At 38.4% G+C, this 70,638-nt stretch overlaps 1 protein-coding gene and 1 long non-coding RNA gene across 2 annotated transcripts in view; both read right to left on the bottom strand.

Moving 5' to 3' along the window:
• The window catches only part of LOC115209143 (feline leukemia virus subgroup C receptor-related protein 2), a 203,685-nt gene extending 199,733 nt beyond the window's left edge, over positions 1-3,952 (bottom strand). The window contains exon 1 of the mRNA XM_029777307.2: positions 3,593-3,952. Within this exon, the coding sequence (XP_029633167.1) occupies positions 3,593-3,596 (4 nt within the window). The 5' untranslated portion in view covers positions 3,597-3,952. The remainder of the gene's footprint in view (positions 1-3,592) is intronic.
• A 9,231-nt stretch (positions 3,953-13,183) lies between these two features.
• LOC118762533 lies at positions 13,184-36,818 on the bottom strand. Its single transcript, XR_004998289.1, has 4 exons — positions 36,806-36,818; positions 32,946-32,950; positions 30,928-30,936; positions 13,184-13,295 (listed from the first exon to the last, which is right to left on the bottom strand). It is a non-coding gene; the product is annotated as an uncharacterized LOC118762533 (long non-coding RNA).
• Between the last annotated feature and the right edge of the window lie 33,820 nt (positions 36,819-70,638).

Raw genomic sequence — 70,638 nt, 5'->3', positions numbered from 1 at the left:
AAGTAAAACTGAGCCGTTTGGAGTTTCTACGTAGTCGCACAGTCTGCTAGAAATAAGTCAACTCTGCCTCAAATCATACCTACCATCTTTTAAAAAATCGATAATGTTGTCCTAAATACTCTAAAACAAGGAGTGGTCATGTCTTTGATCAAAGTTCTGCTTGTTTAGGGCTGATGTAAATCTGGGCAAACCACAACATACAGTAACACACCGTGTCACTGTTTCTTAATATGAAAACACATAATTAATACGATATAATTCTTCAGGTATTCTTCTTTTGCTGTCCCTCCCTGAACGAACAGATGTATGATCAAGGATATTCCAGCCATGACCATCCCGTCCTTTCGGAAGCACGCAGGACAACATCATCCAACATATTCTTTCTTTGCTAAGTCAGCAGTGTAGTTTGAGAAGGAAACATCTGGCTGTTATTTCTAGCAAGTTTAACAACCATGTGGGGTCTCCCCGTTGGCGTAGACTAAAACCATTGTCGTTCCGGAGCATATTGAAGTAACTACATTTTATTCTGCTGTACATCTGTATTGTTTTAACTCAATATTGTACCAGTCTGTGAATGTGTGTGAGAGAGAGAAAGAAAGAGCAAAGGAGAGAGAGTATGGGTGTATGCGTGTTCAGATATACATGCTTCACATATGCATATATTCAAATACACCGACGAATTTACATATTTATCGACAACTACGTGTGTGTGTGTGTGTGTGTGTGTGTGTGTGTGTGTGTGTGTGTGGATAGGCACGCGCACAGTTTATAAGCTATATATTCATTTTTCACCCGCAACCAGCCTGTCACGAGAATATTTTTGTCTTCTGTTATGGCTCTATTCGCATCTTGGATGCTCTATAATACATTTGTTATCCTTTAGTGTGGGCCGTAAGCTGGACTGCTTGGTTGCCAGGATCTTGATTGAAGAGGTCGTATACCATGGGTCAGCGGTTAGTCTAGTGACATACTGACTTTATTTAGCGATTGGTTGTGTGTTGCTGTGCTGTTTAGGTTTCCTTTCAAAGCATGCGATTAAAGAATGCCTTATTTATTTACTTATATTAATTCTTTTTATCTATCAGTGTTAATACTGTGTTCCCTTCCTAACATCGGTTTCATTTAGTTACTATTTTTTTAATCTTTTTCACAAGAAATTTAACCAAATTTTTGGTGCTGTAATAATTATAATCGACGATAGACGAATTGACAATAATATATTATTAAAATCTTATCAACTCTGGAGAAATGCAAAGTGTATTATTCTATCCTCGCGAGATTTGAGCCCAAACAAGAAGGGCAACTGACACTCTTCTAATTATTACATTAAATATTTTATGGTTTAGTATGATCAAGTAGATCTAACATACACAAAATTCTTGATTTTTCTTTTTCTTTTGTTATTCCAGGAATTTAGTGTCTTGGACTATAAAATCTAAAGCGTCCTTTCTTTAATAAAAAGAAAAAAGTAGGGTATGATTTGATGAAGATTTGGCAGCTATTTCTAGCATATTGTATAACCCTGTTGAGACTCCCCCGTTCGGAGCGTTAACAAATTATTTTAACTTAAGTACAAGGTCACATCGACTATGATATTTGATTGGTGCCTATAATATTGCCCCTGAAAAAAGGGTGAAATTGAATGCGGCAGGATTGGAACTTAGAATGTAAAATAGGGTTAGCACTTAGAATGCAAAATAAGGTAACTAAATATTGCAATATATTCTGTCCCACGCCCTACCAATTCTGTCAGTCCACGATGCACATTTTTCTTTTAAATAATAGAAGTTGAGGTTATTCAGAATAAGATGCGAGGTGGAAGAGAAAGATTAAAAGCAAGCCTGATATCCCGACAAGAAATCATGAGTATCCTCTCGTGGGTAAGCAATTAATTCATGGTAACAAGTCTAGCGTTAAAGTGACAAGGTGCCCATGAGAACGATATGTGCACATGCATACAGACATACATACATACAGACATACATACATACATACAGACATACATATATACATGCATGCATGCATACATACATACATATATACATGCATGCATAGATACATATATACATGCATGCATGCATACATACATACATATATACATGCATGCATAGATACATATATACATGCATGCATGCATACATACATACATACATATATACATGCATGCATAGATACATATATACATGCATGCATGCATACGTACAAACATGCACAAGCACATGAGTATGCATAGACCTTCACATTTTTTTAAGTCAAAGAAGTGCAGTGTTTACGACCTTCGAGGGCCTTCTTGGAATCAAGATATGATTATGCAATCAAAATAATTACGCCCAATTACACATGATACAGGATAACACCTCAATTTAATGGAAATAAAACATGGATAGGGTAGAACATCTGTTAATTGTTGTACTCGGTCCTGGTGTACTTGCGCCAAAACGTGTCACCACCAAGCGACAAGAACGGCAAGAGAATCACAAAACGGAAAAGAGAGAAAATAAAACAAGGTAACAGAACAGTTTAAAAGTATTAAACTATGAAGTAATTCATAGAGTGAGAATCAAGTTATTACATTATCAAGGTAAACAAACGCAAATAAACTCTTGGAAAGTGGGAAGAAAAGCGAGAAAGAATTAGTTGGAGGCGATTGACTCATCGTACGCTGCTAAACTTAAGATCTTTTGTCATGTTTTTAAAATAGAATCCTCTCTCTCCCCCTCCCTCCATACCTATCTATCTATCTCTTCTTCATCCCAACCATAATTAACTTGGTTCGATGGAAGCAGAGTACCCGTAAATAACTCTGTCAGGCCATATCGTCAACCCATTACACCTCTCTGTACAGCTTTGTCCACTTACAGACTTTTTAGTCTATATAGTACATCTTCGTCCGCTGGTTTGTCTACACACCGCATTCCCAAACAGTTCTCTTACGAACGAGTCAACGAAGGGGACTTAAAGGATATGTTAAGGTAATCCTAATATAATTTGCAAAACACGGAATGATCATCACTGGATTAACATAGATTATTGGTTTGTTTGATCGGGGTTTACTAGGGGGTAAACAGCAATAACAGCTTCAATTTTATCTGCCTACTACACCTTCCAAAACCGTTCTACTCGTCACATCTTCCCAAACAGTTTTGTCTGCCCGGCTCATCTTTCCAGATAGTTTTGGCTACCTACAAATATTTTCCCCCATCTTTCACGAACGACCGAATAACACCATTTCTATAAAATATGAACAGAAATTATTTCATTTGACGAAATGTAGAGCAATTTCCTTCAGATGATCGAATCGACATGAACATACCACTGGTACTTCTTGTTTTATCGAACTGTGGACGGATGTTATGGTCAAGTCGATACCGAACGGGATCTGAGCACAGAAACACGAGGTCCACAAAATCGTCAATAACAAAACTCGATGACTAAATAATAACATCGTTCATCAACAGCAGTGCTAGCAGTTACTACTAAGGAACATCAATAACCTCAAAGATAAACCCCGCGATTATGCAATATAAAGATGTCGATGATGTTGATATTGCAAATAAAAATAATAATTATTAATAATATTTATTTAACTTACCCATTGTGACGAATTTTGGTGAGACTAAGCCATCAACATACAACCATCCAAGCTTGGCTCTCTTTTTCTCAACTTGCCGTTCGAGATGTGATTTTCTTTTGGCTTGCTTCTACCGCATACTCTCACTCATTCACTTACCTTAACAACCTCTCTCTCTCTCCTCTCTCTCTCTCACACTCACTTTCGATCTCTATCTCTCTTTCTCTCTCCCCCCTCTCTCTCTCTCTCTTACTTCAACTTCACCCCTCTCGTTTTATTTCTCACTCCGAGCTTCCTATGCCTTACATTCTCTCTCTCTCTCTCACATATGAAACCGACCGCTGCTTGTGTATTCAACTCCTCTTTATTTCTTCCGCCGTCTTACTCTCACTCACACATACACCCTTTCTCTTTCCTTCTCACATACGTGCACGCAATATTTTATTTACCTTTTCCTCGTTTTCTCATAAGTATCAATGATCTCCTCTTTTTCACGGTCTCACTCTCTTTCTCAACACACACACACATATATATACTTTTAATTTCTAAGTTTTTTTGTTCTGATTTTTTTCTGGCACCATGCTTAATATTCCCGCTCTAATTCCTCTCCCTTACACACAAACACGCACTTAAGCAGTTCTCAAGGGCCCTTCTCCACAACGTCTAACTCTTTTCCCCTCATTTCTTGCCTCGTTCTCATTGAGCGACAGACAACTAAGAGGTGTTTTCTCGCTTCCTCGCTAGCATTTATCTTTCTCTCATCCCCATCACGCTTTCCTTCTTTTTTTTTTTTTTTCTCTTTCAGTTTACTCTCTCTTTCTCTCTCACTCATTCAGCTTCGTATTCTCTACCTTTCCCAAACATTTCTATTCGCACTAATGTATGTATCCATCTACCATCTCTTCCATCCTCGCTTCCTTTCTTTCTCTCTCGTTCTCTGTCTATATCTGCCTCTCTCCTCTCTCTCTTTCTCTATCTCTAGCTTTTCTACTTCTTTGTCTTCTATATTGCGCTTATTCTATCACTTCTTACACACATTACTTTTTGCTTAACAGTTGGAGAAAGCAAGAAAAAGAATATTTTGACTTTATAAAATATCCATTTCTTATTTCTTCTTTAGGATCCCTTCTTTAAATTACCTCTCGCTCTCTGTCTCATTTCTCTACCCTCAATTCTACTATTTCACTTAATTTCTTTCTTTTGTATTTGTGCTACCCTCATTCTCTGCCTTATACCTTGCATCATCTCTTTAATTCTTGTTTCTGTATCCCGATTTCCATATCTTTCACTAGCTCTTGTTTCGTCCCTCTTTTCAATATATTTCTCTCCCTCTGTATAATGTCCCTCTACCATTTTCTTACTTCTATCCGTTTCTCTCTATATATCTATCTATCTATCTATCTATTTATCTGTATATATATGTATGTCTATCTATTTATCAATCTGTCTGAATATCTTTCTATTCATCTGTGTGTCTCTCCATCTATCTACCTATATTTTGGTTCTCACGCTCTCTTATGTTTCTTTTCATTTGTTTTCTAGTATTGTCACCTCACACATTTCTCTTCAGATATTCCTCGTTCGTGTTTCTATATCAATCTTTCTTCTAAAGCTTGTTTATGTTTAATACACTATCCTGCTTAAAAATGTAAACAGGCTTTGTTTCCGACTACTATAGATGTGCTTGGCTTCGTCCGTAGCATTTCTGAAGATACAGGTATAGTCAATATATCAGACACAAATAAAAACATTTACACATAAGCGCGCACCCACATACACAGACACAGGGGTACAGTACAAGTATTAGAACAAAAGAATTCACACAAATATTGACATAACGCATCACTGACATTGCCTTTTGTATTAAAACACTTAACCATATCATTATATCACATCGTGGCACTTCATCGGTTACGACGACGAGGGTTCCAGTTGAATCAATCGACGGAACGTGCCCGTAGCTAAGCACTCCAGAGACACGTGTACCCTTAACGTAGTTCTTGGGGTGATTCAGCGTGACACAGAGTGTGACATAGCTGGCCCTTCGAAACACAGGTACAACAGAAAGAAAGAGTGAGAGAAAGTTGTGGTGAGAGAGTACAGCGGAGTTCGCCACCACCCCCTGCTTTAGGTGTATAGCTTTAGGTGTTTTCGTTCAATAAACACTCACAACGCCCGGTCTGGGAATCGAAACTGCGATCCTACGACCACGAGTCCGCTGCTCTAACCGCTGGGCCATTGCGCATCCACATAAACAAATAACATATACATTGATACTTTCTTCGATATAGGCTAAGCATGCATCCAGAGCTGTATTATGTGCGTGATTTATAGATATATGCATGTTTCCGTGTGTGAAGGAGACAGACAGACAGACAGATAGATAAATAGATAGGAAAGGAGGGAGGTAAGCAGATAGGTGGGTAAGTAGACGAGTAAAAAGAGTGCGCACATAGGCATATGTGTATGAGCGTGCATATCCGCATAACCGTATGTATGTATGTATATCTATGTAGGTGTGTGTGTATGCATATATGTACGCACACGCACACACACCCACACACACACATAAATTTATGCACTGATAAATACTATATGCCCAAAGGTTGAGGAAGTTAGCTTTGCAATCACGAGTTCCCGTGGAATTTTGGGCAAGTGTCTTGCACCATAGCCCTGGGTCTATCCAAGCCTTCCGAATGAAATCGGGAAGACGGAAACTTTATGGAATCCTGTCGATTCCACCAATACACAAAAAAGAAATTTATGTCTAACAGCTAACATGATCTATCGCTATGAAACATTCAACTTTCAAATTTCTAACGTATTATAGCTATGAGATATATCGACCATTTGAACTTTCATAATTTCTTATAACTGTCAAACTTATTAAACATTTGGCTTTAAGTGAATGTTTTTCTCTTGTGCTTTCACTTTCTTTATATTTTTTATGTTATTTTTATTTACTATTGAAAAACAAGTATAAATCAAAGAAACCGGTATGGTATTTTGATATATATTTTTAAAATTAATTATAATTCGTTTTAAGACACAAGTGCATTTTCAATTTCAAAACCAATTTTCTTGTTTTCTGCTTGTGTGGAATTAATCCACTTTTTCTTCCCTCCCTCTCCCCTCTCCCCCTCTCTCTCTCTCTCTTCTTCTTTTCTATGCATATATATACATATATATATATATATATATATATATATATATATATATATAATATATATATATATATATATATATATATATATATATATACATATATATATATAAATACCTGTGGATCTTATAGCCATAGAGGAACTTAATGAAATGTCCATTTTCACTATCTTGGCAGAGAAATAATAGGCATGAAATACGCGTCTGACTTATACTTCTCTTGTAGGGTCTTCAACGATCAGCTACATCATGTTCATCACCTCGCTAATGTATTGTATATGTTCAAAGACCAACAGAAAACCATTTCGAAGAATGGTTTTCTGTTGGCCGAGCTGGCAGAAACGTTAGCACGCCGGACGAAATGCGTAGCCGTATTTCGTCCGCCGCTGCGTTCTGAATTCAAATTCTGCCGAGGTCGACTTTGCCTTTTATCCTTTCGGGGCCGATAAATTAAGTACCAGTTACGTACCGGGGTCGATGTAATCGACTTAATCCCTTTGTCTGTCCTTGTTTGTCGCCTCTATGTTTAGCCCCTTGTGGGCAGTAAAGAAATTTTTTAAAAACCATTTGGAAGAAGAGTAACGCCAATTCTTCAAAAGTATAAGAGTTCATGTTATTTTATCATTTGGTTTTTCCTGCTGTGTGGGAACCAGCATGACAAAAGAATAGCCCTAGCGTTTCCTCTATGTATCGTAAAAGGCGACTAAAAGAGGTTGGGGTAGGATTTTGCTCTCCGATCTCGTAAAACCCTCAGCAGCCATAACTACCTAAACAGACCTATGAGTTGGAGGGTTGTCGCCTGAGTGGTGCAAAGATGTCATCTATCCCAGGAGTAGGGAATCACCAACAAATATTGGACGCAGTGACACACTGTCATAGCGCATCCCCCCCATACTACTACCACTACCATCATCATAACCACTCCTACCGCCATCAACACCACCACCACTACTACTACTACCACCAACACGACTACTACTATTATCATCACCACCAACACCACCACCGCCGCCGCCATCACCACCATCACTACCACTACCAACAACATCACCATCACCACTACTACTACTACTATTGTTGGAGAGAGATGGAAGAAACTGAGAAACAAAAAGGACTCAGTACAATCAGAAGTGTGGAAAGCCACATACACTCAAATAAGCAATACCTAACCCTTTCTAATCAAATACTCACGTATCCCGTCAGCAATCAAAGCTTCACACCAGAAATTATGTTGTTCAATCATCAGAGAATGCAAAGGATAACCTAAGACCAAACACGTGCGTGAGTGTCTGTGTGTGATGACCCGTGTGCGTATGTGCGTGCGTGTGTGTATGTGCGCGTGTGTTTGTGTGTGTGTGTATGTGTGTGTGTGTGTGGTGTGTGTGTGTGTGTGTGTGTGTGTGTGTGTGTGTGTGCGCGCGCGTGTGTTTGAATTACTGACGTGCTAGCAGAGTTTAGTTTTCGTACCAAATGTTTACTATTTAGCATACCAGTCGCTAACCGGGTGCACTGAACGGCACTACCCACTCACTTTTCAGTGGTGCACCCTCGGATTTACAGTGATACACTTATTTCGAAACTCCACTTTAGCATTATTACAAACTAGCAGAACTACCCGGCGTTGCTCGGGTTTGTTTCGACCCTTTAGAATTGGAATTTTTGAAAAGTAAAAATTTTGCATTATGTAGCTTGTTATTCTCTTTAAGTGAACATTTTTCTGGTTGAAATAAACCGAAAAATGGTGACACAGCAGTCAAAAGATCGTAAAAAATAGGACTTTCATAGAAAAAAAAAAAAGCACCTTTTTGATGTAAATAATTTTTTATGTTAACGTGGTCCGATTTGAATTTTTTCTTCTGGAAGAGCAAGCCTTCTTCTATCATACTCTCAATTTTGGTCAACTTGTGCCGCAGGGTCTCGGAGGAGATAGTGTTAGTTGAAGGCTACCAAACCTTCCAAACACAGACAACTTCAGCTTTATATATAGAGAGATTAGTGTCTACCCAGAATATTCTGAAGGACCCCAGGTACCAAAGTCTGGCGACAGGCCTACAATTTGTTATGGAAAAGAATCACTACTGGCACGTCCTAACTTGCGAAGCAGAACAGCCGAGAATGTAGAATCTAGAAATTACTCTCACTGATTTAGTTGTAAACGTAACAACAATAGTCATAAGTACGATTTTGCTGAAGAAGTAAAATGTAGAATGATCGATTAAATTCATGAAACCTTAGCAATAGCTAAAACAGCGTCAACCAGGCGGTCCTTTTCTTACTGTCGACTGTGAGCTTGTATAAACGTGACAGGTGTCCATATCACAATGTAAACATTAATGTAATATATGTACACACACGCGCGCGCACACACACATACATACACACACACACATATATATATATATGTATATATATATATATATATATATATATATATATATATATATATATATAGATCAATAAATGGTGGGGTTGTGTTGACCGCACGTGGAGAAATGATAAGTAAGGAAAATTTTTTTTTTAAATGCAGAATGCTCAAATGAAAGAAAATTTTAATAAAATGAGAAATTGATAAAATATATAAATATATATTTATTCAACCGGTTTTCGTCATTGTATGACTTGTCAAGAATATTTATGTTTTAAAAAAAGTTTTTTTAAAAATTAGAAAGGGGAAAAAAAGAAAATTGCATTGTTTTTTGTAAAAGAATAATGATAAAAACATGCTGAATTAAACAACACAACACATGCTCTTAATCCCTTTGGATCTTAACACCTCTAGGTAATTTTTTCGTGAACAACCATAAAACTCAAGATACACAACGAACTCACAATGTATCGGAGAACTTATTTTTTAATTTTTGTACATTTTTATCATTATTCTTTTACAAAAAACAATGCAATTTTCTTTTTTTCCCCTTTCTAATTTTTAAAAAAACTTTTTTAAAACATAAATATTCTTGACAAGTCATACAATGACGAAAACCGGTTGAATAAATATATATTTATATATTTTATCAATTTCTCATTTTATTAAAATTTTCTTTCATTTGAGCATTCTGCATTTTTTTAAAAAATTTTTCCTATATATATATATATATAATATATATATATATATATATATATATATATATATATATATATATATAGATCAATAAATGGTGGGGTTGTGTTGACCGCACGTGGAGAAATGATAAGTAAGGAAAATTTTTTTTTTAAATGCAGAATGCTCAAATGAAAGAAAATTTTAATAAAATGAGAAATTGATAAAATATATAAATATATATTTATTCAACCGGTTTTCGTCATTGTATGACTTGTCAAGAATATTTATGTTTTAAAAAAAGTTTTTTTAAAAATTAGAAAGGGGAAAAAAAGAAAATTGCATTGTTTTTTGTAAAAGAATAATGATAAAAACATGCTGAATTAAACAACACAACACATGCTCTTAATCCCTTTGGATCTTAACACCTCTAGGTAATTTTTTCGTGAACAACCATAAAACTCAAGATACACAACGAACTCACAATGTATCGGAGAACTTATTTTTTAATTTTTGTACATTTTTATCATTATTCTTTTACAAAAAACAATGCAATTTTCTTTTTTTCCCCTTTCTAATTTTTAAAAAAACTTTTTTAAAACATAAATATTCTTGACAAGTCATACAATGACGAAAACCGGTTGAATAAATATATATTTATATATTTTATCAATTTCTCATTTTATTAAAATTTTCTTTCATTTGAGCATTCTGCATTTTTAAAAAATTTTTCCTTATAATATATATATATATATATATATATATATATATATATATATAAGCATTCGCAGGCGTCGCTGCGTGATAAGAAGCTTGCTTCCCAACTACAACGCTTCGGGTTCAGTCCCACTGCGTGGCACCATGGGCAACTGTATTCTCCTATAGCCTCAGGCCGATCAAAGCCTTGCGAGTGGATTTGGTAGGCGGAAACTGAAAGAAACCCGTCGTGTACAGATGTGTGTGTGTGTGTGTGTGTGTGTATAAGTGTGTGTGTATGTGTGTGTATAAGTGTGTGTGTGTGTGTGTGTATAAGTGTGTGTGTGTGTATAAGTGTGTCTATGTTTGTCCTCCCACCATTGCTTGATAACCGATGTTGGTGTGTTTACGCCCCCGTAACTTAGCGGTTCGGCAAAATGGACCGATAGAATAAGTACTAGGCTTACATAGAATAAGTCCTGGGGTCCATTTGTTCGACTAAAAAACAAAAACTTTTAAGGCGGTGTTCCAGCATGGCCGTAGTCAAATGACTGAAACGAAGAATAAAAGAATATATCACAATGATGTATATTCGCAGTCACATGCCTTGACGAAATTAGGAAATTAGTCGCCTCTCGGACGAAATCCGCAGTATCTTGCCTGTCGACGGTGCATGATATATATAGACGACTATTTGATTTAATACTACTTCAATTGATTTAATACTGATTTAATTGCGTACACCAGGATTTTATCAAGCCCGGCGGCTATTCACAATATCAGTGAAGGTATTATTCGATTTCCTACATATCGGAGGCGTTCGTCTAGGTATGTAGCTGCAATTACTGACAAGGCTCAACAACGCCGAAATACATCTAACGTTCTTGCAAGCCGCTGTCGGCATGATTTTTCGTCTTCCTCCAATACTTTTAACACAACACATAAGACATTTAATCTCGAGCGAAAAAGACGAAGTACCTTGCCGGTTGAAAGCGACGTATATAAGTTAAATATGATACATAGAAGGTTACATATTCGGCTTCCTAACGAAAGAGAACTCAATTTATACGATAACAGTTGAATATCCTTGCATTGTCTAGTAGTTTCATCCCATCGGCGGAAATCCTCAAAATATGGGTGTCTTTATTTGGTTGAAAAGTATTGATGGGTGTGAAATGTGCATCAATACGCTGCACAACTCATTTTTATTTTATATTTGTAAATATTCGAAAGTGGTGATTTCCGCATGGACGTGTGTAGGTGTGACCTGGCAGGTGGGTGTGGTATTCTAAAATTGGGCGTTTGGTTTTGTAATTAATTTTTAAAAAGCATATAAATAGAATGTGTGGGAGAAGTTAAAATGTCGGGATTTTTTTCTATTTCTTTTTGAATGGATGTAAGGGAATGTTAATTGAACTGGCTTTGAATTACGGTGAAAGTGATAGATAAGCATTGATGCATGAACAACTGTTTTTTTATGTATAGAAGAATAATATTTAGTTGTTTTGTAAAGGCAAATTGTAATTTGGATTTTAAATGTTTTTTAAGCAGATAACTTTAGACTGCGGGGCAAGGAAGAGGAAAGCGGTTGGCAGGGAGCATGGCTCGGCTGCAACAGAGTAGCTGAGAGATCAAACATGGAAAAGATGTGTGTGTGTGTGTGTGTGTGTGTGTGTGTGTGTGTGGTGTGTGTGCGTGCGAGTGCGTACGAGTATGTGTGCGTCTATGTGTGTGAATACATATGCACAAACTATCATATGCATAGATGTAGATACAGATACATAAACAGAGCTACTTAAGGTATATGTACGTATGAGTATAAAGAGATTTGTCTGTCCGTCTCAGGGTCCCGGTGGACAAAATAGAAACGGCGTTGCCCAGGAGGATGGCGAGAGAGACGTGCTGCAACAGCCACTCCGACTCACGGAGCTCGCTCTTGCAAATAGCCATCTCTGCCCCGATAGCAGTGAGCAGGGCTTTAGCCTGTAGGTCAAGAACGCTGGACGTCTCTACTGTCACAGGCTCGCCTACAAATTTGTCAGGGAGTGGCCTATACTTCGACAATTTGCCCTTCTCGGCTTTCATCGATCAGATGAAAGAAGTTTATGGTGACGATGCAACATGATACGACGTAGTCAAGCACTGGTATCGCCAGTTCAAATGTGGTCAGACATTGGTGGAAACTGGACGACCACATTCCGCCATTGATGACGACACCATCCATAAAGTGAAAGCCGCTAATTTTGAAGGTCGCTGCATAAATATTCGGTAACTAGCCCAAGAAATGAAGAAAAATGTAGGGTCCGTGGGAAAAAATCATTCACGACTATTTTCACATGCGGAAGTTGTCTGCACGATGGATTTTCCAGATGCTCGAGCAGGAACGAGTCAATTACACCCAGGCTCTTTTGGCAATGAGCTAAGAAAACGAGGAGGACTATTTCGGCTGATTCATCACACAGGATGAAACATGGGTCCATCACTATGATCCTGAGACTAAAGTTCAGACGAAGTAAATGGAAGCATGATAACTCACCACCTCCAAAGAAGGCTTGTGTCCAACCCTCAGCAGGCAAGGTGATGCTCAATCTTTTGGGACCAGCGTGGAGTAGTGATGATGAATTTTCTGGCAACGGGCACCACAATACACGGGACATATTATGCTTCTTTGTTTCAGAAATTGCGGGACGCCATCAGAGTAGAGAGGCGTAGCATGCTGACCAAAGGAGTCCGCCTCCTCTAAGACAACGCCCCAGTTCACTATGCGCATGTTGCCCAGATGACAGCACACTTCTGCGGCTAAGAAATCCTTCCTCATCCCCCTTACTCCACCTCTTTCCAACAATGAAGTCTTTTTTTTAAGTAGAAGCACTTTTCGGGTGATGATGATGATGAAGACGAAGTCTTCACAGCTGCATAAAGTGACAGAAGTGTATCACTATTGGTAGTGGCTATGTAGAGGAGAACTAATAATTATGCCAAGTTTCGTTTATCCCAGTCCTTGAGAACTGGGTCAGGAGAAAATCTTCAATGAACACCCCTCGTATGTATGTTGAGATGGATGGATGGATGGATGGATGGATGATGGATGGATGGATGGACGGACGGACGGACGGACGGACGGACGGACGGACGGACGGACGGACGGACAATCTGTATCTATAAATATCTTATGGATGAATGTAGAATGTTTAGATACCTGTGTCTATAAATATCTTATGTCTATGAATATTTGTGTATATGTATTCTAACACACACACACGAACAGATAGATAGATAGATAGATAGATAGATAGATAGATAGATAGATAGATAGATAGATAGATAGATAGATAGATATAGATAGATAGAAACATACATACATACATACATACATACATACATACATACATACATAGCTAGATACATAAATATGTAAGATAAAGTAGTACATTCAGGAATATGTAGTAGTACATACAGATATGCTTATAAATATATTTGAATGAGTGGAAATATACATTACGCGCGCGCGTACAAGAAGATGGATATCCATACCCATATAGACATGTTGGCACAGACATACACACAGGCTCATGTTCAGACCATCTTTCTGTTACTTTTTACTTGATTCAGTCATGAGACTGCGGCCATGTTGGGGCACCGCCTTGAAAAATCTTAGTCAACTCTAATGCTTAATTTTTGTTTTATTTTTTAAACCTGGTACTTATTTTATCAGTCTCTTTTTTGAACCGCTAAGTTATGGGGCCGTAAACACGCCAACACTGGTTGTGAAGAAGTGGTGGGGGGACAACACTAACACACACATACTCATACATGGTGTGAAACTGTGATGATTTTTGGTCGATAACTGATGAAGGATGAGCATGTCCACGTCTTCTGTGTGACCTTTTTCCGTGTGTTACTTTGTTGTCTGTTATCATGTGTTACTTATTATATATATATATATATATATTATATATATATATATATATATATATATACACGCATGCACACACAGGCACACACGACGGGCTTTCCGCTAAAGTCAAACAAATCCACTCACAAGCCTGTGATCAGCCTGAGGCTATAGCAGGAAAAGATATCTGCTCAAGGTTTCAAGCAGTGGGACTGCACCGGGTAGCATGTGATTCGGAAGCAAACTTCTTACCACACAGCCACTCCTGCGCCTATTTGTATGTGCATAGAGTTGTGAACATATTTAGGTACACACAAATAAAGGGATAAGCATGTATAATTGGTATATAGAAATGTTGACACCTTTCAGATGTACGAGGATGTACCCAAAAGTAACCGGAAACGTTCTCTGTGGGACAAGCCCGTTGTTCTTCGGGCTTCTGCCGCTAGAAGCCACTTGATGCGAACCCTCAGGCATTCAGTCTGCCAACCGGCGTCACTGAGCGGAGTCGTACTGCCACGTGGTTCGTCTTTGTTTTGCAATGCTTCTCCCCTGTTCATTGATTTTTGCAATGGCTGAAACGAAGGAACAGCAGGCCTCCTTGAAATTCTGTCTTCTGCTGGGGAAACGGCGGCCAAAATAGTTGTCATGCTTCAAACGGCTTACAAGGACGCTGCCATGAGCAAAACACATGTTTACGAGTGATTTTCACGCTTTAGGATAGGTCATTTGTCGCTTGAAGACCAGCCTCGTTCAGGACGACCGTCGACCTCCCCAACGAATGAAAACATTATGGAAATTCATGAACTGATCACAATTTATAACAATTTTCTTTCAGATGGCTCCTGCTTTTTTGTATTCAGGGTACATATAATATTTCTGTGTTTGGCTGAGTATCCTAAATGTGTTCAATTGACGAACTTGTTGATATGACTGATGTATCTTGGAGCCCCTGCCAATGAATTTTGAGCGAGGAATTGCGAATGAAAAGAGTTACAGCAAAATTTGTGCCTCGCTTGCTCACAGAAGATCAAAAGCAGTTGCGACTGAATGCGTGTCGTGAACTGAAAGAACAGTAGGAAATTGATTGGGACCTGTTTTCGAAGGTCATCACTGGTAATGAAAGCTGGTGCAACGGAAGCCGGTGAAGAAAAAAAACTACGGAGGCGTTAAAAGGCATCACTTCGCAAGAGTTCCATCGCTGCTACGAACAGTGGCCAACGCGTCTGGACCGTTGCATTGCTTCAAATGTACTTTGAAGACGATAAAAGTGTAAACATGTAAAGCTAAGTGAATAAAATAACATTGCAAATTTCCGGTTTCTTTTGAGTACCCCCTCATATATGGGTTGATCTGGACATAAGTTTAGGTATGGATAACCGAGTGCACATATACATGTACACACATAGATGCATAGGCACTTATGGATATGTATAGATATATACAAATATATAACAAATATACGGGTAAGTATACGGATATATGCACAAGCAGGAATGTCACCGGCATAGAATTAAAAATATATATATGCATACATCTGCATATACGTAGATAAATATGTGGATGGGTGGATAGACAGACAGACAGACAGACAGACAGACTGATAGATAGATATGTACAGAATGAGAGAGAGAAAATATATTGAATTCTAGCAACTGATTATTGGCACTGCAATGGCGAACTGGAATGATAGAATAAACATCCACCCACTAATACACGCGCATACGCACACACAAAGAAGTTTATTACAGAAGCTATATGAATGCCAACAAACTTGTGTATATAGGCACAAAGTTTATAATAAATAGCATGTGTATGCGTGTGTGTGTGTGTGTGTGTATGTGTCTATATGTGCTTGCATATGTGTGTGCGTATGCGTGAGATGCATCTGTTCTTGTATGTGTGTGTATATATATGTGTGTATGTATGTATGTATGTATATATATGTATATATGTTTATGTGTGTGTGTGTGTGTATTGATTTCCATTTTTTCTCTCGTTGTTTGTGTATTTAACTCATTTGTTTCCGTATTTCATGTTGTTTACTGTTGGTGACGTCCATGTACCCAAATATGCATATATATATATATATATATATACATATATATGTGTGTGTGTGTGTATGTATGTATATATCAGGCTGTATAGATTACGAAGTTAAGCCTATTCAAACCTGTTTATTTATTTATTTATTTGTTGTTGTTTTTTGGGAGGGGGGCGTGTTGTTTGTCTATCTTTATTTCTCAACACAGTAAATATTGGTAGCATTCGCTGATGCATAATCATTTCATGAATAGCTTCCGCAGAGCAACAACCGTATTTTAATATAATTTTCTATATGAAGAACTCACCATGGAACCAAGCAAAGATAATATTTGTCCCATTATGCTTTATGAGTTTCATCGAATATCTAATCCAAGCGAATCATACAAAAATGTTCAAAAGACTTATGATCAAGATACAGTGAATGAAAGAACTAACAGAAGGAAAATTCAGGTGTGACAATTTCAACTTACTTGAGGAATTTAGATCAGTACTTCCTTCCGAATTCGATAATGCAATAGTTGCAAAGAAATCTTGCTGTACTGGGGAGATAGATTTCCACTGAATTTAATGCTAGCATTTGTAGTCTTTGATAATCGTATGAAGAAGCTAGGATAGGTTTCAAAATGATTGAAAGGGATTTCCCATGCTTTTTTTTTTTCCAGCGGTAAATAATCAACAAACGTTTGACTGTTGAGAATCGTCGCATGCACAATAACCGCAGAACACCATCTTCAAAACTGATCATGACTTTGAGATGGGAAATGGATTCTTCACAACAATGTTAGGAACTACAGGTTGTGGCATGGTTCGAATGAAAATCTTATACCGCATCCACGAAGGTTACTTTATCCAAAGAAAATTATGAGTGTTTGATATGTGTGTGTGTGCATGTGAGTGGCTGTGTGCGTGCGTGTGCTTGTGTGTATGTGTGTGTGCGCACGTGCATATGTATTGCATGTATGTATATGCATATATATATACGAGGGGCGTTCAATAAGTAATGCCCCTGACCCACTTGCAGTTGTTTGATCTAGCTGAAATTTTGCATGTGCACTTATTTATACCTCTATAGATTAAGTGGCGAATTACAGCTCTGAACTAATTGTGGTTTCTGATTTACAGGTGTTTGAACTGAGTCAAGTGTGAAATGGGGCCTGTTGAGTGTCGAGCAGTGATCTGGTTTTTGTATTTGAAAGGACGCACACCACGGGAGACTTTTGATGAAATGAAAGTAACTTATGGTGATGATGCCCCATCATATGACCTTGTAAAACGCTGGCATTGTGAATTCAAACATAGTCGGAACTCTGTGGAAACAGCTCCCAGATCTGGTCGCCCCCTTCTGCCGTTGATGAGACGTCTGTCCGTCAAGTTGAGGCTGCCATTTTGGAAGGTCAACGCATAACTATTCGCCAAATAGCCCATAAGGTCAAGATTAGTACCGGGTCTGTGGAAACTATCATTCATGACCATTTGCATATGCAAAAGGTGTCTGCCAGATGGATTTCCAGGTTGCTCACACCTTTCTAGAAGCAAGAACGCGTTGAGTGCTCGAGGATGAATTTGGAGATGTGCCAAGAAGATGAGTCAAAATTTTTCAAAAGACTGATCACACAGGATAAAACCTGGGTCCATCACTATGATCCATAGACCAAAGCCCAGTCAATGCAGTGAAAGCACCGTGACTCACCTCCTCCAAAGAAGGCAAGGGTGCAGCCCTCCGCTGACAAGGTTATGCTCACAGTCTTCTGGGACCAGGACGGAGTAGTGATGACAGATTTCCTGGCAAAGGGTACCACAATTACAGGAGCCTATTATGCTTCACTTTTGGGGAAATTAAGAGAAGCTATCAAAATCAAGAGGCGGGGCAAGATCAGCAAAGGCATCCTCCTCCTGCAGGACAATGCTCCGGTCCACAACTCGCGTGTCGCCAGATCAGAAGCACAGGCGTGCAGCTATGAGCTCCTCCCCTTGCACCCTCTGATTTTCACCTCTTCCCAGCCATGAAGTTGATTTTGAAAGGAAAGCGTTTCCCAAATGATGCAGCCTTGATTTCTGAAGTCACGTCGTGGTTGGAGGACCAAGCTGGGGTCTTCTACAAAAACGGTCTCCAGAGCTGTATCAAACGATGGGAGAAATGCATAACTCTGGGTGGTTCCTATGTAGGAAAAGACTAATAACTGTGCCAAGTGTCGTTGCTCTACTGCTATGGGAAGTGGGTCAGGGGCATTACTTATTGAACGCCCCTCGTATATATATATATATATATATATATATATATATATATATTATATATATATATATATATATATATATATATATGGTGGGATGTTTGAAGTTTTTAACGAAAAGGAGAAGAGATTCTTTAGCTGTATAAAGAAATTAGTCTGGTTTTGAGATTGTTTATGTTGTGAAAGCTAAAGAGGATTTCTCTTTTCGGAAATACATAAGGATCGGGATTTTGATGCTGAATTGTATACCATTGCACTATCCAGCGTACTCCAGTTAACCGAGGTTCCATATTTAGTTAGCTTGATGAGCGATAGTTTTTCGATATACCTGAATGAATATAGTTGCTAGATAACGAAGTTTGAACTCGCTTGGAGTAAGACCAATGTGGTATTTTTGCTATGAAGAATATGCAGTTATATTTGTTGAATTGATTGTCTTTGCTTTCGCATTTATTACTAAGGGGACAGTTGTATAAATTTCGCAGTTGCAAGGTCTTATGATCAAGTTTGATGCGTATTAAGTTTCTATGATTGTTGTTTGAGAGGGCTTGGGTGCGATCTGAGTCGAGGAAACGAGAGACTTTTAGCATGCTTGTGTTGAAGCACTAGTGATCCTTTGTGGGGGCTGTCAGCGTTTGCAGGCAAATTTAAGGAAGAACCTGGTGATGGACATGATTACTTGGAGGTTAACAGGAGGATGGTACTAAATGAATTTTCTTTCTCAATTTTAGTTTTTATCTAGTCGCAATTGGAGGTATTTGTTATCTTCTCTTTTAAGCCACTTAATTTTAGAGCGCTGTGATAAGTGAGCGTTGTTGTTGAAGGATGCTTCGCTGAACGAGAGTTCAGAGAGTCTAAGTGAAATATTTGGAGGAAGGTTTGTAATTATTAAGGGTGAGTGATTCAGTTAAGTACGTGTGTATAGTATGATGTGTTGCTTGTGTTGAGATCGACGTTCCTGAGACTCTATTGTTTTAATATTAATGTTTGCTATAACGATACAGCAGAAATGTTTGGAAGGAAATATCTTTCTTTAACCTGTGCAATTCTTTAGTATTTAGGATCAAAAGGCCATCATTACTGCAGAGGCCTCCGTTGATTGGGGTTCATTTAGAGTGTATTTTGTAGGAAAGAATTAAGCCGACCAGATCCCTTACTATAGTGGAATCGAACGTTCTCCTGCTGATGTTAAAGAGTTCGTTAGAGTTATTTTTTATTGAAATTGTTGCTGTTGAATAAGAGTAATATTTCCATTGAGTGTAGGATGTTGTTTTCAGTTTTATTGCAGATGAGAGAGAATTGGTTAGTGTAGGAAAGCGTTTCTAAAAGGTTCTTGATAATAGAAGTGTAGTAGTTGCTAGACTTGCAATGTGAATGTATAGTTGTCTTTCTTTTGTATGATCTTGAACAATTTTAATACCACATTTGGTTTTTTGGGGGAGGGTGTTTTTTGTATATAAACTATGAGGTGTGATTTTTTTCCTATTAGATATACAGTCTAAGGTTTTCTTTCTTTATCTAGTTGGAGAAATTAGTCGGATCGATTAGTAATGTTAATCAGTTAGTATGGATGTTAGGTTTGCGGCCTTTAAATGTAATGATTGGGTTCTTTTGTACACGAATTCCTACTCTACCATCCATAGAGAGCTTTGTGATTATTTCTACGACTTCGTGTTAATACCAATAAGAGTTTTGCGACGAGTTTCCGTTTATGAGTTGGAAATAGAGTCGGTGATTTGTGACAAATTACCAGATTTGTTTTGTACAATACTTTTTTTCCTTGATTCTAGAATGTGATGATGGTCTGTTCTTAATTGAAGTTTTTTTTTTTTTTCTCTCATCTGGAAATTGTTTGTGTAGGTATGTTTCTAAATGCTTGGAAGATAATTTGTTGAATTTAGCGAAAAGTATGTTAAAGAGAGAATATTTTGTTGATCTGAATTTATCTTTGAATTTCGATATAATTTTCCTGTCACTATTTCCAAAATAACAGGCTTTCAACTGAGTCTCTTAATAAAGTTCTCAGTCTTGGGGAGAAACAGCTTTTGGCAATGTGCTCTGGAGAGTATGGCTATAATTTTAAGAGAAAATTCTACCTGTAATTTTTTTCTGTTTTTATACTTTCATTTTCCTAGCTTTTTTTCCTTCCTGTTAAATCAGAATGCATGACGTGAAAGTGCTATTTAAAAGTATAATATTCACGGTATGTAACCTCAGTAAAAAAAAAAAAAAAGATATTGAAAAGGTCGATGGTTCACAGTTACTTGTAATATCAATCACACTCGTCTGTGAGATCCTTTTAAAATGGAGGTTGTATTTATTTTATTCAGAAATCTTGAAGAGTGTGGGAAAGTGGTTTACGTGTGAGGGTTTGGTGATATTTCTGATTGTATGTATTTCAAGGTAGTGGATTTCTTCTGCGGATTTTATATGTGAGTTAGAACTGGCAGGTTGGTTTGTGATGTAAAGCTCGGTGTCACATTCTGAGATTAACAAAAAAAATATGCAACTAGAATTATATAAGAGAGGGGTTGGTCTAATCGACTATCCCCCGCCCTCCAAATTTCAGGCCTTGTGCCTAGAGTAGAAAAGAATATTGATTATCTGCATCTTTTTTTTCCGATTCATGAGACAGGCCTTTTTAAGAATAGAATTATTTATCACCATCCAGTTGTAAGTGAATTTAAGTTTTAATTCTTTGTGCCTGTTATTTTGGAATTTTAAATTTACCATCGAAAGTAAGTTCTTTTCCTTGTTATTCTTTTCATTAAATATACAGTATACTAGTTGTTTCTCAATAATATTTCGATGTATATTTTTTATGTATCATTTAATTTTGTTATTAACAATTATGCAAATTTTTATCTAAGGTTAATTGAATTGAATCATTTTCTTTAACTGTTGCATTGCTAGGTCTTTTTGAAGTTAAGTGTAGAGTTCTCTTATTGCACTTCTTTTTCCTGTTCCAAGTAATTTTAATTTTGATTATTATGATTTTCTTGTTCTTAACTCAGATGCCAAAACCAAAAACAAGTCAGAAGACAAAGCTCTTGAAAATTTGTATTGAGTCACAATAATCAATTATACTGCAGACTGTGCCTCATTGATGTCAAAAACGATGTCAAAGGCATTTTGTTGAGTCACATACAATGAGCAAAAACATTAAAACTATCTTTAAAAGACTACAAAAATTGAACAGCCACCAATCAAATCGTTTAAATTTATTGAAAGCAATAAATCTTGGGGTGCAATGGTGACCAAAGCATTTCTTAAGGTTTTGCACAAGCACACTAATCCAAGAATGAGAAGTCTCTTTGATTCAGTCAATACGCCATTACCAGTTCAATCTACATGCTTAGTGCAACCATGGTTGAAAATTGCAGGAGCTGCCTGGATGATCAAAATGTATTTTTAATTGTTGATGAAAGTGAGACTGATGACAAAAAAATTGTTAATGTACTTACTGATTCAGCTAAAAATCAGCAGACAATGCTCTTACTAGAATGTTTGACACTTAAATCAGCTCTAACTGCCACAGTCACTGCTCAGATCATCAATGATTCGCCAGAAAGTGACAGTTCCAAGAGAAAATTTTCTCCTCTTATTGTCTGATGCTGGTAGGTATATGGTAACTGCTGGAAAAACATTGCAAGTTATGTACCCTAAGCTCTTCCATGTAACCTGCTTCTCCAAACTACTGCACTAACTGTGCTCTAAAAATAAAGGCTTTCTATCCTTCAGTCAGTTATCTGATTGCCACCATTCAAGGTTGCTACTGTAAAAAAACAAACTCTATCGAGAGCAATTCAAAACAATCGGCTACACACCTCAGTAGCTGAATGGCTGTTGACTACTTTGTAGTTCCTCTGCCTTTTGACAGGTCTTATTTTTTGTCCGCAGGGTGTTCAATAAGCACCTACCTCACCAAGCAAGTTTGGTGGGGTTGCTAGTTTAGTTACTGATGACCCGACCATGGAACAGGTTGTACTGGACTACATGGTACCAGCAGCACTGAAGAGCGACCATACATACATACATACATACATACATACATACATACATAGCCTGTTGTTGAAGTTGGAATTCCAATGAAGCAACCTTGGATCAAGGTTAGAAACCGGTTCTTTCTCTACTGGCAAGAAATTTTGAAATAAACTGAATAATGACATACATACATGCATGCATGCATGCATGCATCCATACATACATAAATACATACATACTTACATACATACATACATGCATGCATGCATGCATGCATACATACATACATACATACATACATACATACATACATACATACATACATATACATGTAGAGAAGAGTGTGTATCAATGGATCTTGCTCTAATCTATTTTCTTTTACTTTTCAAATGTCTAGCATAATTTCTTCTCTACCTACATTAATAGTCTATGTAACAAGAAGGTCTCTAACCTTCAAATATCTTCCATTTCATGTGATCGACACATGTAATGTCTGTGTGTGTGTATGTGTGTGTGCACATGTGTATGTCTGCAAATATCTGAGTGTGTTAAAGAGTCAAAGACAGAGAGAGAGAGAGAGAGAGCATGTGCACAGCTTACAAACAAACAAAGAAATATTTAAAATGTCATTATAAGCTTACATAATTTTATGATGGAAAAATATGAAACTCAAGCATATTTTGTAACTGAGTTGATTCTAAATCCAATTAATTCCATTGCTCCAACTGATCTGCTAATGCTGTTAATTCATTCTGGTTCCAGCTGTTATTCTGTTTCTGATCATTACAGTATGTGTTTTAACATATATATTCACATGCATTCTGCTATTCCTCTATTCATTTACTTGCTTCAGTGATTAGACTGTGACCATGTACATATAGTTTTATCACACATCCACACAATATTTTATTATTTAGTTTTATTGATATTTTTTCACTAGTTAATTTATAAGTAAATAGAAAATTAACTATTACACACATACACACACACATATATGTATCTACATATGTTTATATGTATATATGTATGTATCTACATATATGTACATATATATCGCTGCCTGATTGTCAGTGACACATAAAAAGCACCAACCAATTGTGGCTGTTTGCCAGCCTCCTCTGGCTCCTGTGCCGGTGGCACATAAAAAGCACCCACTACACTCATGGAGTGGTTGGCGTTAGGAAGGGCATCCAGCTGTAGAAACACTATCAGATCAGATTGGAGCCTGGCGCAGCCTCCTGGCTTCCCAGACCCCGGTCAAACTGTCCAATCCATGCTAGCATGGAAAACAGACGTTAAATGATGATGATGATGATGATGATGATGTACATATGTACATATGTCTGTATATGTGTATGATTTCTTGTTGAGTTTAATTTAAGTTCTTGAAAGAGTTCAAGCCAGTTGCTGACAAAGCAATAAGACTTTTTGAGTTCAGAGAGCTCTCGGTGTTTGTAAATATGTGATTGAGTTAGCATGTTGGTTGAAGCGTTGATGTATACACCCAAGTGTATGCATCTATGCATATAAGAATCTCAGATGGAGAATTTTTGGAATGTCTTATAATTCTTCACTGTACCACTAATAGATTGGATTTGGAGAATCCACACCATTTTCTATGTATGTATGTATGTATGTATGTATGTATGTGTGTGTGTGTGTGTGTGTGTGTGGATGGATGGATGAATGAATGAATGAGAAAGCTAGCCATTATATTTGACTCAAAAGAGAAAAGACAAGAGGTGCAGCAAGAAAGGCATATGGCATAGTGGTTAAGAGCGCGAGCTACTAACCCCAAGATTCTGAGTCCGATTCCTGGCAGTGACCTTAATAATAGTAATAATAATAACATCGAAAAATACCTTAAGGATGAGAACCCAGGTTTGAAATTTCCCCAAGACATTTCCCTGATGAAGGCTGGAGAGTATATCAGCTGAAACAAACAAGATGAGGACAAATATCCATCAAATGTAAATAATGTATATAATTCCTCATCTCTTAAATATAGAACTGAACAGTGAGGATGGTAGAAACATCTGGCCAAGAATCACAATATCTAACTGTTACCTACACCAGTGGGTGAGTTTTTTTATGGAAGAGGCCAAAACAGCTACAGAGCTGCTTCACTGACTTATGAGACATCAAGTCCTTCAGTCGGAGATGGAGTACAGCAACACCCTCAGCACACAAGTGTTTATCTTATAATAGTACAAACAGAATAATACAAAATGAAATTATTTATTTATGACATCTTTACATGTGTTTCAATGACAATTAAATAATGAGTGCATAAAATTACTTTTATGTAATTTTCCATTGCACCTCATTTCATTACAAGTATTATGGAAAGTGAGAAGCTGTGTATAATGATATATATTTATAGTTGTCCAGTAGTTTGAAAGAGAGATATCATGATAAATGGCAGATACATAGTCTCGTTTCAGTTTAAAGGGTCACATAAAAAGCGCTATAAAACTACTTATATTGAAAAGATCGTACCATTAATCTATCACAGTATTGGAAACAGAATTAGATAGTATTTACAGAGTCATAAAATATCATAGATAAAAGTAGAACAAAGTAAAAATTACAATCTAAATAGTAGAATAAATAAAAGAGGTGGATATAGAGATATAGCAAAACTCTTAGAAATGTATGAAATCACACATGTACTCAGATGCATACCCCATCATATATATATAGAAAGATAGAAAGACAGACAGACAGATAGATAGACAGCATACAGACAGCTAGACAGACAGATAAGTAGGTAGGCAGATAGATATAGATAGATAGATAGATAGATAGATAGATAGATAGATAGACAGATAGATAGACAGATAGGCCTTTTTCCATGCATGCATGTATGTGTGTGGGGAGTGATCGTAAGATGAAATGATCTAAGTGTAGGAAGTTTGTAGGCTTCAAGCAGTCTGTGGTATGTAAAAAAAGAAACATTCAGGAACAATAATTTACTGGCATCAAAGGTTATTGGCTTTTCTCATATTGAAGTTCAATAAGCTGAAATAAATGTTTGTATAGCTCATAGTAAGCAACTAGAGTTGCTATGAATGCAAATAAAAGTCCAAAATGAGAGAGTGGAACAGGTAAAATCCAGGTTACACACGTTTCCTACGTAGCAGATCCTTTGATGTAATAATTACTTAAACAGGGGTACTCAGCTTTGTGTGAGGGCGCAATAGCCCAGTGGTTAGGGCAGCAAACTCGCAGTAGGAGGATCGCGGTTTCGATTCCCAGAGCATTTGAAACTCCAAGTACTATGAAGACAACTTACCGATTGTCCTAAACTATACATATATATAAATGTTATGTACTTAGGTAGTATATCCTTGGTTATGGAACATAACTGATGAGAAAGATATCATTGGTTTCCCATATACTATTACACTTAGCAATACAAGCAGCTTATCAGACCTCCTGGCCAAAAGTACATAGTTTCCTTACTAAAGGAGGTAAATATACAGTCTTGGCCAGTTTAGTGGTGAAAAAATCCAAAACAAAAACAAACCTTTCTGAGATGTTAAGAAGAGTTACCTTCCCTTGAACGATTCCAGCTGTGGCTAAAATGGGTTAGTCAGGATATATTTTTTCTATTCTCTAGTCTGAAAACATAGAAGACCACATTTCGAAAATAAATTTTCTTTCGTGAAGGCATCAGCTAAAAATTTCTTTTTTTAATTCAAGAAAGTATCCATATTGTGTGAATGTTTTAGCGTCATTTTCCTCTTGGCCAAGCAAAGTTTGCACCATCTGCTTCTGTTGAAATATGGCTCAGGCTGTTCTAACAGCTTCTAGTTAATTTTGTATGGCATTCCCTTTTCTTTTAATTGCCATACATAGCTGGCTAATGTTGTAACATTTCACTACACAGGGATACTAAAAGAGGACGACCTGTGGTTATTTAGCCTGACCTTAAAGGTGGTGTCTATTGCTGCAACATATTTCTGTGTGTGTGTGTGTGTGTGTGTGCACACGCCATTTCATTGCTGCTGCTGTTATTGCTTTATACACAAAGCTTTGGTTAGCCTGAGGCTATAACAGAAGACACTTGTCCAAAGTGTCATGTAGTGGAACTGAACCTGGAAGTATGTGGTTAGGAAACCGTACAGCAATGCCTGCACCTATAATTCTTCATTATTTTCAAAATTTATTGAAACTAAAGTAGTGTACGAAAGTAGAAAAATATGGTAATGAAAGGGTTGGACATATTTCAACAGAAAACAATTTCAAATATGACATTCTGCAACAAAAAGTATATTGGAATATAAAACTGCTTTCCACAGCTAAGGGTAATGAAATTTTGAGCAGATATATCTGCTTCCTCCAATAAAAAGGTAAACATAGTTCTCCAAACAAATCAGTATGCCACAGATGTGACAAGGTTGTATATTTTGAAATTCAGGTGCAAGCTACCTGAAAGTCTACTATGTAATTTGTGTCTTCCTAATTTCACTCACAAGGTATTAATTGACTCAAGTTTGAGAAAATGGCTTATGCTCAAAATATCACACATTGAGATTGAACCCAAGATCTTGTGGTTTCAAAGTGAATTACTTAATTATTCAGCCATTCTGAGATTAGACAATAAAACCTTGATAATCAAAAGAAAAAGTAATGATAATATTAAATGCCATATAAAAGATAAGAGGCCAGGAAATACCAGGTGAATCAAAGTTGACCAAGATAAACTTGACCTTACTAACTTATGCAGTAACCAAGGAGATAATTGATTTGGGGTGTGATTCCAGTTTATGCTAACATGTGAACAACAACAGAAAAATTTGCAATAGAAAGGTAATAAATACAAGAAATGCTATTACTAGACTGAGCAAGAAAACCTATTGATGTAAAAAGAAAGTGATGACAATGATGATGATAAGGTATTTACTCTTACACATATATATGCTTTTTTACACATTTCAGTCATTTGAAACCAGCCATACTGGAGCACTACCTTTAGTCAAAGAAATCGACGCTAGGACTTAATCTTTGTAAGCCTAGTATTTATTCTACCAGTCTCTTTTGCTGAACTGCTAGGTTACGGGGACAAAGACACACATAAATACATACATATATATATATATACACACACACATGCACAACAGGATTCTTTCAGTTTAACAAATCCACTCACAAGGCTTTGGTCAGCCCGAGGCTATACTAGAAGACACTTGCCAAAGGTGCCACACAGTGGGACTGAACCCAGAACTATGTGGTTGGGAAGCAAGCTTTTTACCACACAGCCACACCTGTGCCTATGCATACATAACTATGAATATCTTGAGACATAAAATTAGTATTTTTTCTTTCTCTCTTCTGGTTAGATGTATACATACATACATACATACATACATACATACATACATACATACATCAGTGGTTAGAGCATTGGACTCACAATCATGAGGTATTGAGTTTGATACCTGAACAGAGCTCTCTGTTGTGTTCTTGAGCAAGTCACTTTATATCACATTGCTCCAGTTCACTCAGCTGTAGAAATGAGTTGCGATGACACAAGAGCCAAACTGTATCAGCCTTTGCCTTTCCCCTGAATGACATTGGTGGTATGGAGCATGGAGAGGAGAGGCTGCTATGCATGGGCAACTGCTGGCTCTCCATAAACAACCTTTCCCGGACTTGTACCTCGGAGAGGAACTTTCACATACAATCCCATGATCATTTATGACCAAAGGGGCCCTCCTCCTTCTATACATATATGTAAATACAAATAAATGCACACAAGAAGACAAGTCCGCCACAGTAGAAGTGTTAAGGCCACTCCCCTGGGGAAGAGGACTGGCCTACAAGAGTCCTGTGCTAGTGCCATGTAAAAAGCTCTTGTGCCTGTGCCACATAAAAGCACTCAGTACACACTGTAAAGTGGTTGGCATTAGAAGGGCATCAAGCTGTAGAAACCAGGCTAAATCAAACTGGAACCTGGTGCAACTCTCCAGCTTGCCAGCTCTAGTCAAACCATCCATCCCTTGCCTGCACGGAAAATGGACATTAAAAGATGATGATGATGACGACGATGATATATATATATATATACATATATGTATACTAGCATTAAAGACCCGTCGTGGCCGGGTCATAGTGCTAGTGCATGTATATATATGTATACATATTACATGTACATCTATATATATACATCTACACATAAAATACAAAATACAAAGTTATATCTTGATATCGCTAGTGATAACAATACTCAAAATATATAACAGACTGGAATTGTTAGCCCGTCTCTTGTAATTTCAATCAATTGTATCTTGTCCTCCCTCTTGTATAGAAGTGTTGGTACAATCCAGCCTACCTCTACTTCTGGGGTGGGGGGTGGGGGGCATTTAAAATTTTTTTCCGGGACATCCTATGTCCCAGATATAAAGGTAAAAATAAAATATTTCCACTTTGCAAGTTTGAGTCAAGTACTCCCTTGCACGCTCCGTTGACTCGAACCTTGCTTCTATTGTGGCGAACTTACCGCCTCTGATTAGATACCTTTCATAGTCACACCAAGATACTTTTCAAAGGTGCTTTCCTCCATGCGTTCAAATCTTCTTTTTTCTCTACATTGTATACTTTATAGACAATAGTCTTTTCTTTAATTTGATTTTTTATTATCCATCTGGACTATTCTATTTCTGCATGCTAATTTTATTTTTAATTTATTCCCATTCATGTGAAACCACTTATTCAAGTTCAAGTCATTGATGCAATTTTATACCAATTGCTATTTTTACTTTTGTTATGTTACGATTATATTATACTTTAGTTTGATTTTAATTATTACTTACTACATATAATTCAATTGTTATTATTATTTTTATTGTTAAAGTGAAAGTATCTGACATAAAATAGAGAAACGTTTTTGTTTCACTTTTAACACATAATACTGAAATAGTGGAGAAGATATGATATTGCTATGGGTTTGCTCTAGGCAAGAAGTTGAACATTTTTTTTTGCCCATGAAACTATATGGACCCTAAGTAAGGCATGTGTAAAATTTGAATGAAATTGGTTGTGTAGTTCTCAAGTTTTAGGGAAACACACAGACAGACAGACACACATTCTCAGTTTTATATATATAAAGATATATATCATCATCATCATCATCATCGTTTAACGTCCACTTTCCGCGCTAGCACAGGTTGGACGGTTCGACCGGGTCTGGGAAGCCAGGGGCCGCTCCAGGCTCCAGTCTGAATCTGGCAGAGTTTCTACGGCTGGATGCCCTTCCTAACGCCAACCACTCCGTGAGTGGATTGGGTGCTTTTTACGTGCCACCTGCACAGGGGCTGGAGGGTCCGGCATCGTCACGATCGGTTCGAGCATTTTAACGTGTCAGCGGCACGGGGGCAACGAGGTCCGGGGTACTTTGGGGATCGGGGTACTTTGGGGATCCAGGGTACTTTGGGGATCCGGGGTACTTAGAATGGGTAGGGGGTATGTGGAATTGCTGCAGAAAGCAGCCCGGGTCTTTGTAGTCACAGCATATCTCCAGAGATCTCGGTCCTTCGCCATTGCCTCAGTGAGGCCCAATGCTCTGAGGTCATGCTTGACCACCTCATCCCATGTCTTCCTGGGTCTACCTCTCCCCCTGATACCTTCAACTGTTTGGGAGTGGCACTTCTTCACACATCTCTCTTCATCCATCCGCAGCACATGACCATACCATCGCAAGCGTCGCTCTTGCACACCACATCTGATGCTTCTTATATCCAGCATTTCTCTCAGGATACTTACACTCTGTTTTGCGTGCACACTGACACTACACATCCAGCGGATCATGCTAGCTTCATTTCTTTCAAGTCTACGCATGTCTTCTGCAGTCACAGCCCATGTTTCATTACCGTGAAGCATGGCAGTTCGCACACATGCATCATACAATCTACCTTTTGCTCTGAGGGAGAGACCTTTTGTTGCCAGTAGGGGTAGGAGCTTTCTGAACTTTGCCCAGGCTATTCGTATTCTAGTGGTGATACTCTCTGTGCATCCACCTCCGCTACTAACTTGGTCACCCAGGTAGCGGAAACTATCAACTACTTCTAGTTTCTCTCCCTGGAGTGTGATGGAATCTGTTTTCTGAGTGTCTGTTGTGTCTATTGTCCCTGTGCATCTGCCGCACATGAAAGCTATCTTATCTGTTAATTTCCCTTTAATGTTGCTGCACCTCTTATGTGTCCATAACTTACATTGGGTGCATCTTATGGAGTTTCTACCTGTACCTTTCCTACAGGTTGAGCAGGGCCACCTACCCGAGGGGATGTGTGCTGAGTACCTCTTGCTGCTTACTAATACTTTGGTCTTTGCTACATTTATTCTAAGGCCCTTTGATTCCAACCCTTGCTTCCACACCCGAAATTTCTCTTCTAGTTCCGGTAGTGATTCTGCTATGAGAGCTAGGTCATCGGCATAGAGGAGCTCCCAGGGGCATCCCGTTTTGAATTCCTCTGTTATTGCCTGAAGGACTATGATGAATAAAAGGGGACTGAGGGCTGAGCCCTGGTGCACACCTACTTCTACCCGGAATTCTTCACTATATTCGTTGCCAATCCTAACCTTGCTGACAGCCTCTCTGTATAGAGCCTGTACAGCCCTTATTAGCCATTCTTCAATCTCCAGTTTCCGCATCGACCACCAGATAAGGGAACGGGGAACCCTGTCAAAGGCTTTCTCCAAGTCTACAAAAGCTATGTAGAGGGGTTTATCTTTAGCTAGGTACTTCTCCTGCAGTTGTCGGACCAGGAATATAGCATCAGTGGTGCTTCTACCTGGTACAAAACCGAACTGCATTTCATCTAAACAAATTCTCTCCCTAATGAGATTGGTTATGACCTTCTCTGAGACCTTCATCACCTGGTCCAACAGTTTGATACCTCTGTAGTTATTTCTATCTAGAGCATCACCCTTACCCTTGTAGCAGTTGACTATGGTGCTGCTGCACCAGTCATTGGGTATGACTCCATTGTGAACTACCTGGTTTACAATGCGGGTGACTATGGCATAGCCCACATAGCCAGCTGTTTTAAGCATCTCAGCAGTGATTCCTGATAGGCCAGGGGCTTTGCCTGGTTTCATATCCTTAATTGCCTTATCTACAAGGGAGCTGTCTATTCGGGTAGCTGGTCCCTCTACTGGGTCAACATTTGGCGGGCTCTCCTCCTCCCATTCATTCTCCTCATTCAGCAGTCTTTCATAATGGCTTCTCCAAGCCTCTTTCTTTTCACTAGTAGTAAAAAGCAAGTGCCCCATCATCCATGCGGACACATTTCTCTCCTATAACATCACTATTTTCTCTGACACACTGTCTGGCAATCCGAAATACTTCAGCTCTTTGATCCTCGCGACGCTGGACATTGGCAAACTTCTTCTTTTCTGCTACATCTTTGGCAATGTATACCTGCCGCCCAGCCTCCCTTTTGGCTATCTGGTACAGTTCCCTGCTGCCCCTATCCTTCCAGGCTTTCCAGGCCCGTCTCTTTTCACAGATGGCTTTATCTACTGCACTATTCCACCACCACGTAATTCTAGGTCTGGAAGGGACTTTGCACCATCCACAGACTTGGTCTGTGGCACTCAACAAGCTGTCCCGTAGGAATTCCCAGCTACCTTCTATGTCTGACGTCTGAAGCTCCTCCTCCCTCTCATCAAATTTCTTGATGAGTATGTCCCTAAATTTCTGACCATGCGAAGGGTTCTTTAGCCTCCAAATCCTTCTTTTCTGGATTGGTTTGTTTCTTGGAGTCCTTCTGGCCTCAAGCTTAAAGTCACTGATGATTAGTCTATGCTGAGGGATACATTCTTCACCGGGAGGGTCTTTGTATTCAAGAGCAACCCTGCATCCCGTTGTCTGGTGAGGATGAAGTCTATTTGGCTAGCGGAGTCTCCTGACTGATAAGTTATAAGGTGGCAGACTGGCTTCTTGAAGTTAGTGTTGCAGATTGAAAGGTTACATGCATCACAGAATTCCAGCAGTCTAGTTCCCTCATCATTTCTGGTGCCAATACCATAGCCACCATGTACCCCAGTGAAGATACCCGATTCCCGCCCAACATGCCCATTAAAATCTCCACCTACAAAGATGAGGTCCTTGTTACTAGTCTTTGAAGTAGCCTGCAGAAGGGTATCATAAAAGTTGTCCTTCTGATCATTTGGTAGTCCCGCTTGTGGGGCATAGGCTGAGATAATCATAGCTGTGCCACTCTGTAGGACCAACCTGAGCTTAAGCACTCTATCACAAACCCTGACAACCTCTATGACCTTATCCACCCATTCCTCCGCAAGGAGAATGCCTACACCCCCTACACCTTCCGCGTTACCTTGCCAGTTTGTACCTAAGTGCCTTGCCCGTGAGGACCCTAGCCGAAGCATCTCTCCCTCTTACCTCTTGTATGCAGCATACATCAACCTGTCTTCTCTCTAGCATCTCTACAATCTCACTAGACTTGCCTGTCAATGTACCAACATTGATAGTGCCAACTCTGAAAACTGGGAAGGAGATGTGGGGGGACGGGGGGGGATTCGGCGCCTGAGAAGAGGAGGGTTGTTGTGGTGGTGATAGTTTTCGTGGTATTTTTCTTTTGATCTCTCTTCCAACCTGACCACGCCGTGGGCAGGAGCTGGTGTTAGCAGTGGACATTCGTTATCGTCACTGAGTAACGTAATTAGGTAGAGGAAAGAAATACAGATATTCTAGAGTTGAGTTGGGGAGGGGGGGTCCAGTTGAGGCGGGTAATATAGGGGAGCAACCAGTGGGGAAGGTTGGGGTAAGGAGGAACGATGGCAGGAAGGGTTGGTGTAGGTTCGTAAGAAATAAAAACGTAGGATATTACGAGGCGGGAGGGTACTAAAAGGGGATGGTCATATATATATATATATATATATATATATATATATATATATACATATATGTATACTAGCATTAAAGACCCGTCGTGGCCGGGTCATAGTGCTAGTGCATGTATATATATGTATACATATTACATGTACATCTATATATATACATCTACACATAAAATACAAAATACAAAGTTATATCTTGATATCGCTAGTGATAACAATACTCAAAATATATAACAGACTGGAATTGTTAGCCCGTCTCTTGTAATTTCAATCAATTGTATCTTGTCCTCCCTCTTGTATAGAAGTGTTGGTACAATCCAGCCTACCTCTACTTCTGGGGTGGGGGGTGGGGGGCATTTAAAATTTTTTTCCGGGACATCCTATGTCCCAGATATAAAGGTAAAAATAAAATATTTCCACTTTGCAAGTTTGAGTCAAGTACTCCCTTGCACGCTCCGTTGACTCGAACCTTGCTTCTATTGTGGCGAACTTACCGCCTCTGATTAGATACCTTTCATAGTCACACCAAGATACTTTTCAAAGGTGCTTTCCTCCATGCGTTCAAATCTTCTTTTTTCTCTACATTGTATACTTTATAGACAATAGTCTTTTCTTTAATTTGATTTTTTATTATCCATCTGGACTATTCTATTTCTGCATGCTAATTTTATTTTTAATTTATTCCCATTCATGTGAAACCACTTATTCAAGTTCAAGTCATTGATGCAATTTTATACCAATTGCTATTTTTACTTTTGTTATGTTACGATTATATTATACTTTAGTTTGATTTTAATTATTACTTACTACATATAATTCAATTGTTATTATTATTTTTATTGTTAAAGTGAAAGTATCTGACATAAAATAGAGAAACGTTTTTGTTTCACTTTTAACACATAATACTGAAATAGTGGAGAAGATATGATATTGCTATGGGTTTGCTCTAGGCAAGAAGTTGAACATTTTTTTTTGCCCATGAAACTATATGGACCCTAAGTAAGGCATGTGTAAAATTTGAATGAAATTGGTTGTGTAGTTCTCAAGTTTTAGGGAAACACACAGACAGACAGACACACATTCTCAGTTTTATATATATAAAGATATATATCATCATCATCATCATCATCGTTTAACGTCCACTTTCCGCGCTAGCACAGGTTGGACGGTTCGACCGGGTCTGGGAAGCCAGGGGCCGCTCCAGGCTCCAGTCTGAATCTGGCAGAGTTTCTACGGCTGGATGCCCTTCCTAACGCCAACCACTCCGTGAGTGGATTGGGTGCTTTTTACGTGCCACCTGCACAGGGGCTGGAGGGTCCGGCATCGTCACGATCGGTTCGAGCATTTTAACGTGTCAGCGGCACGGGGGCAACGAGGTCCGGGGTACTTTGGGGATCGGGGTACTTTGGGGATCCAGGGTACTTTGGGGATCCGGGGTACTTAGAATGGGTAGGGGGTATGTGGAATTGCTGCAGAAAGCAGCCCGGGTCTTTGTAGTCACAGCATATCTCCAGAGATCTCGGTCCTTCGCCATTGCCTCAGTGAGGCCCAATGCTCTGAGGTCATGCTTGACCACCTCATCCCATGTCTTCCTGGGTCTACCTCTCCCCCTGATACCTTCAACTGTTTGGGAGTGGCACTTCTTCACACATCTCTCTTCATCCATCCGCAGCACATGACCATACCATCGCAAGCGTCGCTCTTGCACACCACATCTGATGCTTCTTATATCCAGCATTTCTCTCAGGATACTTACACTCTGTTTTGCGTGCACACTGACACTACACATCCAGCGGATCATGCTAGCTTCATTTCTTTCAAGTCTACGCATGTCTTCTGCAGTCACAGCCCATGTTTCATTACCGTGAAGCATGGCAGTTCGCACACATGCATCATACAATCTACCTTTTGCTCTGAGGGAGAGACCTTTTGTTGCCAGTAGGGGTAGGAGCTTTCTGAACTTTGCCCAGGCTATTCGTATTCTAGTGGTGATACTCTCTGTGCATCCACCTCCGCTACTAACTTGGTCACCCAGGTAGCGGAAACTATCAACTACTTCTAGTTTCTCTCCCTGGAGTGTGATGGAATCTGTTTTCTGAGTGTCTGTTGTGTCTATTGTCCCTGTGCATCTGCCGCACATGAAAGCTATCTTATCTGTTAATTTCCCTTTAATGTTGCTGCACCTCTTATGTGTCCATAACTTACATTGGGTGCATCTTATGGAGTTTCTACCTGTACCTTTCCTACAGGTTGAGCAGGGCCACCTACCCGAGGGGATGTGTGCTGAGTACCTCTTGCTGCTTACTAATACTTTGGTCTTTGCTACATTTATTCTAAGGCCCTTTGATTCCAACCCTTGCTTCCACACCCGAAATTTCTCTTCTAGTTCCGGTAGTGATTCTGCTATGAGAGCTAGGTCATCGGCATAGAGGAGCTCCCAGGGGCATCCCGTTTTGAATTCCTCTGTTATTGCCTGAAGGACTATGATGAATAAAAGGGGACTGAGGGCTGAGCCCTGGTGCACACCTACTTCTACCCGGAATTCTTCACTATATTCGTTGCCAATCCTAACCTTGCTGACAGCCTCTCTGTATAGAGCCTGTACAGCCCTTATTAGCCATTCTTCAATCTCCAGTTTCCGCATCGACCACCAGATAAGGGAACGGGGAACCCTGTCAAAGGCTTTCTCCAAGTCTACAAAAGCTATGTAGAGGGGTTTATCTTTAGCTAGGTACTTCTCCTGCAGTTGTCGGACCAGGAATATAGCATCAGTGGTGCTTCTACCTGGTACAAAACCGAACTGCATTTCATCTAAACAAATTCTCTCCCTAATGAGATTGGTTATGACCTTCTCTGAGACCTTCATCACCTGGTCCAACAGTTTGATACCTCTGTAGTTATTTCTATCTAGAGCATCACCCTTACCCTTGTAGCAGTTGACTATGGTGCTGCTGCACCAGTCATTGGGTATGACTCCATTGTGAACTACCTGGTTTACAATGCGGGTGACTATGGCATAGCCCACATAGCCAGCTGTTTTAAGCATCTCAGCAGTGATTCCTGATAGGCCAGGGGCTTTGCCTGGTTTCATATCCTTAATTGCCTTATCTACAAGGGAGCTGTCTATTCGGGTAGCTGGTCCCTCTACTGGGTCAACATTTGGCGGGCTCTCCTCCTCCCATTCATTCTCCTCATTCAGCAGTCTTTCATAATGGCTTCTCCAAGCCTCTTTCTTTTCACTAGTAGTAAAAAGCAAGTGCCCCATCATCCATGCGGACACATTTCTCTCCTATAACATCACTATTTTCTCTGACACACTGTCTGGCAATCCGAAATACTTCAGCTCTTTGATCCTCGCGACGCTGGACATTGGCAAACTTCTTCTTTTCTGCTACATCTTTGGCAATGTATACCTGCCGCCCAGCCTCCCTTTTGGCTATCTGGTACAGTTCCCTGCTGCCCCTATCCTTCCAGGCTTTCCAGGCCCGTCTCTTTTCACAGATGGCTTTATCTACTGCACTATTCCACCACCACGTAATTCTAGGTCTGGAAGGGACTTTGCACCATCCACAGACTTGGTCTGTGGCACTCAACAAGCTGTCCCGTAGGAATTCCCAGCTACCTTCTATGTCTGACGTCTGAAGCTCCTCCTCCCTCTCATCAAATTTCTTGATGAGTATGTCCCTAAATTTCTGACCATGCGAAGGGTTCTTTAGCCTCCAAATCCTTCTTTTCTGGATTGGTTTGTTTCTTGGAGTCCTTCTGGCCTCAAGCTTAAAGTCACTGATGATTAGTCTATGCTGAGGGATACATTCTTCACCCGGGAGGGTCTTTGTATTCAAGAGCAACCCTGCATCCCGTTGTCTGGTGAGGATGAAGTCTATTTGGCTAGCGGAGTCTCCTGACTGATAAGTTATAAGGTGGCAGACTGGCTTCTTGAAGTTAGTGTTGCAGATTGAAAGGTTACATGCATCACAGAATTCCAGCAGTCTAGTTCCCTCATCATTTCTGGTGCCAATACCATAGCCACCATGTACCCCAGTGAAGATACCCGATTCCCGCCCAACATGCCCATTAAAATCTCCACCTACAAAGATGAGGTCCTTGTTACTAGTCTTTGAAGTAGCCTGCAGAAGGGTATCATAAAAGTTGTCCTTCTGATCATTTGGTAGTCCCGCTTGTGGGGCATAGGCTGAGATAATCATAGCTGTGCCACTCTGTAGGACCAACCTGAGCTTAAGCACTCTATCACAAACCCTGACAACCTCTATGACCTTATCCACCCATTCCTCCGCAAGGAGAATGCCTACACCCCCTACACCTTCCGCGTTACCTTGCCAGTTTGTACCTAAGTGCCTTGCCCGTGAGGACCCTAGCCGAAGCATCTCTCCCTCTTACCTCTTGTATGCAGCATACATCAACCTGTCTTCTCTCTAGCATCTCTACAATCTCACTAGACTTGCCTGTCAATGTACCAACATTGATAGTGCCAACTCTGAAAACTGGGAAGGAGATGTGGGGGGACGGGGGGGGATTCGGCGCCTGAGAAGAGGAGGGTTGTTGTGGTGGTGATAGTTTTCGTGGTATTTTTCTTTTGATCTCTCTTCCAACCTGACCACGCCGTGGGCAGGAGCTGGTGTTAGCAGTGGACATTCGTTATCGTCACTGAGTAACGTAATTAGGTAGAGGAAAGAAATACAGATATTCTAGAGTTGAGTTGGGGAGGGGGGGTCCAGTTGAGGCGGGTAATATAGGGGAGCAACCAGTGGGGAAGGTTGGGGTAAGGAGGAACGATGGCAGGAAGGGTTGGTGTAGGTTCGTAAGAAATAAAAACGTAGGATATTACGAGGCGGGAGGGTACTAAAAGGGGATGGTCATATATATATATATATATATATATATATATATATATATAATATATATATATATATATATATATATGCATATATACATACGTATATGTACATACTTACATTTATGTGTGTATACATGCATATATGGGCACTGGACATCACAAAATGTGTACAACAAAAAATTACAAAGTACGAGTACATAGAATAGGAACTATTTTTTTGAACAACGAAAGATACAAATGTAAAACAAGACAAACAACACAAAGAATGACCCTTTATCAGTTGTTGGCTGTTTTTCTACTCTCATATTTCAATAATAAATTGAACAATTAAATTATTTTATTCATTATAGCGCGGAAAACGGACGTTAAACGATGATGATGATGATGATGATTAAATGATAAATTCAATTCAATTTTATTATTTTATTCAAACAAATGAAACATGTCATAAATTAAAGCTGTTTCCACTTCATTAGTAAAACCAAATTTTTCAAGAATAATAAAATACTGTTTAATATAATGAGGTTTATATATAAAGTCATCATCATCATCATCATTGTCATTTTGAAGTTTACTTTTCCATGTTTATAAGGGCCAGGTGAAATTTGTTGATTTTTTTATGTTCAGATGCCTTTCCTATCACCATCTGTTTCCAAGCAAGGTAATATTTCCTCATTGCGAGACACATTTTTCATGGAAGACTGAAGATGAACAACATTGCTTGTATGATGGGGATGCTCATTTACAACCATAATATGATGTCAAGGCAAAGGTACACACAAACACACAGGCACACATGCACACACACACACACATACACACATGTATTTGAATACATACGTAATGAGCTTCTTTCAGTTTCCTTCTCCTAAATTCACTCACAAGACTTTGGGGACTATATTAGAAGACACTTGCCCAAGATGCCATGCCGTAGGACTGAACCTGAGAGCACATGGTTTGAAAGCAAGCTTTTTAACCAAACAGCCACATGTGTGTGTATGTGTGTGTGTGTGTGTGTGTGAGAGTGTGTATTTACTTGTTGAATGTAGTGGAAGTCTGTTTTTTATGTGTTTTTGTAATGGTTTGTTTTTGTGGGAAGGTCTATACCTGTGGCTTTTGCAGGCCCTCCAAGACCAATGAGATAAACATGGCTGATGTTCCTCAAGAACAGCTGCACATTGACAGCTACAGGGAAAACATAGGCAAGGTGTGATTTTTTGAAGTGGAAGAAACCAGATATTTATCCTGTCTTTCTTCCACATAAAATGCGCAGGAGCCTGAAAAATAAGTGAGAGTGTGTGCTGTATGGGTAACTGGAAGAGGGAAGACACACGGGCTGGCTGAACTCGGACAGAGGTGACATAGACCAGACATTCTGGGAGAAGAGGACACATTAGTAGAAAAGGCATTAGAAAGAGACAAAGAGGCTGGAAAGTTTTGGTCATATACTGGGTATTCTAATAAATACAGTATATTTCTAAAATATAATGTATTCCTTAGAATATCTAATACCATTGACACAATCTGCAATTTCTTCACACAGTCTTATTGGCCTTTTATACTGCTACTAAAGGGGAAGGAGACATCTTGTCTGTTGTTAAAGATTGGAGTGTGTTGGTGATATTAAAGATATAGTGTATACTTCTGACATATCATTGAAACATTAATTGAAATTTGATGGAGAAAACATAGTATTAAAGATGTGTCACAGATATCTTTAATACACAGTTATTAATTCATGATTTTATAATATTACTTTTACGTCTGATCAGTTCTGTCAAGTAGAAACAAAATGTTGGAGTAGATAACATATTGGACTATCTCCTTATAGGCTTTTGTTTCAAATATGCTGTTGGCATTTTGCTTTATTTCTGAACTGAATATTTTATGGCATATCATATCATCACAATTCACTTAACCATTTAAAAGATCAAAAGAGCTTGAATTTTATCATTTGATAGGCTGGATATAGCATAAAAATCTTCCCCAAGTCATAGTCTTGGTGTCTTAATAGTAAGGAAGGAAATATTGGACAACACATTTTGAAAAATGGGGAAATGACCAAGGTTGGAATACCTTTGATCATAGATCAATACAATCAGGGCTGACCTAGGTTTAAACAACAAAACTGTGGCCAAGATTTCATATATATTACCAGATCGTATGCAAATGTTACTTGTGAGATATTGGCATTATGTCACTTACAACAATAAGGGTTCCAGTTGATGAAATAAAATGCAAATCAATTTGAAAATAACAATAATAATAATAAGAAGAAGAAGGACAACAACAACCAACAACAACAATAATAATAATAATGATAACCCTTTTTACTGAAGGCACAAGGCCAGAAATTTTAAGGGAGGGGACTTGTTGATTTCATCAACTCCACTGTTTCGTTAGTACTTAATTTATCAACCCCGAAAGGATGAAAGGCCAAGTTGACCATGGTGGAACTTAATGATGGCACTCCATCGGTTGCGACAAGGGTTCCAGCTGATCCTATCAATGGAACGGCCTGTTCGTGAAATTAATGTACAAGTTGTTGAGCACTCCACAGACACGTGTGCCCTTAATGTAGTTTTCAAGGAGATTCTGCATGACACAGAGTGTGACAAGGCTGGCCCTTTGAAATACAGGTACAACAGAAACAGGAAAAAAGAGTGAGAGAAAGTTGTGGTGAAAGAGTACAGCAGGATTTGCCACCACCCCCCACCAGAGCCTCATGGAGCTTTAGGTGTTTTCACTCAATAAACACTCACAACGCCCAATCTGGGAATCAAAACCACGATCCTACGACCATTGGACCATTGCACCTCCACACTCAATCATGATGATGATGATGATGAATATATTTTATCTTTTACTTGTTTTAATCATTAGACTGTGGCCATGCTGGGGCACCACCTTGAAGAACTTTTAGTCAAATGAATCAACCCCAGTACTTTTTTCTAAGTCTGCTACTTATTTAATCAATATCTTTTGCCAAACTGCTAAGCTACAGGGATGTAAACAAACCAATACCAGTTGTCAATCAGTGGTGGGGAACAAACACAGATAGAAAGATACATATATACATATATTTATAATCCAAGGTTTCACACAATAGGACTGAACCTGGAACCATGAGGTTGGAAAGCAAAATCCAAAATACCAACTTTTTTTCACTGTACTAATGTGTTAGTGATACTACCAGGCAAACAAGATGAATAAATAAATATGTATATTAACATACATAACCCATGTCTAAATAGATGATGACCTATTTACTCTTTTACTTCTTTCAGTCATTTCACTGCAGTCATGCTGGAGCACCGCCTTTAGTCAAGCAAATCAACTCCAGGACTTATTCTTTGTAAGCCTAGTACTTATTCTATTGGTCTCTTTTGCCGAACCACTAAGTTATGGGTACATAAACACACCAGCATCAGTTGTCAAGCGATGTTGGGGAGACAAGCACAGACACACAAACACCCACACACATATCTATACATATACATATATACGACAGGCTTCTTTCAGTTTCCGTCTACCAAATCCACTCACAAGGCTTTGGTCAGCCCAAGGCTATAGCAGAAGACACTTGCCCAAGGTGCCATGCAGTGGGACTGAACCCGGAACCATGTGGTTGGTAAGCAAGCTACTGACCACACAGCCACTCCTGTGCCTATAACTATTCATAATGTAAGTCAATGTGATATAAAAAGAAAGTGCAAATGGATTAAAAGGTTTCAAGAATATTTTTCTATATTAACCCAATATGCAGAAACAGCAGAGAGTAGCTTAGTAAAGATCAAGTGACTAAAAATACATAATGCATTCACTGGTAACAGTTGTAAGTTAACTGTTATTTAAATTGAGACTATCCACCTTTGTTTACTTAATGTAGTTATCTTTATATAACTCGTAAATTGAGTTACTATGAATGCAATTATTTTGGTAATATTCATCATTATTAAGATGTTGTGAAACCAGCTAGGATAAATGTAAATAAATTAGAATATTCAAAATTTTATTTTAATTTTATTTTCACTATATTTCTAATTAAATACAAGTAAACATATAGAATTGGGCATTAACTGATTAATTTAGGTTTTGTATGGTTTTATTTTTAATTATACGTAAATGACTATGAATGTATATGTATTTAGATTTTTTTTATATATCTCATAATTGGATATTTTACTTCTGTTATTTACTTATTTTACATTTATATTATTTAAAGTCCTAGTAAGTAGGAAGGCAGACAAATCAGAATGCCCTTCAGGTAAATGACCCTGCTCGATCTGTAGAAGAGGCGTAGGTAGAAACTCTGTAAAATGTACCCAGTGTAAGCTATGGACACATAAGAGGTGCACTAATATCAAAGGAAGGTTAATTGGGAAGATAGTTTTTGTATGTGGCAGATGCACAGGGGGCAATAAGGCACAGATTTACAGAAAACATATTCCATCACATGCCAGGGGGAAAAACTAGAAGTAGTTGATAGCTTCCACTACCTAGGTGACCAAGTCTGTGGTGGGAGTAGATCCTCAGAGGGCATAGCTGCTAGAATAAGAGTAACCTGGAAGGCGGTGAGCTGGCAGAAACGTTAGCACGCCAAGCAAAATGCTTAGCGGTATTTCATCTGTCTTTATGTTCTGAGTTCAAATTCCACTGAGGTTAACTATGCCTTTCATCCTTTCGGAGTCAATAAATTAAGTACCAGTTGCATACTTGAGTTGATCTAATCCACTGGCCCCCTCCCCCAAAATTTCATGCCTTGTGCCTAGAGTAGAAAAGAATAAGAATAGCCTGGGCAAAGTTCAGAAAGCTCCTGCCTCTGCTGGCGACAATGGCCTCTCGCTCAGAGTGAAAAGTAAACTGTACGATGACCGTCCAGAAGAGTTGCAGGAGATTCTGAAGTTGTATGGAGGCCATGGTTGAAGCCAATGGTAATTTTATTGAATAAATTTACTCTTTAGTATTTCAAGTTATTTTTATGCAATTTTGGTAATTATATCTGTTAAAATGAGATGTTAGTGTTATTTTCATTTTTGTATAACTCAGACAACAATATATTCACCATACCCTGTATATATGTATCATCATCATCATCATCATCATCGTTTAACGTCCGTTCTCCATGCTAGCATGGGTTGGACGGTTCGACCGGGGTTCTGGGAAGCCAGAAGGCTGCACCAGGCTCCAGTCTAATCTGGCAATGTTTCTACAGCTGGATGCCCTTCCTAACGCCAACCACTCCGTGAGTGTAGTGGGTGCTTTTTACGTGCCACCTGCACAGGTGCCAGGCGAGGCTGGCAACGGCCACGGTCAGATTGGTGTATTTTATGTGCCACCGGCACGGAAGCCAGTCGAGGCAGTGCTGGCATCGGCCACGAGTCGGATAGTGCTTTTTACGTACCACCAGACCAGGGATCCTGGCTGATTCAATTCGATTTCGATTTCGCTTGCCCCAACATGTCTTCACAAGCAAAGGGGGTTGGCATGGGTGCCTGTCGTACGGTCGCATTGGAGTATTTTACGTGCCATGCCCACGAGTCGGATAGTGCTTTTTACGTACCACCAGACCAGGGATCCTGGCTGGTTCAATTCGATTTCGATTTCGCTTGCCCCAACATGTCTTCACAAGCAAAGGGGGTTGGCATGGGTGCCTGTCGTACGGTCGCATTGGAGTATTTTACGTGCCACGGCCACGAGTCGGATAGTGCTTTTTACGTACCACCAGGCCAGGGATCCTGGCTGGTTCAATTCGGTTTCGATTTCGCAACATGTCTTCGCAAGCATGGGGGGTTGGCATGGGTGTCTGTCGTCGGATGAGGTTCTATATCGACTTCGCTTGCCTCAACAGGTCTTTGTGTCCAAGGGAGGAAAGGCATTCATAAGTGGGCTGGGCTCACTTGTCCTGCCTGGTCTTCTCACGTACAGAATATTTCCAAAGGTCTCGGTCGCTGGTCATTTCCTCAGTGAGGCCTAAAGTTCGAAGGTCGTGCTTCACCACCTCGTCCCAGGTTTTCCTGGGTCTACCTCTTCCACGGGTTCCCTCAACTGCTAGGGATTGGCACTTTCTCACACACCTATCTTCATCCATTCTCGCCACATGACCATACCAGCGCAATCGTCTCTCTTGCACACCACAACTGATGCTTCTTAGGTACAACATTTCTCTCAAGGTGCTAACGCTCTGTCGAGTGTGTACACTGACATTACACATCCATCGGAGCATACTGGCTTCATTCCTCACGAGCTTACGCATGTCCTCAGCAGTCACGGCCCATGTTTCGCTGCCATGTAGCATGGCGGTTCATACACACGCATCATACAGTCTGCCTTTTACTCTGAGCGAGAGGCCTTTAGTCACCAGCAGAGGTAAGAGCTCCCTAAACTTTGCCCAGGCTATTCTTATTCTAGCAGTTACACTTTCAGCGCACCCACCCCCACTACTGACTTGGTCACCTAGATCACGGAATCTATCAACTACTTCTAGTTTTTCCCCCTGGAAAGTGACGGAAGTTGTTTTCTGCAGATTTTCGGAGGTTAATGCTCCCGAGCATCTGCCACATACAAAAACTATCTTCCCAGTTAGCCTACCTTTGACATTGCTGCACCTCTTATGTGTTCATAGCTTACACTGGGTACATCTTATAGAGTTTCTACCTACACCTTTTCTACAGATCGAGCAGGGCCATCTTCCTGAAGACATTTGTGGATTGTCTACCTTCCTACTTATTAGTACTTTGGTTTTAGCTAGGTTGACTCTAAGGCCCCTCGATTCTAAACCCTCCTTCCACACCTGGAACTTCTCCTCCAGTTCTGATAGTGACTCAGCAATAAGAGCAAGGTCGTCAGCGTAGAGGAGCTCCCAGGGACAGCCTGTCTTGAATTCCTCCGTAATTGCCTGGAGTACTATGATAAATAGGAGGGGGCTGAGTACTGAACCCTGGTGGACCCCAACCTCTACTTTGAATTCTTCTGTGTACATGTTGCCAACCCTAACCTTACTTACGGCATCTCTGTACATGGCTTGCACAGTCCTCACCAGCCATTTATCTATCCCTAGTTTCCTCATTGACCACCAGATAAGGGATCGGGGGACCCTATCAAAAGCTTTCTCCATGTCAACGAAAGCCAGGTACAGGGACTTATCTTTGGCTAGGTATTTCTCCTGCAGCTGCCTTACCAGGAATATAGCATCAGTGGTACTTTTCCCTGGCACGAACCCAAACTGCATCTCATCTAAACTAACTCTCTCTCTAATTAGTTGGGCTATGACCCTCTCCGTAACCTTCAAAAGCATAAAACTGAGCATTAACATTTTGGTTGATAATCGATGAAGAATTAGGGTCCTTCTGTGTCTGTTGTATGTGAACATTTTTTTGTATTCAATGCTACTCGTCCAGACTTTTGTTAACAGTAAGTTAATATATATATATATATATACACACACATGTGTGTGTGTGTGTGTGTGTGTATTATATATATATATATATATGTATGTATATGTAGAGCGGTAGTGGTGGATCTCCATCATTTGGTGATGATGATTCTGTGTATATATACAACAGGTTTCTTTCCATCTACCAAATCAGCTCACAAGGCTTTGGTTGGCCCCGGGCTATAGTAGAAGACACTTGCCCAAGGTGCCATGCTGTGAAACTGAACCTAGAACCATGTGGTTCGGAAGTAAACTTCTTACAATACACACACATGTATATGTGTGTGTGTATCTGTGTGTGTGTGTGTATGTGTGCGTGTGTGTCTACTTGCATTGAGAACATGTGTTTGTTGTAAGTAAGTATCACTGTCATACAAGCAGTATTATTCATTTCCAATATTCTGCAAAAACATGTCTGGCTTTAAGGCAGGGGGCAGGGGATTTCCTTACTTGTAAATAGGTGAGGGCTAGTGACAAGAAAGACAACCAACTATAAAAATCTGCCTCAATAAACATTGTCTAACCCATGCAATCATAAAAAAGAGGATGTTAAAACAATGATGTTGATCATGATAATAAGAACAGTATAAATATGTATATATTTTGGACTTCCTGTACATCTCCATTCAATTGGATATTTATCGAGCCTGAGATGACAGGTGAAACTTGAAGTCGCATGGAATCTGAATCAAACTGCTTTGAATAATAACAATAATAATAATAATAATAATAATAATAATAATAATAATGATGATGAGGATGATAATAATGATAATGATGCTAATAATAATAATAATAATAATAATAATTATTATTATATTATTATCATTATTATTATTATTATTATTATTATTATCATTGCCTTTGCAAACCTTCTAATACTGGTGATGTACTTCAGTGTCAGCTGTTCACTACAAGTGAACTAAGGTAACACCACTTATTTTTGGAGCACCTTCCGGAGTATTCGAGTGGTTCCAAGCAGTGCTGTTTTCTACAAGTGCTCCACTCTTATTGCAGCCCACGTACTTCTCGAGATTTTTGCTCACTGTTCCCAGGGCTCCAACAATTATTGGTACTACTGCTACCTTTTTCATTGACCACATTTGCTTAACTTCCCAAGTTAACTTGTCATATCTCTCGACTTTTCTTTCTTCCTTATTGCATACCTTGTTGTCAGCTGGGCATGCTATATCTATGATCCAGCATAGTTTGATTTCTTTCTCAATTAAGACTATGTCTGGCTTCCTATTTCTATCTCATGGTTGCACTGAATCATAAAATTCCATAGGATCTTTGCATTTTTATTTTCAATGATGCCATCAGATTTGTGGTCATACCAATTATTATTATTATTATTATTATTATTATACACACATGCACACATACATACATAAAGATGAAAACAGGTGAGAGAAATAACTGAAGGTTGTTAGTAAAGTTATATTATATGCGATACAATATAAATTCTTCATTTATTGAAATTATCTCCACTTTTGGAGAACATAAAATAATCACTCCGTGGAGATAATCTGAAGAAGATTATCAAGGAAATAAAAACAGTCTAATTGTTAGAAGACAAGACAACAGCTGTAAGCATTTGTATCTACTTCAATAGACATCATCATCACAGCAGCTTTCCAACTTCGTTTCGAGTAAACAAGATGCTTTAACACACACAAAATAGTGTAGAACACATTTACAGATAGAGAGAGACAAACCAATAATAGACAAACAGGCAGACAGACAGACAGACAGGTGGACAGATATACACAAATACCTTTACATCCTTTCCAGTTATTTCTTAATAATATTGCATATATTACATATTGTGTGTGGGATCACTGTCTGCTATAGCATTATAAATCTCAAAATGGATAAGTAGAAATTTACAAAGAAAGCTATTCCCCTGATATGAAGAGTGAATTTATAATGAAAACTGCATTTATGAATGTCACTTACAGAAAGTGTAAATGAAATAAAATGCTTCATGAATTATGAAAGTGCACTAAAGGAAAATTGGGTTTTTAAAAATCACAAAAGCACTCCTTGAGTTTTCTCTAAGTTATCAAAAGTAACAGCTTTCATTCATTATGAATGTTGGGCATTGTTTACATCAAGAGCAGATGCTTAAAATGTTAGTGAAGTATTGAATGAATTATTCAACAGTATTTTCACTTCCCATACAAATTAATGAACCAGATGAGTTCTTCAAATCTCGTGACAAAGCTGAAAGCATTCCAATTGGTCCACATAAATATGATTGGCCTCCATGGAGTGGTGGTCATCACCATCTTCATCATTTTAATGTCCCCTTTTCTATGCTTGCATGGGTCAAACAGAAGTTATATGGCCAGATACCCTTCTTGTCACTAATTCTCATCTGTTTCCAAGAAGGTAGTGTTTCCCCAGGGGCCATACATGTTTTCATAAAAGTCTAGAAACAAATGGTTCTGCTTGTGTGGCTGTGACACAACTATCACATGATGTCAGTATAAAACGATAGAAACACACACATACACATATGTACATAAAATGGGCTTCTTTTAGTTTCCATCCACCAAATCCACTCATAAAAGTTTTGTCTGCTCAGAGCTATAACAGGAGACACTTGCCTAAGAAAAACTGAATCTGAATAAACTAGTACTTATTCTATCGGTCTCGTTTGCCAAACCACTAAGTTACGGTGATGTAAACACACCACCATCGATTGTCAAGCGATGTTGGGGGGACAAACACAGGCACACATATACACACACACACACATATATATATATATACATATTTACGACGGGCTTCTTTCATTTTCCATCTACCAAATCCACTCACAAGGCTTTGGTTGACCCAAGGCTGTAGTAGAAGACACTTGCCCAAAGTGCCACGCAGGGGACTGAACCTGAAACCATGTGGTTGGTAAACAAGCTACTTACCACACAGCCACTTCTATGCCTATGAATATTTTGAAAGTGTAGAAGAGAAATATATGCAGCAATACATATTTGGATGATTTTGAAAAGAACTAAAGTCAAACGTTCTTATTGTAAGTTGTGTAAATCCCCAAACTGGAGAGTACCTGAATTCCCACTGAAGAGTATCAGAATTTCCACCCTTTTTAAGCTGAAGTTAGAATGTCAAGATACCACAACATCTTTTTCTTTGTATTTCTTTAAATATATTTTTCTCCTGGTTCTGTAAATTTAAGCTCATGTTTTTTTACACAGTATCCTACATAAGTCTGCTATTAATTGTTTATCTTGTATTACTATATCATGTACAAGTAATTCTCATGTTTTGTGATCACCTTAAAATGATATTATTTCAAATGAGTTTCCCTTTGAAGCGTTTTATATTTTGTTTACAGAGCCTTCTCTCTCACTCTCAGCTGTGTCTAACTCTACATTTTCTAGGTTGCATATACTCATATGTTTTATAGATGTGCCTATGTGCACATATATGTATTTATGTGTGTACATGTGTAAATGTATCTAAGTATATGTGTATATATATGTAAGTATGTGTAAATGTGTATGTACGTGCAAATTTGTAAACCCTCTCCCTACCAACAGCATCCAAACAGAATCCAAAGCTATGATATATAATTTAATATATATAATATATAATTATATGATATATAATTTAATATATACAATATATAATTATATGATATAAAATTTAATATATACTGAATATTATGGAACTCTGATACCAAAAAAAAAACAGAACAGTTTGAAAATTGAATTTAAGCAAAAATCTCAGTCCCAAACCAGAGACTTTTTTATATATAAAAAAATCTCTCTAAACATAAGAAGGTAAGCAGAAACATCTAATCATTAAATGGAAAATAATCATCAGAAAAGTCATTCTTGTTCATTTTTTAAAATACACACTATTGTGTCAAGGATTTTTTAAATTTCTATTTCTACTATATACAGGGTGTCTGGTCTAAATTTGACAATTTTATCGTCTCCATTTTTCAGGAACAGCTTGGATTTTGGTGAAGTCAATGGTGTTGGAGAGCATAAAGATCAAAGTTGTTGAGAAAAAGTCAGCTAACATGGAGGACTGGAAGCAATCTGAATATTGTACCAACAGCATGACTGCTACTCAATGCTTTGTGAATACTGTAAAGGCTGTAAGATATGACATGCACATATGCAATATAGACTGTGAAGCTGTGGCCAGTAGAAAGGGGACACAGCAAGTGTTCAGACTGCATCTAGATGCCAAAATTTGTCCAACTGCAGGATAAGGTGACAGCAGATCAATGCAAGGGATTCCAGGTTTTGGCAAGAGAAATGGGAGGCACCACCATGAAGCTGGCCCTGAATGAAGACCTTCGCTACTATTCATATGAGAGATGCAAGTGACAGCCAAGGCAAAGGAGAACTGCCTGACAAAGGCAAACAAGCTCCTGAACAAGCTGAGGCATCCTGTTGAGCTGGGAATGATCTAGTTTTTCTCAGATATAAACAGCTTCTGTTAGTTGCACAACAGGTAGATGGCTTTTCTAGAATCCATGTGAATCCATGTGATACCCACGAGATGCATGGTGTCTGGGTGTGTCTCCAGTAAGAATGATATGTTGCTCAACATCTTTTCACAGGGCCTTAAACTCAATTCAGATAGCTATGTGAAGCTGCTAGAGACTATGGTCAATCCCTGGCTTGAGAGGGTTGCTACTGGAAAGCCATATGAGTGGCAGCAGGATTTCACATTTTGCCATACCTCAGGAAAGAGTCAGAAGTGGTTGTCAGAGAATTTCTACAACTTCAACAGCCCCAATTTCTAGCTTTTAAATTTTCCCAACAGTAATCCCGTAGATTATTGTGTGAGACTCTGTTGAGAAAGGTACCAGCTGCTCTACCTACAACACCAAAGTCAAAGTGATTACCAGGATCAAGGATGTATTCTTTTATTCTTTTACTTATTTCAGTCATTTGACTGCAGCCATGCTGGAGCACCACCTTTGGTTGAACAAATCAAGCCCAGGACTTATTCTTTGTAAGCCTGGTACTTATTCTATCAGCCTCTTTTGCTGAACCACTAAGTTACAGGGACATAAACACACTAACATCGGTTGTCAAATGATGGCTGGGGGACAAACACAGACACACACACAAATACACACACACATGCGCACACACACACACGCACACACATATGTATAAATATATACATATATACGACGGGCTTATTTCAGTTTCTGTCTACCAAATCCACTCACAAGGCTTTGGTTTGCCCCAGGCTATAGTAGAAGACACAGGCCCAAGGTGCCACACATTGGGATTGAACCCAGAACCATGTGGTTGGGAAGCAAGCTTCTTATCATACAGCCATGCTGCACAATATTTTCTATGCATGTATGCCATGTATGAATTTATGTATATGCAAATTTTATGTACTTATTTTTTATGTGTATATCTACATGTATGTGAGCATATACAGGCATATGTGTATGTACAGCATATCAATTTGATTGTATTTTAAAGGCATTTTTACTTCAGACAAGATCTATGTTGTTTTCTATTATTATTGTTTTTCACAATTACTGGGGTTTTATTTCAAAATCCTTTCTATATATTTGTTCTACTTTATTTTACTCTATGACCATTGCATCCTCAGCATTCCTCTTCTTCTTCTCTTCCTCCATCTCCTCCCTCTCTTTCCTTTTCTTCTTCACTAATGTCACATCTCCCACCTCTTTGCTACTTTCTACCTCTTCTTCTCTGTCTATTGCTCCTTTTTTTTTTCTTTTTTTGGTCACATGTCTATATTTATTTTAATGGTTTCCTACCTTGGAAACTTGAACCTTAGACTAATCATTTCAGGAGTTTTCAGTTTCCTATGAAATTTGATTCACATGCACACACACATATATCTTATAATCTCTCTCTCTCTCTCTCTCTCTCTCTCTCTCTCTCTCTCTCTCTCTCTCTCTCTCTCTCTCTCTCTCTATCTATCTATCTATCTATCTATACATACAAACAAACACACACAAAATGCATATACTTAGATATGTACATATATATATGTGTATGTGTGTGTGTGTGTGTATGTATTATAATGCATACACATACACACACCTACATATACATATATTATGGGTGTGTAGTAAGAAATTAGTTTTCCTATCACATGATTCCAGGTTCGGTTCCAGTGTATTGCACCTGGACCACCCAAAGCCCTGTGAATGGATTTGCTAGACAGAAAGTGAGAGATGTCTGTCATAGAAATATTCTATTATTCTTTTATTCTTTTACTTGTTTCAGTCATTTGACTGCAGCCATGCTGGAGCACCACTTTAAAGGGCTTTAAAGTCGAAGAAATTGACCCCAGGACTTCTTTTTAAAGCCTAGTACTTATTCTATCAGTCTCTTTTGCTGAACCGCTAAGTTACAGGGACAGGCCTTGGTTGACCCTGGGCTATACTAGAAGATACATATTCAAGGTGCTCACACAGTGAGACTGAATTGAAAATCACATGGTTGGTGAGCAAGCTTCTTAACAATACAGTCACACCAGTAAATATGTTTTATTCTAAGTGTTTCTGGATTGGAATTATAAGAGGACACTCTTCAACTGCTTCAAAGTAGGGAAATGTAGCTGCAAACAATGGCAATTATATTTCGAATGAATAAATATATTTACAATATGTTTTATTCTGATTTGAACTTATTACATGAAATGCAACATTATTTTTTGATACCAAGTGTATGAATTTTATTTGTCTTTCATGATTGCATAAACTGTGATAATTTTTCCATGTTGTTTAACCCTGAGATAGTCTAAACCAGGTAGCAGACTTATAATCAAAGGCATTACAACCATAATAATCCCTATATTTTGTTTATTTTTCTGTAGATATAATGCACCCCAAACTATAGTCTGAATTAGTTTAGGCTGTCATTTCTAGCAGGTCAAGTGACCATGTAGAGCTTCAATCATTGGCTTGATATTGTAATAATTTGTTTCTTTCATTATTGCTGTTACTGCTACTGCTACTACTTCTGTCGTTGCTGTTGTTGTTGTCCCTTATATTTATCTCCTCAAGGGAAATGAGGTGATACAAACAGCAGGATGGTGTGCTAGAGTAATTATGGTATCAGCTTTGATGCCACACATTTCTAAGTTCAATGATGAGATCAATAAAATGCTTACATGTAATCAATCATGCCATACTAGTTTCAACTTTGCTGCTGCACAATTTTGCATGTGTTGACCACTATCCTTCTTTCCATGAATATTACAAGCCACTGACAACAGATCAATTGGATTGTATCTTCTTTCTCTTTGCTATTGTGTTTCACCAACATACATAATTACATATTTCAAGTTTCTATCGATATTGTCTGTCGTGATTTCTTTTACCAGACATACCTATAGGAACAGGTGTGGCTGTGTGGTTGAGAAGTTTGACTCCCAGCCACTTCATTCTGAGTTCAGTTCCACTGTGTGACATCTTGGGTAAGTGTCTTCTTCTATAATACAGAGACAACCAAAGTCATTTGAGTGGGCCTGGTAAATGAAAGAAACCCATTGTATATACTGAGGGGGATCTTATCTTACAAGTTCTTGGCAACCTCACCAGTGCTGGTGCCACATAAAGAGCACCAAGTACACTTTGTTAAATGGTTGGTGTTAGGAAATGTATCCAGCTGTAGAAATTATGTCAACGTAGACATAGAGCCTGACAGAGATCTCTGGCTTGTCTGTCCTTATAAAAACCATCCAACCCATGCCAGCATGGAAAACAGGTGTTAAATGAGGATGATGATGGTGTTAGTGGTGGTGATGATGATGATATGTGTGTGTGTGTATGTGTGAGCTGTTGTTTCCTTTTCTTGATATTGCATGATTATTGTAAATGAGTATCACCCTAAAACAAGTAGTCTCCTTCATTTCCAAACTTCCATGACAATGTGTCTAGCTAGGGAGGCGGGGGGGAATATTACCTTACTTACAAACAGGTGAAGGTCTGTGACAGGAAAGGCATCCAGCCATAGAAAATCTGTCTCAACATATTCTGACCCATGCAAGCAAGCATGGAAAATGATGACAATAAGAATGACAATGACGATGACAATAATGATGATAACAATGATGATGATAAAGATGACAATTATTACAATGACAAAAGTGATGACAATGCCTTTCTTTTCTCAAGCAACATCATCATCATTTAATGTCTGCTTTCTATGCTAGCATGGGTTGGATGATTTGACTGAGGTCTGGTGAACCAGATGGCTGCACCAGACTCCAATCTGATTTGGCAGAGTTTCTACAGCTGGATGCCCCTCCTAATGCCAACTACTTCACAGGATTGAAAACCAGCAGTTTTCCTTCTCCAACATGCTATGCAATGCAGGGTATCAATTTTGCCATTAAACCTTAGTTATCAACTTAGCAAAATTGAACACACAAAGAGAATATCTACATGGGGGTTTGGTCTACTTTGCAGGAAATAGTCAGCAATTCTCTTTCAAATTACTTCTATCTGTCTTAAAAAATAAAAAGACTGCAAACAAATTGGATAGTGTGGTTCCATCATCATCATTTAGCGTCCCCTTTTCATGCTAGCATGGATTGGACAATTTGACTGAGGACTAGCGAAGAAGATGGCTGCACCAGGCTCCAATCTGATCTGGCAGAGTTTCTACAGCTGGATGCCCTTCCTAACACCAACCACTCCGAGAGTGTAGTGGGTGCTTTTACGTGCCACCGGCATGAGGGCCAGTCTTGCAGTACTGGCAATGGCCACGCTCAAATGGTTTATTTTACGTGCCACCTGCACAGGAGTCAGTACAGTGGCACTGGCAACGACCTTGCTCAAATGTTTTGTTCATGTGCCACCAGCACAAGTGCCAGTATGGCAACGCTGGTAACGATCACGCTCAAAGGGTGCTTTTTACATGCCACCGGCATGGAAGCCAGACAGCATATAGACCCAAATTATAAATTTTGCCTTTTACTCTATTTATATGCAAATGTGAAAGCACACGACCTAGTGGTGAAAGCATTGCACTCACAATCACAAGACCATGATTTCAATTCCAAGACAGGTGGTGTATCATTGTGTTCTTGAGCAAAGCATTTCATTTCACATTGCTCCAAATCCACTCAGGAGTAAATGGTTAACTCTGTGATGGACTGGCTTTCTGTTTAGGAGAAATGTTGGCCAGTTCACCTAGCCAGTGGGGTAGCATCATTTGAAAGCTACAACAGTGTGAGGAAGCGCATCAGTAGTCTGGTCGGTATAGTAATATACAAAAATAATGGCAAAAAGCATCAGAGATTTTCTGTAGATTAGACAAGTGGCAGCAGGGATGCCAAAAATACTTGAGAAAGAATTGAAGAAAACTAACTAGCAGAGAAACAGTTTCAAGGATTTCTTGGTATGAAGAGATTACAGTTGCTAGGGAAATGGTTTCTCACAAGATACACTTAAAAGCATTTATGTCAGCAATACAGTTTAGAACAACCAAAATAATTCCAACAAATGGACTGAGACTACATAATACATGAATTTCTTGGAGCATGATGAGAAGGAGAAGGAGGACGATGACGAGAAGGAGGTGAGGAGAGGAGGAGGACGATGAGAAGGATGAGGAAGAAGACGAGAAGGATGAGGAGGATGTGGAGGAGGATGAGGAGGAGAACGAGGAGAAGAATGAGGAGGAGAACAAGGAGAAGAATGAGGAGGAGAACAAGGAGGAGAATGAGGAGGAGTACAAGGAGGAGAATGAGGAGGAGGACGACGGCAAGGAGGAGGAGGACGACGAGGAGGACGACGACGACGACGATGAAGAGGAGGGGGAGGAGGGGCGGAGGAGGAGGAGGAAGATGAGGAGGAGGATATTTTATGTTATTTTCTGGTCAAACAAGTGAAGTAAATAACACCAAGTATTTACAGATCCAGCCAACCTATAGCCTAGACTATTGCTTGCTGGCCCTGTAGTAACTAGTAGACTACAGAGAAATATTCATAAAAGAAACAAAGTTAATCATTTATTTGTTTAGCCCTGATACTGTAGCCATGCTCTATTAGACCACACAGCTATGCAAGCACCTAAAATACATACATACATACACACACACACACATACATACATATATATATATATAAAGGGGGTTTTAACCTGATATTTACACATCATTATTTATGACTTTACTTGCTTCAAGATTCACTGTTCCTAAAAAGAATTATTTTATATTCCCAAAATTTCTAAATTCTTGACATCAAAGTCATACAATTTTTGCTGGTATGTTATCCAATGTATCCCATTGTTATTTATTTAAGATGATAGAATGTGACATGAAGGAGATTTAGCTGCTAGTTCCACAAGTTCAAGCCACTATACCATTAATTTTTTTTTATTTAAGATGATAGAATGTGATATAAAGGAGATTTAGCTGCTATTTTCACATGTACAGGCAACCATACCAGAGCTCCTTCATTGGCTCATGCAATGCTGGTTCTTTCTCTGTTTTTTAAATATACATGTGGGCGTATACCCTGCTGCCTTGTGTGTGTGTATTTATGTCTTATTTGTATTATGCAGCATTGCACATATTGTTATTTAGCCTCTTAGAATTATCAGTCTCCACCTCCACCACTATCTACACATTTTAGTCCTTTCTATTTTTACATCTTTATTTTAAAATAGCTTACCTAATCCTTTCGGGGATATGTTTTCTTAGGCTGAGTTTGCAACACCTATTAACATGCATTTTTCTCTCTGTGACTCTTGGCCCTGACTTTCCTCTCTGTCTTTTACTCCCTCTTCTACCATCCATTTCCTCCTCTTCTCTTCTCTTCCTCTCCCCCCTCTCTCTCTCTCTTTCATCTCTTTCTCTGTATTCCAGTCATTATCTTTTATCTTCTATCTTTTACTTGTTTCAGTCATTAGACTGTGGTCATTCTGGGGCACTGCCTTCAAAGATTTTTAGTTGAATGGATTGACTCCAGTACGTTTTTTTTTTTTTTGTTTAAGCCTGGTACTTATTCTATCAGTCTCTTTTGCTGAACTGCTTCGTTATGGAGATGTAAGCACACCAACACCTGTTGTCAAGCAGCGGTGGAGAACAAACACAAACAGAGATACACACACACACACACACACACACACACACATGATGGGCTTCTTTTCAGTTTCCATCCACCAAATCCATTCACAAGGTTTTGGTCAGCACAAGGCTATAGTTAAAGACACCTGCTCAAGTTGCTACACAGTGGACTTGAACCTAGAACCATGTGGTTGGGAAGTAAGTTTCTTATCTTACAGTCATGTTCCATTTATGTGTCAGTGTATAGAGGTCCATACCTACAGACTGGAGAACAACAGTTGGCCAAGTAGTCAGGGTGATCTTGGATCTGTGTGGTTCCTTGATTGGCTCTAGTTGTAGGTTCACCTGTATCAGGAGAACTGCATCATTCATCTGTTCATATACTTCATATGTTATATATACTTTTATCTCATTTTGTCCTCCTGTCCCTTTCTTTACCCTCATTTTTTTATGTAAATCCCTACACAAATTGTAAACTGTTATTGTAATGTTCCTATCACTACCATCTGGTGCCCCAACAGCAAATAAATTAATCATTTGTATCATTATTATTATTATTATTTTAGTGAAGGTGGTTAGAGTGTTGGGCTCACAGTCATGAGGTAATGAGTTCAATTCCTAGACTAGGCTGTATGTTGTGTTCAGGAGCAAGGCACTTTATTTTGTGTTGCTCCAGTTCACTCAGCTATAGAAATGAGTTGAGACATCACTGGCACCAAGCTGTGTCAGCCTTTACCTTTCCCTTGGATAACATTGGTGGCATGGAGAGGGGAGGCTGGTATGCATGGGTGACTGCTGGTCTTCCATAAACAACCTTTCCCAGACTTATGCCTCAGAGGGTAACTTTCTAGGTGCAATCCCATGGTCATTCATGACCAGAGGGGTCTTTACCTTTTTATTATTATTTTGTTCACTCTGGACAACATGCTTAGAAGCAGGTCTTCCACCAACTTTACATTCTGAGTTCAAATGCTGCTGGGATTGACTTTGCCCAACTTCCTTTTGGGGGTCGATAAAATAAATACCAACTGAGCACTGAGGTTGATGCAATCAACATATCCCTTCTAGCTAGTTGATTACCTGGATCTCAGTGATCAACTGGTATTTATTTCATTGGACCCTGAAAGGATAAAAGGCAAAGTTGATCTTGGTGGAGTTTGAACTCAGAACATAAAAACAGATGAAATACTGCTAAGCATTTTGTCCATCATGCTGAGCAGAAACTATTACAATCCACAGATGAATTCCTCAACTACACAGAGAATGGTGAATTTAATGATGTTTGATCAGACACACAGAAATCTTTGTGACAGATAAAGGCATTGATGGACTGCTAAGCAATCAATGTAGAAGTAGCATGCAGTAGAAGAAGACGAAGGTAGACATGAGAAGATATAGAAAGATTGACATCAGGAAGCTGGACGACTTCCAACAGGGATGAAGGAATGATAAAAGACTGCAATAAGTGGCATGACATTGCACTGGAGAAGACCCCATTCAATCTATGCAAGCATGGAAAAGCAAAAGTAAAATGATGATGATGATGGTGGTGGTGGTGGTGGTGGTGGTGGTGGTGGTGGTGGTGGTGCTGCTGCTGCTGCTGCTGCTGGTGGCCATCGTCATTGTTGTCGTTATCATCAACGTCATTGTGATTGCGGTTGTGGTGGTAGTGGTGGGGAGGGGGCAGCAGCAGTAGTGATGGTGATGATGATACTGGTGATGATGACGATAATGTTGATGATGATGATGATGATATACACACAGTATAATCTATATTTTGTAGTTGTTACCCCCAAGAAGTTATAGCTAATTTATTTTTTTTTTTTTTGTTAATGTAAAGAAATCGGTTCTTTTAGTAAATACTTTATAACTCTTTTTCTTCTCAAAGTTATATAATCTTCTAGAGATTAAGAATATCAGATTTAATTCGATGATAGCTTTAAGTGAGTGGCCTTTGAATTAAAAATCTTTCCTTTTGAATCAGTTTGAAATCCTTTGGATGAGAATCAAAGCCAAAAGATCATAAAGACTGATTCTCTTTAAGATACCATTTCCAAACTCAATGGAACTCATGCTGTAAGGGAGAATTTTGATAGCTTTGATATTAAATTCTTTATTGGAAATCTATGATGGACATTTGGAGAAATGGTAAAGAATTATATGTAGGCGTATAACAATTGCCATTACCATTAAATACCAAACTCAATGATATTTAAATAAAATTCACATCACTTAAAAGGAATTATAAAAGCACAGCAACTTGTAGGTTAAAAACTATATTAATGACTTGAAGTTAGTGAGTTCGAAATAATGGCTACACCTGTTATACCTTGATTATATCATCATCATCATCCACCAAGGTTGATTTTGTTTTCCATCCTTTTGGGGTCGATAAACTAAGCACCTGTTGAGCACTGGGATTGATGTAATTGACTTATCCCTCCCCTGAAATTGTTAGCCTTGTGCCAAAATTTGAAAGCAAAATCATCATCATCATCATCATCATCAATCATCATTTAACATCCATGTTCCATGCTAGCATACGTTGGATGGTTTGACAGGAAACTGATGTATCCAAGGACTGCATCAAACTCCAAAGTCTGCTTTAGCATAGGTTTTTTGTTTTATTCTTTGGTTAGATGCCTTTCTTACTGCTGACCACATTACAGCATGGACTGGGTGGGTTTTTCGGTATTTTTGTTTGTGCCATCTGCACTATTCAGGTCACCATGCAATTCACAGTATTATGAGCTCTGGGACAGATGAGTGGTTAGCTTCATGCTTGGAGATGAGAGGATTACTATGAGTAAGGTGAGGCAGAGAAGATTCCTACAGAGAGACCTGCATGGTTACTCACATCTAGTATGGGTAAAAAAACAGTGGGTGGGGATTGATCAGTAGGAGCTGTAAAGCATTGAATGGTGTTAAGTCACCCAGGTGGCCCCACAAGGCAAAAGCTGAGTAGATGTGGGTAGGTGGATGGGTGGTTTGTAAGATTGTATGGGAAGATAAATAAGTGTTGGGGTGGGGCAGACTACCAAAATGAATGGGGTTACTGAAATTGGGTTGCGTCTAATATGCTGTGCATATTCTTGATCATCAAATACAGTATCTAGGACTACATTGTCAAATGTGTCCTTTCTGTTTTCAAACACCAGAGAAATATGATTTTAGAGAATGTGGTCGCTATTTCTAGCTCAACAGTATAGACTCCTCCCATCCATTCATTAACAAGTGTTCATATCAGTTTAGTACAAGCCTTTCTTAAGTGTTAATCATATCCTATCATTTATTTTTAAAATAGTGGGGTCAGTTTTACTAATTATGACCCCTGCCTGCCCAAATTAATTGGCATTTAAAGCTTAAGCAAAGAATTGACATTAGTTTCGTGCCATCATATCTTAACCTTTCAGCATTCAAACTGGCCGTATCAGGCCCAAATATTCTACCTGTTTTATGTTTAAACTGGCCAGATCTGGCCTCTTACACCTACCCTACAATGTTATTCTAAAAACAATCACACCATTGAAATCTCAGAGCTACAATACATGATTAATACAAAGCAATGTGAATAAATATGCATTACATTTGACAGAATAATCTGAATGTTAACGGGTTAATGTAGTCATCATCATCATCATCATTTAACGTCCATTTTCCATGCTGGCATGGGTTGGACGATTTGACTGAGGGCTGGCGAAGCAGATGGCTGCACCAGGCTCCAATCTTGATCTGGCAGAATTTCTACAGCTGGATGACCTTCCTAACACCAACCACTCCGAGAGTGTAGTGGATGCTTTTACGTGCCACAGGCATGGCAGCCAGTCAGGCGGTACTGGCAACAGCCACACTCGAATCTTTTTACACATGCCACCGGTACAAGTGCAAGTAAGGCAATGCTGGTAATGATCACGCTCGAATGGTGCCTTTTACGTGCCACCGGCATAGAAGCTAGTTAGCCGCTCTGACAACGATCACACTCGGATGGTGATCTTAGCACCCTACTAGCATGGGGCTCAAGTGCCAGTTGTTGTTATTGTTTAACTGCAGGTCACCCTGGGTATATGCACCCATCATCAAAGGTATACCAGCTGGTGGTCATTCCAGTCTTCGATGTATGTGCAGGAAACCCTGGACCAGGTTATCAGATGTATCTATTTCTAAGATTTGAGGGAACTTTGGCTGCTATTTTTGGCAGATAGAGAAACGACAAGGAAGATTACATGTGAGATTGTAGTAACATTAGATCTTTGCAAGGTGGCAAGGTGGCAAGCTGGCAGAATCGTTAGTGTGCCTGGCAAATTACTTAGTGGCATTTTGTCCATCCTCACATTCTGAGTTCAAACCCTCCTGAGATTGACTTTGCTTTAGGGTCAATAAAATAAGAACCAGTAGAGTAGTGGGGGGTCGATGTAATCGACTTGCCCCTTCTCCTGAAATTTCTGGCCTTACACCAAACTTTGAAACTAATATTAGTTCTTCATTTAAGCATTATAGGTTAATTTGGGCAGGTAGGGATCATAATTAATAAATTGACCTTACTATTAAAAAATAATAGGATATTACTAACACTTCAAAATGGGATTTTCATGGATAGGCACCATTAAGAGAGTCTCCATGCTGACACTCGACAAGCTACAAATAGCAACTAAATTTATCTTAAATTCCATGAAGTTTATTCTCTTTAAAAATATATACAAACTTATTACCTTGCGCATGTAAGCAAAAGTAAGGTATTGTAATCACTCATCTTTGTCTGTTTGTCTGTGTGTTTGCAAAATTACTAGAAAACGGCTGAACGGATTTTCACCAAATTTGGCAGCAATATTCATTGGGTAAGTGACTCAAAATTATGAAAATTTGGTTTGATTATCTTCAAACATACATAAATACATACATAGATGTGTGTGAACAGTGATGGATTAGAGGGTTTCCTTTATTTACAAGTTGATTTCTTAATTTCACCAGAGTATAAGTACCTGTAATGGTGATACTTAAAAAAATTTTTTTTTTTAAATCGATCTTACAAATTTCCTGATAAGTGGTCATATTATCTATATCCTACAACAAACTACAGTACATTTGATTCACCTGCCATCATTGAAAGATGTTGAAAACACTTAAATTCTATGCAATATTTTCTCTCTAAGTATTTCATCTTGTTCACTTGTTTTTTCATATTAATTGACCTTCGTCTGCATGTGTACCGATGCACATAGACACATGTTGGTACATACATAGATGTGTGTGTGTGTGTGGCGTGTGTGTGTGTGTGTGTGTGTGTGTGTGTGTGTGTATACAGTGATGGATTAGAGGATTTCATTCATTTACAAGTTGATTTGGCTTATCTTCAAACATACATAAATACATACATAGATGTGTGTGTGTGTGTGTGTACAGTGATGGATTAGAGGGTTTCATTTATTTATGAGTTGATTTCTTAATTTCACCAGAGTATAAGCACCTGTAATGGTGATACTTAAAAAAAAAATTACTTCAGCTCAATTAAAAAGTGTGGGTAAGCAACAAATTGTAAGCCACACTATAACTTGTGAAAAAATTTATCTGCATGCAGGTTATGCATCACCCCCCCCCCCCCAATGCCTTTTTATTTCATTGAAAATGTAGTCTTAAATACATTATATCTGACAAAAAAGAAAATGGACTGGAGGATCAGAGCTAGAATACTTATACTTTTGATCATAAGAACAGTACTGACCTAGGGCCTAAATAACAGCAGTAACAACAACAACAACAACAACACAACAACAACAACGAATGTAGGCAAATGAAACCAAAAACCATAACACATTTAATCTAATGTTCTATTGTTTCTGATACATCACTACCAATATCCTCCTCCTCCTACTGCTTCTCCTACTCCTCTTTATCATCATCATTATCATTATTATTGTCATTATCATTATTATTGTCATTATCATTATTATTGTCATTATCATTATTATTGTCATTATCATTATTATTGTCATTATCATTATTATTGTCATTATCAACAGCAGCAGCACCACCATTGCCATCATTGGCTGTAGCAGCATAATCTTCATCGTTGTTGCCATCATCATCACTATCATTATCACCAGCAGCAGCAGCAGTAGCCGCAGTAGTAGCAGCAATGCCACTGTCATCATTGTCATCGTCATCATCATCATTATCATTATCATTATTATTATCATCATCATTATCATTATCATTATTATTATTATTATTATCATTATTATCATAATTCCAATGTCCATTTTCTCTGTGCATGTTACCACCCATTTCAATGTTTCATCATATGTGAGGTGATGCAACAACCACTTCTGCTCACATCTCATTCTCATTCATCTTCCATATATGTAGCATCCTGCACCAATAGCACACACATCTATTTATATTTTTTTTCTTTACTCAGCATGTTTCATCTATTTGCACCACATGTTACGTTAGTTTATTTAAAAAATTTTTTTCTTTTATTAAACAGCCAAGAAATTCAAGTCTAATACCATCAAATATAATTTTCTATTGTTTCTACTGCAATCAACCAATCCAAGATGTTCAGCTGCTAAAGCTAACCTTGTGATCTAAAAGCAATCGCTTAAAAATCAATAAGATATTTTCAAATCAATCAAGTGAATTATAAACAATACTATTCCACCTATAATTTTCAACCAAGTTTCCTCATACACATTTTTATGCAACATTGATCAAGTTCTAAAAGGAATTAACTTATGAGCTAACAAGGAAGCTTGTAAGTGAGCCAATGATGGAGGACTCTACATGGTTATTTGACTTGCAAGAAATAACATCCAAGTTACACTGAAACCATATGTTATTATCTTTAAAGAAAAGGCACACTATATTCTGTAATGTGATCATGACTGCAATGATTTTGTTATCTCTTTAGAATTTAAACTGACCATTTCCAGCCAAAATATTCTACCTGTTTTATGTTCAAACTGGCCAGATGTGGTCTCTCACCTTAATCCTACTCTTTTTACTTGTTTCAGTCATTTGACAGTGGCCATGCTGGAGCACTGCATTTAGTCGAGCAAGTCGACCCCAGGACTTATTCTTTGTAAGCTTAGTACTTATTGTATCAGTCTCTTTTACTGAACCACTAAGTTACGGGGATGTAAACATACCAGCAACAGTTGTCAAGTGATATTGGGGGGACAAAAACCCAGACACACAAACATACACACGCACACATATATATATGCATATATACGATGGGCTTGTTTCAGTTTCCATGTACCAAATCCACTCACAAGGCTTTGGTCAGCCCAAGGCTATAGTAAAAGGTGCCAAGGTGCCATGCAGTGGGACTGAACCCAAGACAATGTGGTTAGTAAGCAAGCTACTTACCACTCCTACGCCTACAATATTATTCTAAAAATTAACAGTTACCTCATCAAAATCTTAAAGCTACAAGATGAATGATTAATTCAAAATAGTATGAATAAATAAGTCTTACTTTTGATAGAATAATGTGAATGCTAAATGATTATAGGCTGACCTGGAGGTTAAACAGTAACAAAGATCACCTTATTTCATGTAACCACGTATATATTTGTATCCCATACAAGTCAGTAGATTGTTTTATTTTCTATGTCATTTTGTCATTCAAATATCAACTGTTGTATGTCATCCATCAGAGTTATGCAATCAAAAACAGATTGATCTTGGTCAAAGATCTAGAAAAAAAAAAGATTTTGTGTTATACATCCGGTGTAGAGGTTTTGCATCTTATCAAAAATGGTATTTCACAAATTTCCTCTTTCAAAAGGACAGTAGTTAATCAGTTCTGGAAATTATGTAGGAGCTATAGGCAATAAAGATATCAATTATTCCTACATTTATATAATTACTGTTATACATTATTGACATTTAAAATATTACCAAAATATTCTAAAGGGAATTATATCTGAAAACTTTAAATGATTGTATTTTATAACATAAAGCAAACCAAAACAAAAAAAAAAAGAGAAAGAAACCATTAGAAAATCATGTTCATACTAATTATGTTTTAAAATTTAATTCCCCTCTGGAATTCTATAGCTATAATGAGCTGTGACAGCAATTTTCTAAAAATATTCTTTGATAATAAAGATATGTTCATCATATAATGTTAATATCTTAAACATGACCTTATTCAGTTTCTCTTACTTAAAATGTTATATTTAGGCATGAGAAAATACAGCAGAATTATTCAACAAAGCATTCAATCATGAAGAGATTCATATATATATATATTATATATATATATATATATATATATATATATATATATATATATATATATATATATATATATATATGTATATATATATATATATCTGTAAAGGTAATATGTGACAATTATTTGGTAGCCATGATAAAACTCTGAGTTTTGGATGTCGAGGTGGAAATCCAAGCTGCCATCCCTTCAGTTATCCGGTCATTGGAAAAAATAATGCCATGAAAATGACCGTTAAACCAAAGGGAAATTACTGTGTGATTGACCGTTATTAAGACAAAAGAGCTATTTGAATGACCGCTAAGTGAAGGGAGGGAGTAAAAGTAAGGAGGTAAAATTATACATAGTATTCGCGTAAGCGCGCATGTCCATACCTACACATGCGCGCCCGCACACCCACGTTCATGCGCCTATAAGTATACACTCATCCACCCTCACTTGAAACATACACATTCTCCCCCACACCATTTGCAAAAAAAAATATGTATATATATATATAATCCCCACACACACACACGTCTATATACGCACAAGCACAAGAAAAAAACAGGGCCAAGGGCAACAATACAGAAAGTGTAAAGAAGTATAAAAAAAGATACAAGCAATAAGAGTAAAACACGTCTATATACGACATACCCGTATGCACGCACACACACACACGCACGTCTATATACGCGCATACCCGCACACGTCTATATACGCGCACGCATATATAGTTCATACACACGTCTATATACGCACATGCACAAGAAGAAGCATGGCTAAAGGCAAAAATACAGGGAAAAGTGTAAAAAAAAACAATGAGTAAAACACGTCTGTATACACACATACTCACATGCACGCACACATCTATATACACACAAACCTGCGGGTATGTGCGTATATAGATGTGTGCGTGTGTGCACGTGCATGCTTGAACTATCATCCCTTCTCTTCTCAAACATCCATTTCCCATTTAGTTAGAGGGGTTTTTTTTCCTTCTTCCTGTTCTTTTCTTGTCTAGCAAGTACTTGGTAACCTCACTGGTGCTGGCGGCACAAAAAGAAAGCACCCAGTACATTTTGTTAAGTGGCTAGTGTTAGGAAGGGCATCCAGCCACAGAAACCATGCCAAAGCAGACATTAGAGCTCAACATGGCCTTGTAGCTTGCTGATTCCTCTTAAACTATCCAACCCAAGTCAGCAAGGAAAATAGGTGTTAAATGATGATGATCATCATCATGATCTTGATTTGCCCAGGCAGTCCAATACTCAGTCACATCCACGTCTAACTAGTAACACAAAGATAACTTTTAGGAAAGAGCCACTGGATTCTTAGTTGAGCCAGTGAATTCAACAGCAGTTCTAGGCTACATCTGGACTTCTGGACACACACAAACGCGCGCAAGCACGCACGCATATACACATATATACATATAAATCAAAAATAAAAACAAAAACAAGAAAAACGACAAAAAGTTAAAAAGTTGTACACAGTGAATATATTAGATTGACGCTGAGAGAAAGTTCAAGAAGGAAAAGGATTAGTTGTGACGTTTCGAGCATGGTTCTTCGTCAGAAAGAGGAAAGAGAAAAAAGTCCGTACATTTATAAAACTATGCATATAATACAAACACACATAGTTAAACGTGTGTATGTGAATATATGTATATATGTGTGAGCATGAAGTACGTGTGTGAATGTGTATATGTGTATGTGTTGTGTGTGCATGTTAATGCGTGTGTGAATGTGTATCTGTGTGTGTGTGTGTGTGTGTGCAAAAGTTCCAACATCTACATTTTGCTAAGAGATAAAACAAGTAACTTAAACTAAGTAAGAAATAAACAGCTAGTTTTTATAATAGCGGGCACCAACAGTGACGTAGGTGTTGATAATGATGAATGGAGAAAGTTACGGAATTAGAAAAGAGACAAAGAAATGACCGATAGATAGAGAAAAAACACGAGAGAACTAGAGAGAAAGAAGAGAGAGATACAAAGAGATACAGAGAGATAGACAGACAGAGGATTCTAAGAAGTGAGAGGCTGAGTAAACATGCAAGAGAGAGGGTATGAAAGTGATATTGAGATAAACTAGCAAAGAGCTACATGAAGGAAAGCTATCAAGTCACAACAAAGCTTCCCGACCTCTCCCTGCCTTTATTTGAATTGCTTTTGAAGTTTCTCTTTAGCTAAAGGTGTTGTTTTGCTACAAGAAAGAGTGTGAGTGTGTCTGTTTGCGCGCGTGAGTGTGTTTCTGCGTTTCTTCACATTGTCACTGTGTGAGTAAAAAACGATGACAATGTTTACGTTCCTTGTGAGCAGTATGCTCCAGAACTCAAAGTTCCATTGTAAAATAAAGACCAGTGAAATTGAAAGTATCCTGCTTGAAAAATAAAAACAGAAAAGAATGGGCAACAGGAAGAGAGTCCGACCATTGAATACTGCCTCAACAGTTGCCGTCCATGCGATGCCAGCTCGGAAAAGAAATAACTGTAAAAAAGATGAAGAGGATGATGATGATGATGATAACGACGACGACGATTATAATGCTATAGATTCCGATTGAGTGATCGTTGAATTTGACAATAAAAGAAATTGCCAAAACACCTGGCTGCGTTGTAAGAAGATGAAAAATCTTAATTAAATACGTGCACAAATATATGAGCGTGCACACACACATCACGCACGCACACTCACCCATCCATCCCACACCCCTCGCACACAGATATCGGTTAGATGCCCATAAACCAGAAGAAAGAACACTCTAAAAGAAAATTTGAGTAGTTATACTTCTATATAGTCGAGTAGCATGTTCTTTATTATGGCATATAACTGATCAGAAAGTCACCGTTGGTTTCATGTCTGCTTGGCAGTACAGTTGTCTGTGAAATCACACACACACATATATATATATATATATATATAAATATAGTTGAAATTTATACAAAAACGAATGACAAAGACAGGTGTATGAACAACAAGCAAGTGTATTAGTTTGAAGCTCGGGAAAAATGAAAAAGTCTTTTACGTTTCGAGCCTACGCTATAGTCACTTTGTTACGTCCGTTTAATATTAATGAAAAGGATGCTACTTTGGTATGTGATCTACAAGACATGGTGTTGACTGGATGTTTGATTTTTGTCACTCTCGGTACATGTTTTGGTGACACGACAAACCAACTGTTGTTTTTTGTGTTCACCATCTGATCCTGGCAGAAATTCTTCTCAACCGAGAAAAACAAAATTATGTTCGGTTGGAGGGGATGCTTGAGTTTGTCCAAAAGCTTCGTAGCGCGGTCTTTCCTCTTGTCCTTGATGTCTTGGAATACAAATTGGCCTTTCTTCATCTTGTATAAGGAATACCGAAAGTCTTCATGCACACGTTGCCTGGTAAGAAACTCAGATACACCCATGTCCCTGGCGATAGACCTGATTGACTTGGAGGGATCGTTGTCAATCATGGCCTGGATCTCGTCAACAAATTCAGGAGTTCTTTTCCTATCAGAGCGATCAGAGTGAGTTTTCCGAGTTGCCGTACCTTCGTAATCACCAACTCTTTCCGAATCCTCTGCACTCTCCTCAGACTGACACCTAAGCACTCTGAAATGTTCGAATTAGAGCTTCCGGAGCGAATGCCGAGCAGTACAGCATATCGTTTCTAAATTTCTGACTGAGTGAATTACATCATGGTATTGTTTTTCTCACAGACAGTGCCCAACTGACCCAGTTATTCTGTGTAGTTGACAAAATCAAAAACAAACAATGCACATGCGCGAATTTAAAAATATATAAAATGGCGATAATATATCCATCGTATACATATACATACACACAAATCATATATATATATATATATATATGCATATACATATGTAAATACATATATATGGAGTGCGTGGGTGTGTTTGTGTGTGGCATGTATGTATATAGACTGTGTTATTTGCTTAACATATACAAATTTGCTCCTAGTTTCATGTAGCAGAAATTTGTGTAACATCTATTTCTAAGGCACAAATAGAAATAACTTGTCATTAAAAGATAAGAAGTTTTAGAAAGAACGAAAAGAATGTGAAAGAAGTGTAGCCCTCTCAGTTTAGTCAAATTACGTCCCTGAGACTAACTGTGCACTTCTAGTAGGAAAATAGGAAAGAGTATAAGGGGTTATTTATTAAAATAACCATTTGCCATCTGCTGTTTGGTATCCGATATTGAAATTAATTTGAATAATGAAGTCTTTTACATATCATAATGAGTAGAAGAAGGGGAATTTGTGATGGTCTGACAGTATTGGTTTTGAATGTATGTTCTTTGTGACTTCTTTAAGCATTTCTTCCTTTGCAGAATTGAAGCCGGTTACTAGAAACGTTGGGGTTTTGTGGTTATCTGAACTGGTTGGTGCATGCCTATATGCATGTACCTGCAAGTAAACTCCAAGCACTTATTTGGTTGTGCTTGTCAAGTTAGAAGACGTGTGTGTGTGTGTGCTTTAGCATTGAAAAGAAGTGAAAGTAAATTAAAGTAAATTGCGATACCGACCGAAAGTGACGACAATGACACACCAAAATTTCATTAAAAGAACATCAAGAGCTCCGTCGTTGTACCACGCCCACAGGGACCTACTTGTATAGGACATTCTAGTGATGTGTTAAGTATTTCAGAAATAGTAACTGAAGTACACCGTTCCAACGTACCTATAAACCAACAAAGAAACGCTACTGAGAAGGCGATTTGGTGGTTTGCATGTCGACGCATGATGGCCAAACAGTTGCATTTGAGCAATGCAATAATCCTGCATGATTAATGAACTGTGGAGAAAGAACCGACGGAAAACGGTGGTGTTGTCCCTGTGAATTCATTCGGAGTGTAAGAGTCAATTCCGTTTTTGAAAAGAGCCACTTGCGATCTTTTGTTTGGCTGCACTTTTTAAAATTTTTAAATTAAGTAAAAATTTTCAAATTTTGAATACTGATGCAATTTTTCACGCTGCATTTGATGACGTTATTCGCTTATTCAAGAAAAATTTCAGAAAAATGTTACAAAAGTGTAAAGTTTGAACATTTTTACTCAATCAGAAAACAGGATTTGAAAGCTGGCATTTTTGCATAGTAGCAACAATATACGTAAAAGCAGGAAATCACAGGAGAGCTTTACTATGGAGACAGGCACCTTTATATCTGTGGCTTTCGATTGGCTAAAATTACCCAAACTTTTCAAAATTTAAAACCTATTTACTTTATTTCATTTATTAATTTATGGCAAAGATGAATTTCATTTTTGTTATTAGCAAACAAAACTAGACAAAAAACGAAATTTGAAATCAATTGGAACAAAATTGAAGGAATTGAAATAAAAACAAACAGAAAAGATTTGCCATTTGATTCTTTGATTCAACTAATAATTATTCAACTGATGTACATATAGTCATGGGAGTTTCGTATATATATTGTTTTATATGAAGTTATGGGATGTCCCTGTCGTCATTTCCGGTTTCTAACACAATTTACTTTTTTGCTCTTTTTTTTGTTTTTGTTTTGGTTTTGGTTTTTTTGGACGATTTACTGCCCTTCTTTACGAGAGT

The sequence above is a fragment of the Octopus sinensis genome, linkage group LG3, assembly GCF_006345805.1.
Source record: "Octopus sinensis linkage group LG3, ASM634580v1, whole genome shotgun sequence".
Lineage (NCBI taxonomy): Eukaryota > Metazoa > Mollusca > Cephalopoda > Octopoda > Octopodidae > Octopus > Octopus sinensis.
Note: the sequence above shows the minus strand (reverse complement) of the source record. Positions and strands in the feature narration are given on the sequence as shown.